Below are 72,089 nucleotides of genomic sequence, written 5' to 3'. Positions count from 1 at the left end.
GGTAGATGGCCCAATGTTCTGACTCTGTACCAGGCATCTCCCTAGTGGGAACCGTCTCTATAAATAATGCACTATTGTTTCAAGCACACATTTGGTTTGACATATAATGAGAAGAAAGTTAAATTCTTTTTGAGCTGCAAATCATTCCCTTCTATCTTGTCAAAAAATCCCCGACAGACTGATAAATGCCAGAGTGTAGCGATTTTGAGTGACAACGGGAGCCGGCTGAATAAGAAGAAGAAAATGTGGATAATTTTGTAGAAATAATGCCTCCCAACTTAATTGGACAAGTAATTCAAGATGAATAATTTGAGAAGCGCTTGTAAGAATCCCACATTTGCTTCTCATTTTAAAGAGAGAGTTTAAATGTGTGTGGCACCACACAGTAGGTGGATGACAGGTTATGAAAATGAAGGTTTATACAATACCTATCCTCAGGAGTGTATATGTAATACCAGTTGTACCCTATCATCAATGTCACATTGAGACCACAATGAATGCTAAGAATCGTATACAATAATAATGAACTCGTTCTCCTGAGAATGAATCCTTCTGTAGCCAAAAATGTTGCCAGCTATGCAGAAGGGCAAGGTAACAGCAGTGCAGAAGCACTAAAATATTTCTTTTTGGGGGGAGGGGTGGTCTCTAAGGAGCATGCTCAGTGGGCCTGTCTGTTGAGGAAGGTGGGTAAGCAGGAAGCTAGGGAATCAGGATAGAACCAGGTGTGAAAACTTTATGTCACATGTGATGGGACGTACCGTATTTTTCCCTCTATAAGAAGCACCAGACCACAAGACGCACCTAGTTTTTGGAGGAGGAAAACAAGGAAAAAAATATTCTGAATCTCAGAAGCCAGAACAGAAAGAGGGATCACTGTGCAGTGAAAGCAGCAATTCCTCTTGCTGTTCTGGCTTCTGGGATAGCTGCACAGCCTGCACTCGCTCCAAAAGATGCACAAACATTCCCCCTTACTTTTTAGGAGGGAAAAAGTGAGTCTTATAGAGTAAAAAATACGGTAGGTTGTTTTGGTTAATAATAATGATAATAATAATTTGTATACCACCCTTCATCCGAAGATCTCAGGGTGATTCATAACATAAAATACAAGAGAGAAAAAAACACAAAATCCACAATAAAAGCAGCAGCAGCAGCAGCAGCAGCAGCAACAACAACAACAACAACAACAACAACAACAACAACAACAACAACAACAATAACACAAACCAATAAAACAACCCGGGAAAGCAAGATGGGAGAGAATGGGGTAGGTGAGCAACTTTCAAATACTGGCTTGGCAAATAAGCCTACTTTCATTCTTTCTGTCTTTCTTATTTTCAGGGCGAAACTACTCAGCTCATTTCCAAGAGGGAGAAGAAATTTGCCCATCGCTAGTTATATTACTGGTTCTCCCATGGTGACGATTATAATTCAGAACCTTGAAAACTCAGCGAAAGAAAAAGAAATATTAACACAGGTGTTTATGACTCTAACTAGAATATAAAAGAAATTATATTTAATCTAGCTACCAAAGGTCATTTCTTGAATATATTTCTCTGGTCACTTTAGACTTCCAAGTAATTGGGAATAAATTAAGCTCTGGGACTCCACAGGAACCTTAAGAACCTCTCAGAGTTTAGGCATATAATGCCAAACAGCACTCCATGCCCTTGACGATTAAATAAATCACAGTTAGGAAAACAAGGGGAGAATGAAGACTGTACATTCTACTGTGTGTGTGTTGTTCCCAAGCTGGGCAACCTTCATTGTTAACCTTTACATAATATGAACTTCCATATCGGGGAGAATCTATCTAAAGTTATAGCAGCTGGCAGAGGGCATTCCGGTGCTCCAGCTGCTACATTTGTACCAGGGCAATTTCACCACCACCTCATCCCTCTCCTTCCTGGAAGATGTCCTGGCGATGCTAGTAATGGGAGGTGAGGCAAGCAGCACCAATGTTGCTGCTCCTAAGACCCCACAGATTTGGTGAATGGCCAGTCTTGGGTGAGCTGTGAGTTGTTTTGGCCCTGGGCGAGATCCAGGGTAAGTGGTTATTAGCAGATGTGAGGAAACCATTCAGATAAGCTCCAGATCACAGGAGGTATGTTTCCAGCTACCCCACCCCTTGCCCTTGTAAATCAGAATCTATTTAGGAGAGGGACTGCGAGCAACATCATGGGAGGGGTGTTTCTAGGACTACGGTGAAAGTGTGAAGCTCCCTTGCTATTTCCGCTATTGGTTTCCTGCATGTTGTATATATAATTTTGTTAGATTTATAGTACAGTCGTACCTCGGCTCCCGAATGCCTTGGGAGTCGAACGTTCTGGTTCCCAAACGAACAAAACCCGGGAGTGAGTGTTCCAGTTTCTGAACGGTCTTTTGGAAGCCAAACGTCTAATGGGGCTTCTGCGGCTTCCGATTGGCTGCAGGAACTTCCTGCAGCCAACCGGAAGCAGCGCTTTGGTTTCTGAATGTTTCAGAAGTCGAACGGACTTCTGGAACGGATTCCGTTCGACTTCCAAGGTATGACTGTATTGGAATGTGGGTTTTTTTGTATGTTATTATATTTGCCATGTTGTGAAATTGTTAATATGTCAACGGTATTGCTCTGCTGTGTTATTATGAACTTGTTTTCGTAGGGTTGGTTTGAAATGCATTCCTGCTTTCTTTATTGTCAGCTGCTTTGTTTTTTTTTTATAGAATTTTTATTGGTTTTACAAAATTTTTTAAATAACAAACAAACACTTAAAAAGACAAACATACACGTATAGTTTCATAACATATTTTCATAAACCTCTTTTCTTGGACTTCCCCATACCCCCCCTTTCTGCATCCCAATGTCCATAATTTTTAGGTAAAGGTAAAGGTAAAGGTACCCCTGCCCGAACGGGCCAGTCTTGACAGACTCTGGGGTTTGTGCGCCCATCTCACATCTATTGGCCGGGGGCCAGCGCTGTCCGAAGACACTTCCGGGTCACGTGGCCAGCGTGACAACGCTGCTCTGGCGAGCCAGAGCCGCACACAGAACGCCGTTTACCTTCCCGCTGGTAAGCGGTACCTATTTATCTACTTGCACCCGGAGGTGCTTTCGAACTGCTAGGTTGGCAGGCGCTGGGACCGAACGACGGGAGCGCACCCCACCGCGGGGATTCGAACCGCCGACCTTTCGATCGGCAAGCCCTAGGCGCTGAGGCTTTAGCCCACAGCGCCACCCGCGTCCCTAATTTCACCCGCGTTGCCATAATTTTTAGCAACTCCCAATTGTTACTTCCAACCTCTGTCATCTTAGTCCTCTCTATATTCTGACCTTATATCACTGTATCCCTTTATTTCTAAAAACCAGAACACTTTAACATTCATTAAGTTTATAATAGTCCTTAAGGTAGCTTTTAAATTTTCTCCATTCTTCTTCCACCGTCTCCTTTCGTTGGTCACGGATTCTGCCTGTCATCTCAGCCAATGTCATATAGTCCATCACTTTCATCTGCCATTCTTCCAGAGTGGGTAGATCTTGTGTCTTCCAATACTTCGCGATGAGTATTCTTGCTGCTGTTGTAGCATACATAAAAAAAGTTCTATCCCTTTTTAACACCAATTGGCCGACAATGCCAAAGAGAAAGGCCTCTGGCTTTTTAGGAAAAGTACATTTAAGTACCTTTTTCATTTCATTATAGATCATTTCCCAGAAAGCCTTAATCTTCGGGCACGTCCACCAGAGGTGGTAGAAGGTGCCTTCAGTCTCTCTACATTTCCAACATTTATTATCGGGCAAATGATAAATTTTTGCCAGCTTGACTGGAGTCATGTACCACCTGTAAACCATTTTCACAATATTTTCCTTTAAGGCATTACATGCCGTAAATTTAATACCAGTGTTCCATAACCATTCCCAGTCAGCTGACATGATGTTGTGCCCAACATCCTGTGCCCACTTAATCATAGCCGATTTGACTGTTTCGTCCTGTGTACTCCATTTCAGCAACAAGTTATACATTCTAGATAAATTCTTAGTATTGGGTTCTAATAACTCAGTTTCTAGTTTTGATTTTTCCACCTGGAAGCCAATTTTCCTGTCCTGTTTAAAAAACTCCATTATTTGGCGATATTGAAACCAGTTTTGTACTTTATGTTTCAATTTCTCATGACTTTGTAGTTTAAGCTTATCTCCATCCTGTTCCAAAATTTCCCAATACTTCGGCCATCCGACCTCCATATTGAGTTTCTTCACTGCTTTAGCCTCCACTGGTGACACCCACTGGTGTCAGCTGCTTTGGGCATGTCATTTGCGTGTGGAAAAGGGGCGAACGAATAAAATGAATGGATGAATGACAATGAGATTTTGAGAAAATTCCATCCCTAGCGGGGAGGAACATAAAACTGTCATATGTGTGTGTTTGCTGTCCAACAGGCATGGAACTCCATGCATGGGCCAAATGATTCATCTATAATTACCAGTCCAATTACTTTAGGAGAGTTGGAGTGCCATTTGAGTGCAGTAGACTAGGAGGAAAAAGATCATGGGTTGTGGGTTCTACTGGGTGATCAATACAAAAATATAGGAAATTTTGAAGGTAAGAAGGAATTTATGCTGGATATAGAAAGAGACCAGGAACTTTTAGAGGGTCTCATACACCTGAACAATAAAATAAAACCCTCCTGATTGTCTGGATGTCATCGATGTCTCTGTAAGCTTTATAGGAAGGAAAGTCTGTACCAAAAACAAGCTCTTCATAGCTGTTGACCTACAAAGCTGTTGACCTCTGGCTCTTTTTCAGCCTAACTGTTCAAGCTCTAGTAAAGATATCGAAGGACAACAACTACAACCCTACTCAGACAGAAACAGCAGATGGCCCCAGCTTTCCTTTCTGAAGCCTGCAGTTCCAGATAATAAGAGACTTTCCTTACCTACTATAATTCACATCACATCTAAGGGTAGCAGACGGTACTTTGTCCAAGTGAAACAGTCTGTGGCACTGTCAATAAACTAAAAATATATCGTTCTTAAAAAAAAAAGTTTTTCTCCACAAACACTCTTGCACATTTGCCAGGAATGATTTCTTTTTTTAAAAAATAAAAATCTCTCCCACACATCTATCCTTGAACAAACAGTCTCTTGTGTCACTTGTCTGAGATTCACATAAGATTGTTTCTCTGGGTGAAGGTACAAAGTTATTAAAGTCTTCGTAATGGAAAGAAAGTGGTTCAGTGCTGGTATCTTTCATCAGGTGGGCTCAAGCCATGGCCAAGACAAGCATTTAGCAATCATTTACACATCCTTAACTCATCAATGGTGAGATAATATCTAAAAAGGGATGCAAACAATGAACAACCCCCAAATCGTTTAGTAGTCCTTTGGTTTTGTCACTGCATTCAAAAGAAGCTGCCCAAATCAGCATTTCTGAGAGCTGAGCCATGCTTTATTTTTGAATTGGAGGCACATGTCATTATGACAACCTGAAGAAGATGAGCTGTTACATGGAATGCTTAGCACCAAGAATGACTCATTTCTCTGAATGAGTCACTGTTCTGGTTGTGACCCCTTTGAGGAGAGGTGATTCTGTTTGCAATGCTGCATCAGAACTGACATAGAGGAATTGTTGTTGTTCAGTCGTTTAGTCGTGTCCGACTCTTGGTGACCCCATGGACCAGAGCACGCCAGGCACTCCTGTCTTCCACTGCCTCCCACAGTTTGGTCAAACTCATGTTAGTAGCTTCGAGAACACTATCCAACCATCTCGTCCTCTGTCGTCCCCTTCTCCTTGTGCCCTCAATCTTTCCCAACATCAGGGTCTTTTCCAGGGAGTCTTCTCTTCTCATGAAGTGGCCAAAGTATTGGAGCCTCAGCTTCAGGATCTGTCCTTCCAGTGAGCACTCAGGGCTGATTTCCTTCAGAATGGACAGGTTTGGTCTTCTTGCAGTCCATGAGACTCTCAAGAGTCTCCTCCAGCACCATAATTCCAAAGCATTAATTCTTCAGCGATCAGCCTTCTTTATGGTCCAGCTCTCAGTTCCATACATCACTACTGGGAAAACCATAGCTTTAACTATACGGCCCTTTGTTGGCAAGGTGATGTCTCTGCTTTTTAAGATGCTCTCTAGGTTTGTCATTGCTTTTCTCCCAAGAAGCAGGGGTCATTTAATTTCATGACTGCTGTCACCATCTGCAGTGATCATGGAGCCCAAGAAAGTCAAATCTCTCACTGCCTCCATTTATTCCCCTTTTATTTGCTAGGAGGTGATTGGACCAGTGGCCATGATCTTAGTTTTTTTGATGTATAGAGGAATTACCTGCCCACAATGGATGGCGGCTGGTATAAAATAAGGAGTGACTGGGAGAGCAGGCAGCCTTCCATCTGGATGAAGATCTGGGGCTCAGTTTAGTTATGTCATTTCTTGGAGCACATAAGTTGGGCATTAAAGGCCTCGTTCATTCTCCTTCTATTTTTCAACATTCTGACTTTCTTCTTTCTCACCTTCATATTCGATTAGTTATAACTTTAGCCAGGGCTATTAAAACAACAACAACAAAGCGTGTTCTCCCTAGCAGAGAGCACGTGTTGCGGTTGGGAACAGGCCACCCTCCAGTGACTAGGCAAATTTAGTTGAATCCCGACCATTTAAATGGTTAAACTGGGTTGCTGGGGTGTTTTGATTGTTGCCAATTCAGAGGAGGGGTCAGAGTCTATATATACAGGGGCCAGACGTTGGCACGGCCTCTTGGAGCACTTGGACAATCTTCTCATTGTCTGGTTACATTTCTTTATTTCTTTATTTTCCCCTTCTTTTTAATCCTCTCTAGTCCCTTAAATAATTTAATTACCCCCCTTTCCTGTTCAATTTCCCACCCCACCCCTTACCCTGCCCTGTAGGAAGATTCTCCCTGTATCTGTGGCTTGCCTTTCCCAATAGTGAGAGAGCCCCCGTTAGGGGCTTTCTTTCGCAAAAAAGGTTTCCCCCATTTCTCTTGTTGAAATTGTGGGGCTAGTCAGGGCTGTTCCCAGCTTAGCTGGTATCACTTTCGTTTATAGTATCCCCAAAGGTTGGCTTTATGGCTCCCTGTGCCTCCAAGGACTATGAGCACTCTGTATATGCTCTTGAACTATGCTGTTTCTGAACAAGTTTATTTTCTTTAAGTTTGTTTTGCCCTGATAGTGGCGACTGCCATTTTAGAGATGCGCCATTGTGGCTTGGTGGCTAAAGTGTAGGACTAGGACCTGGGAGACAGGGTTCATATACCCCTCTTAGCCATTGTTATAACAAAACAAAACAAACTGCTCCTTATGGGCTATTCTGTTGCTGGGTAGTTCGGCCCATTTGTGATAAAAGAACTTTGGGTTTCTTGAAGGGGTGCTTCCCTCTAAAAGGGCAAGCAGGGGTACCTGGACAAGCTGTGGGCTACCTCAACTCTGCTATTTCGCTGGAAACATTTATGCCTGGCCTAGCAGGTGACCCTAGGGCTTTGCCCTAGAATTCGATGGCCTGGAAGTGTTTCCGGCCTCAATAGTGTCCCCATGTGGTCCATGAAGAATTGGTTTCACTGGGTCAGCGGATAGTGCCGGTAATGCCTAGGTTGCAGGATTGGTCCCTGTATGGGACAGCTGCATGCTTCCCTATTGCTCTACCTGGACACTTAAGTCCTTTTGGTGGTTACCTCACTGCGAGGGATGTAACGGGCGCCATGTTTGCAATATGCAACTGGGAGAAAGCACCTTTGCGTGCGTTGCAGAGCACGGCGCTGCACGGGCTGCAATTGCATTGCATTGCTAGGAGATTTGCAGTTGCATTGCACGGAGGGTGTGTGCATTGCACGGAGTGTGTAGTTGCATTGCACGGAGTTTGTTATCGCATTGAACAGAGGGTGTGCAGTGCACGGAGTGTGTAGTTGCATTGCATGGAGTGTAGTTGCATTGCATGGAGGGTGTGTGCATTGCAGGGAGTGTGTAGCTGCATTGCATGGAGGGTGTAGTTGTATTGCACAGAGTGTTGTTTTGTTTTGTTTTTGCATTGCACGGAGTGTGTGTGCATGGCACGGAATATGTAGTTGCATTGAACAGAGGGTGTGCAGTGCACGGAGTGTGTAGTTGCATTGCATGGAGTGTAGTCGCATTGCATGAAGGGTGTGTGCATTGCAGGGAGTGTGTTTTGCATTGCACGGGGTGTGTAGTTGCATTGCACGGAGGGTTTGTGTGTGCATTGCATGTAGTGTGTAGTTGCATTGCACAGAGCATGCTTTTTTTTTTGCATTGCACGGAGTGTGTAGTTGCATTGCATGGAGAGTGTGTGCACTGCACGGAGTGTGTTTTTGCATTGCACAGAGTGTGTGTCTGAAAAGGAAGCTGGCTTGGCGGCAGCTTGGTTGGGACTTCTTTAGGGGTTCAGGCCAGCATCGGCCCTGTAAATTTACATATCATGATGGCAGCACAAGATGCCCCCTGCCCAAGCGGGGGCTGGAAGCTGGCAAGCAATAGCTCAATACCTTTTGCCCATATTCCCATTTTATTTAGGGATCCAGTTGGATATCGTTGCTAAAACATACCACTTGGCTATGGAGAAGCTGTCTGCCTTGAAGGAAGTTAATTTGTAATACTTCCTCTGTAGCAAGTGATGCTTCACCAGATCCGATCTTGCTGGGTCACTTAACTAATCTTCCCACTAGGCCAGGCTGCCTAGATTTCACCCCTCCCATATCCAAGAATCTCCTGAGGAGTCTGCTGATTCTCCAGAAAGGAGGAGACGTGTTCTGGTCTCTACTTATTCTGCTCCAGCACCAAGTCAGTCAGTCAGTCAGTGTCGGAGAGGGAGAGAGACTGAGTGTTAGAGATCATGTGTAGAGATAAGGTTGCTGCTAAGGGCAGCTGCAGACACTCAGTGCAGTGCAGCATTTATTTATACTTAGACCTATTAAGCTCTGTATATAGTTTGTATAGTTGTAGATAGAATAAAGAAGATATTCTACAGAGCTGCTCTCTGAGTTGTTTATATACTCTGCTAGACTGCTGTACTCTGCGGTGCGACGACTGTCTTTTTGTTGGAGTGAATCCGGTGCTCACAACTCTTAAGCTGTGAGTCCACAGCACTTTGACCTGTCCCTGTGCAGAAGGTGGTCTCTGGAAGTGCTACCCAGCTCGCCTAGCCCAGTTGGGGCTGAAGTGGATGAGTCCAGTTGGTGGCACTGGCTCAAGGGCGATGCTGACAGAGGTCCCCTTACCTTTGTGTATGCCTACCAAGTGTGGTGAAGGCAGATATCAGGCGATGGTAGCAATTCCTGAATGTATGCAATAGTAGTTCGCCATGGCAGGATACCTTGAACCCGCTCAGGGATTTTCAGGTTCATGCTGGTGCTGCTGGATCTTTGCCCTTTGGTTTTTATTTCAAGGGCTGCTGGTGTGCAAAGCTATGGCCTCAAGCCTGGTGTGGTGAGGCAATCATGTGACATGAGTTTTCCCCATTGTAGTAGCAGTTCACATGTGGCCCGAGGAGTTCAGTGACCATCGGATCTGCTTTTGGTCTGATAACCAGGTGGTGGTGAGCGTCTTGGCAAAACAGTCCTCATGCTGTAACACAGTCTCTGCCCCTCCGCTCATGCTTTCGAGCTGCGCCACTTAAGGTTTAATATTGTGCTTTCTACTCTCCAAATTACGCTGACACTATCCGATTTTCAGATGAAGCGCTTCAGATCCTGGGCTCCAGACTCAGCTATTGCCAGACTTTTCCAGTCTTGTGGCATTTTGACAACAATTAGTAATTTCAGAGAGCGGCAGCTTCCATTTCCCCTTCTGCTTTTACCTCTTATGGGAAGGCCTGGATGGATTTCTTAGCCTTAAGCTGGCAGTTCTTGGCCATTCGGAAGAATTTGCCCCCATCCTCTGAGCAGATCCTGCAGTATTTGGTCCACCTGCTGCAGATTGGGCATGCGGTTATAACTATCCGAATTCAGTCCGCTGCAATGTCTGTTACATTGAAGCTTTATTTTTTCAGAGACCCTTGTATAAAGTTTGCAGCGTGCAGGGCCTTGGAAGGTTGGAATAGGCTCCAACCTCATAGGACAGTGGGCAGGGAGTCGGTCAATTTTACCTATGCAGTATCTGCAACAAGTTAAAACTTGTCTGCGGGTTAAAGATCAAGGTGAGACTCCTTTCAGTAGTCCATTGCATTTTCGCACTGAGGGTTGGGGAAATGGTTGTTGGAGCCAGCACGGGGCTGAGAGTCTGGAGGCTTATTGCTTCAGGACTTTTCCTTATCCTTTGGAGCTTGTCATTAGAGCTGGTAACTCTAAAACAGACTTAGTGGGCAGGAGTGCCACAATCAGGCTTCCCACCACAGGTGAGGAGGGCCCTTGCCCGGTTATGGATAACAGAATATTTGGCTTTTTATTCCCTGGGGGCTGGCCCGCTCCTAGTGCATGAAAATGGGTTCCCGTTAGCCCGGCATCAATGTGCTTACGTCGTGCACCAGTTATTACAGCCTGCGGCTTGCTTACCGCTGAACACTCCTCATTCCTTACGATTAGGTGCTGCTGCAAAGGCTGCACACTGGGGGCCTGTCAGTAGACAGGATTGTGAATACGGGTCATTGGAAGTCTGACGCTGACAAGGGTTATATCAGGAAGTGTCACAGTGATGTCTGTGCTGATGCTTGTCTGTTGTTTCCTTTTTTCATAGGAGCAGCTGTGCACATTTGGGCCACAGCATTGTACACTAGGCTGGCAAGCATGTTGACGGGTTTGGACTGGGGCGTCATCTCAGTCTTCCTGCCCATGTGAACATATACTGGATGTCCAGATGGGGAATGCTTTGGGAGGAGATCCTTCCTTTGGTGCGGTCGAGTGTGACCTGTGCAGGTCCTCCCGCAGTGCTGGTGGTACAGCTGGGCGAGAATGTTTGCTGTCTTCCTCCAGCATAAGTTTGCATTCCTGCATGCAAGAGGGCTTGGATTGAGTTGATGGCAGCTCTCCCTGGACTCAAAATAATTTAAGGCATTGGTTCAAGGTGGTCTGGAGGGGGGGTTGGAGCACCTGTCCCCTCCAATGCGCAAAGATGTTCCATTAAGGGAATCCAAGGATTTGCCATGCTTTTGTCGACCCCTTTTGAGGGGTAGGGCCATGCAAGAGTCCCTGGGAGCATTTGGGGTGAGCTTGAGTCTGATCCTGGTTCATTCCTCCCCCATGCTGTTTACTGGAACTGACGATATGGTGGGGCCCAGTCGTCAGTGCTGCCCTGCTGAGGTCAGGTGCAGCTAGTCGGGAACCAATGCCTAGACAAACTACCACCGAGCAGGCCAGAAAGCATGTTAATAAGGCAGTGGATAATAGAATAAAATAAATAAAGTAAATAAAATAACAAATAAAATAAAATAGGTCCTTGCTTTAGGTGGTTCTGTAATATTGCACCCTCCTAATTTTCTTCAAGGCTATTGCCCTCTTTAGGGCAGATGGGGTGCATCTTTCCCCTATGGGGAACGACACCTGGCGGGATGCGATTGCCTTGGGATTCATTGCTTCCCCACAATGTTTGCTGGTACTGACGATATGGTGGGGCCCAGTCGTCAGTGCTGCCCTGCTGAGGTCAGGTGCAGCTAGTCGGGAACCAATGCCTAGACAAACGTACCACCAAGAAGGCCGGAAAGCATGTTAATAAGGCAGTGGAAATAAAATACAGGTCGTTGGAAATCGAATGCATTCAAAGATTATGTTCGTTAACATTATTGGTGTCTTACAATTTTTGCTTGTTTCATCTTATTTATCAGGTTTAGCGGTGACCCGTGTTTGGATTGTGGGGCACAGTATCGTCCATTGGGCTGGCATCGCAGCACGGCAATCTGGATTGGGTCCAGATTTCGGCTTTCCTCCACATATTCGCTTGTCTTGGCTGTCCAGACGTGGGATGCGCTGGTCGGAGTTCCTGCCAAGTATCCGGAGGCAGTTGCTCTTGGAGGGGCCGCCAGCTGCTATTGTGGTGCAGCTTGGTGAGAACGACCTGGTGCCCATGGACTGTTTGTCACTACGTGCTGCAATTTTGGGTGACCTGGAGACACTGCGTGCAATGGTGCCGACAGCGAAAATTTTTTGGTCAAAGCTTTTGCAACGCTGCGTTTGGAAGGGCAGTCATTGCCCGGCTGCCACTGAAAGGGCCAGAAAACGCATCAATTCTGCTGTGGTCAAAAAAGTTGGAGCTGGTGGCGATGCAATTTCCCACCCCGAGATTCTTTTTGAGAGGCCATCCTTTTTCCAAGCTGATGGCATGCACCTTTCCGCTTCAGGGAATGAGGATTGGATAGGTGCGGTGGTGACCAAGCTGAGGTCTTGGTTGGGGCTGTGAGTGGTTTGGTGGTGAGCTGAGGGCTCCATGGCGGTTAGGCACTGGTTAAATTGGTGCTTGGAGGGGTAAGTGCCTACCCCTCCAAATGATGCGAATGGGAATTCCGTTAAAGGAAATCCAGGGGCTTGCCATTCTTTCGTCCTTGTCCCCGGAGTCGGACTTGGGCCGTGCAAGCCCCACAGGAACATGAGGGTGAGAAGTAATGGTCTGCTGCCCAGCTTTATTTCTCACCCAATACTTGTTTCCCACACTGGCTTCCGCTGGTATCCGGAAGGCCAGCTCTGTCCCTGAGGGCAAGGACAGATAGTCGGAACCAGTGCCTAAGCAACCACTCACATTTTTGTATTTGAATAAAGTTGTGGCCAAAATTATGCCAAAAACCTTAAACAAAAATTGATGTGTGAAGTGTGAATTATTGGGGGGCTACTGTGACTCAACACGCAAAGCGTGTTCTCCCTAGCAGAGAGCACGTGTTGCGGTTGGGAACAGGCCACCCTCCAGTGACTAGGCAAATTTAGTTGAATCCCGACCATTTAAATGGTTAAACTGGGTTGCTGGGGTGTTTTGATTGTTGCCAATTCAGAGGAGGGGTCAGAGTCTATATATACAGGGGCCAGACGTTGGCACGGCCTCTTGGCCGTTTTGCATCGGATCACCCGCCCTCCCTCCCTTGTTTAAGGGGGGTATTGAAGGATTGCTTGACCTTGCTATGCCTGTCATGGGGTCGTTCGCCTTGGTGCGAGGGCCTGGTACGAATTTTGCCATCTGGCTGATTGGCTGGTGCCATTTGGTTTTTGCCTACTGCGTAGCAAATCGTCACAACTTGTAAGGTTGGCGGTTAGGCACGGGTTAAATTGGTGCTTGGAGGGGTAAGTGCCTACCCCTCCAAATGATGCGAATGGGAATTCCGTTAAAGGAAATCCAGGGGCTTGCCATTCTTTCGTCCTTGTCCCCGGAGTCGGACTTGGGCCGTGCAAGCCCCACAGGAACATGAGGGTGAGAAGTAATGGTCTGGTGCCCAGCTTTATTTCTCACCCAATACTTGTTTCCCACACTGGCTTCCGCTGGTATCCGGAAGGCCAGCTCTGTCCCTGAGGGCAAGGACAGATAGTCGGAACCAGTGCCTAAGCAACCACTCACATTTTTGTATTTGAATAAAGTTGTGGCCAAAATTATGCCAAAAACCTTAAACAAAAATTGATGTGTGAAGTGTGAATTATTGGGGGGCTACTGTGACTCAACATGCAACAACAACCTGCTCATTATAAGACAAATAGAAAATAAGACATTACCCAACAACTCCCGCCCCCAATGATTTAGGTGTTTTAAGAAGGCGAGAGAACAATTTTTGGGTTTTTTTCTGCTTTGTTTTCTTTTTCATTCCCCAAGGTTCTCCAGAAACAGGTACTGCCACCAATGAAATGCACTCTGAGCAGAGGCATTATTTCTTTAAATACGTCAGCAATGGTTATTTAAATTTATGGCCTGCTTTATAAACTACTATTAATGGGGAAAAGAATCTATTTAGATGTCATGATATCACCAACAAAGGTTCTATGAAGAGGTTTCTTCAGAAGCAAAAAAGAGGGGGGAAAGTTGCGAGTTAGAAATCTCAGTTTGTTTGAGTACTTTCAAATAAGATCGTTGGTACAGGAACATCTTAGAAAACAATCACACACAGATTAGCAAACACATTAGCTTCTATTCAAATATGAAACAGGACCGGAAAAAATAAAAGAATATATGGTGAAATGGACACAAAATATTGGGGGAAATGTTGCTTGGAACATCTGGGAAAATCTATGGAAACTAGCTCACAATTTCCCCTCAAATATGGGTATTATAAAATTGTTTCAAAGTTATGAGCAGATGGTACACTGTACCGACAAAGTTAAATGAGATTAACAGAAAAATTTCCATCTTTGTGTTCGAAATGTCAAGAAGAGAGAGGTGATTTTTATTTAGCTTGCATATTTGCATTGCAAAATATGGAGAAGTGTGCAGTTTGAAGAATGATCTGGGTATTAGCCTGGAAAGTGGCAGTAATTTTGGTCTGCTTAAAAAAGTTTTCTTATGATTCAGGCAGTCTGTATGTTCAGCTGAACGTTCTCGAGTCATCAGTCCTTGAGTGATATATTTCTACATAAGAAGCAATGCTTAGCTTCTTTTCCCATTTATTAATTTCTCCCTGCTTTTATTATTCATTATTATTTATTTCATTTCCAGGCTACATAGTCTCAATTGTCAGGTTTGAGAAACAGAATCTAAATTACCCTTTTATCCCACAAAATCTAATAGAGATTGAGCCTGATCTCTTTTTAATTGAACAAGGGGTAGCATGATTGCTAGTTTGGAGTAAAATGATTCAACCCCCCCCCCCATATAATTGTTTTTCTTGTTAAATATAATTTAGTTCTGCAAATAATGCTAATATAATTGCTTTTCAAAAGAGATCAAATCCTCACAACAGACACAAATACTTCCCTGCAGCTCAGTATCCCACAAATAGAAATTAGGGAACCCACACAAAAAGTGTAAGGGGACAAAGAAATAGGGAGTTGTTGACAGACTTATGCGTTATATGCATCTTAATTGCACTAGCACTTTAATTCCTCCGTAATTGCTCTTTAATTGCTTAGATTTTCATACATTTAAAAAGCAGTTAAAACCACATTGTGCTCTGCGAGACAATCTGAAGCATTTACTGTAGACATTTTAAAGAGATCATGTAAAGAACAATTTCACAGCCTCTATTATAGTGAAGAGTTTAAAGATTACACATGACTAATTTTATTTCAGTTACGCATATAAATTATGGTAAGGGTTTTGGGTGCCCCCCCCTTCTTCAAGAGGCTGGGTCAGAAATGTTGGAATTTTGAAAATTCTTTTGTGCCCATAAAAATCATCTCAGTGGAGAGTGGAATGAGGAGGCACTGCCATTTTTGAAACAAAGCTATTTCACAGGTTTGAATACACTTGTAATGAAAGCTGGAGAGAAGGATGGATGGATAAATAACACTGTTTCTTCTCTGGTTCACTGATACGTTTGCTGCTCTATGCTCCTTTTAGAGGAAGGGTGGGGCAGACATTAAATAAATCATTATTTTTTAAAAAAATTGTGTTCAGTCATAAATACATCACACCTGTTTCTGCATTAATCTGATACTGTTGTACAAAAGAAATCTGCATAAAATGTGTATTTAAAAACTATTTCAAACTTATTCTGTCTCAAAATATAGATTCTTAAAAGTATTTCCCCTCAAAGTACAGCTTTTTGTGATGTGAGGAAATGAGGGTTTGTACCCAGTGCTTTTTTTCTTTAAAAATGGTTTGGGGTACTCTCATTTTGACTCAAGAAAATCACTGAGAAAGGAAATGAAGCCGCCATTGGAGGTGGTAACAATGAAACTGACCAATCACCATGCTTGATTCCAACTCCTACTTCCTGAGATTCTGGAAGCACTATGACAGGAAATGAGGCCGCCATTGGGGGTAGCAACGGAACTGGTGATTCACCGTGTTAGAGAAGAAACTAAAATCTTCTTCCGTTAGATTCACAGTTTTTTTAGAGGTATGCATACGCTCAGGAAAAAAGCACTGTTTGTACCCAATGCATAGTCGTCCTGTCAGCACAAGGATTTCTGTTTGCACAATGGGACTTTCTGTTCCAATCCTCCCTGCTGAATGTGCTGTATACCATCCACAAATTTGAATCAGTGGATAGTGGGAACAGATTTAGGGGGCATGTGAGGAGGAAGATGGGGTAAATCCCTGTTTACACAAGCGGAAAGGTTTGTACTCATGGGGGTTAGCAGCGAGAATGAGAAAGGCAAATTCCATGTTAGGGATCTTTAGGAAAGGAATGGAAAATAAAACTGCCAATATCATAGTGCAGTTATACAACTCTATGCTGGGACCATGGACTGCAAGAAGATCAAACCTATCCATTCTTAAGGAAATCAGCCCTGAGTGCTCACTGGAAGGACAGATCCTGAAGCTGAGGCTCCAGTACTTTGGCCACCTCATGAGAAGAGAAGACTCCCTGGAAATGACCCTGATGTTGGGAAAGATGGAGGGCACAAGGAGAAGGGGATGACAGAAGACGAGATGGTTGGATAGTGTTCTCGAAGCTACATGCATGAATTTGACCAAACTGCGGGAGGCAGTGGAAGACAGAAGTGCCTGGCGTGCTCGGGTCCATGGGGTCACGAAGAGTCGGACATGACTAAACAACAACAACAATGCTGGGACCACATTTGCTATACCCAGCACAGTTCTGGTGGCCTCACCTCAAAAAGGATATTGCAGAGTTGGAAAGGGTTCAGAAAAGGGCCACCAAAATGATCAAGGGGATGGTGTGACTACCCTATGAAGAAAGGTTGCAGCACTGGGGACTTCTTACCTGAAGGAGCATCTCCACCCCCATTGTTCAGCCCGGACACTGAGGTCCAGCTCCGAGGGCCTTCAGGTGAGATGTGAGGTTACAGGGAATCAGGCAGAGGGCCTTCTTGGTAGATGTCAAGGAAACAAACAACTACCTGAATTTTAGAAGACATCTGAAGGCAGCCCTGTTGAGGGAAGTTTGATGTTTTATTGTGTTTTTAATATTCCGTCGGGAGCCACCCAGAGTGGCTGGGGAAACCCAGCCAGATGGGTGGGGTATAAATAAATTGTTGTTGTTGTTGTTGTTGTTGTTAGAACAAGTGTGGTTCTCCATGGCATGGAGAAAGTGGACAGAGAAAAGTTTTTCTCCTTCTCTCACAACACTAGATCTCATGGACATCCAATGATATTGAATGTTGGGAGATTTAGGACAGATAAAAGAAAGTATCTTCACTGTGATGGCCTGGGACTTGGACTTGGAGCCAGAGGAGTCTCAGTCTGCACTGGATCCTTTGCCTCAGGCATCATCTGAACCAAGTCTGGGGCCTGATCCTGAAGAGTCCCAGTCTGCACAGGTTCCCCTGCAATGAACACCAGCTGGGCCAAGTCAGGGGCCTGAGCCTGCCCTGGCTCCAGATGCGGGGATTACCTCTTTGCCTTCAGTTGAGCCATTGCTTACAGCTGCTCCACTACTGGTTGGGTCAGGGGAGGCTGAGGCAGCCCCTGGGTCTAGTAACCCATGGACGTCTCCCGAGCTGCAGAGACTGAGGTCTGAGAGAAGGAGAGACCTGAGTACCTCACAGGAGGAGTGCTCGCCTTCAGGCGAAACAGGGAGGTGAGTCACCGGGGGATCAGGACCGGCCTTTACCCCATCAGAGATAAAAGGCTGCTGGACCCTGCCCCAGGTTGTGGGAGCAACATTGCTGTATGCTAGATCCTGCCTGAGATCTTGTACTTGCCCTTGCCTGGTTTCCTGCCTTGTGTAATGCCTTGGCCCTGCCAGACTGACTCCTAGCAAAACCTTCCGGTTCTGGACCAGACCTGGACCATGTTGCATGGGTTACCCCTGGGACCAGCACATTCATGCAGTGCATAGTCTAGCTATGGAACTTGCTCTCCCAGAAGGCAGTGATGGCCCCCAAAAGAGAACTGGACAAATTCATGAAGGAGAGTGCTATCAATGGCCTTTTGCTTGGTAGGGATGCAGAAGAGGGCTTTCCCAGTGGCTGCTCCTGGACTCTGGAACTCCCACCCAAAATAAGATAGACCGACTATCTCCTTGTGGTCCTTATGCCAGCAGGGGAAGACTTCCCAAAGAGACTTTTTGGAACTTATGGCTTTTACTGAGAGGGCTGATGCCTGACTGTTATTATTGCAATTATCTGTTTTTTTTTATTGAGCTTTCATATATGTGCTTTTTAAGTGACTGTTTCCTTTTCTCTGTTTTTAGCTGGTCTTATTTTATCAGTAAGCTGCCTTGAGTCCCTGTCAGGGAACAGAGTGGAGTATAAATAAAGAGGCCAGTGGTCCAAGATCAAGTCATAGCTGTCAACGTTTCCCTTTTTTTAAGGGAAATTCCCTTCTTCCGAATAGGATTCCTCGCAAGAAAAGAGAAAAGTTGACAGCTATGGATCACGTGGTTCCTACTGATGGAACCAAATAAGAAAGCAACTTATTTTTCCGCACTTCACCATTCCCCAAATATATTTGTTCTTCCCTCATTCCTCATGCCACCTTTCTGAAGCTTTTAAACAGACGTTGTTAGATTTGTGGTAAAAATGCCACGAAATGAAAGATTCCTATCAATTACAATTGTTACCAGTATCCCAGGCTGCTGCAACCTCTCCGCCTTGGTGTTCAGGTTTCTTTGTGTTTTTTTAACTTTCCTTTGAAAGCAGCTGTCCGATAAACAGAAGACAGGCATTAAAAAGAAAGCACTGTTTCTTCTCGCTCATTCCTCAGCAGACCTAGCAACATTCCTGCCTCTTATGGCACTGCTTCCAGTGCTGTTCAGTTCTGTTTTGAAATGCTGCAAGACAGACAGCGTACTGGCTGCCTCTGCTTCTTTGATCTCACAAGATTTAATTAGGGACACCAACCAGGTCTCGCACGTTTGAGGCCTGCAATTGAAAGGGCGGAATCTGTGCTTCATGTGAAGCCTGACAAATTGTGTGGGTTTGTTTGTTTGTTTATGTGGATGTGGGTCAGAAAGGCGCATTGTTTTCTCACCACTGTCAGATTCTGCCTAAAATATTGTCAGGAATGGGAGTTGCATGGAGAAAAAGGAGCCTTCAAAAAGCCCTGCTTTCTTCAGCTTTTTGGGAAGAAGTCAATACGGGTCTTTCGCATTGACGGTCTATTCCTAAGGACTCAAAGCTGAGATGTTACTACAGTCGATTAACTCCTACCAATCATTCTTGAAGTATTGAGCTTATGTGTGCAGTGTAACATGGAAGGAGGTACTGAAGCAAGGTCCCCGCCCTGCTTAATAGTAATAATAATATTTTTTATACGCCACCCATCTGACTGGGTTGCCCTAGACACTGTGGGCGGCTCCCAAAAAATATTTTAAAAGCAATAGGACATCAACAGTTAAAAACTTCGCTGAACAAATCCTACTTGCCCCTTCCCCATTCCTTCTGTGAGATCATCAGTACTATACATGTTTAAAGCAGTATCATACCACTTCAAACAGCCAAATATTCCTGAGTACAATAGTTTGTGCAGAGAGATATTAGGAGACCCTCTATTCCCCTCACAGCGTGATTTAACAAAGAATTCCTCTACTGATGAATTTTTCCTAACCATTCTCAGCACTCTGAACAAACTATTTCCAAGATTCGCTAGGGAAGCTATGACTGTTTATCATGATATGATAATGCTTTCGATGTGTGATGCAGAAGAGACCTGTGAAGAGGAAACAGAAGCAGTACGTTGAAGAGCCATGCCGATGGATAGTAGCCAACACACTTATGCAGTGCACTATAGTTCCAAGTGATAAACCTTCCTCTCACCCCAGTTACTGGACTGTTTGACAAGGATTTCACATACAATATACCTCAGTGTGTAAAGACTTAAGTTCAAGATTCGCACCCTTCCCCTCAGAACGGCAGGATCTTTGCTAGCATTCTTTATTAGTAACCTTGAAAGCCAAGCGTTGTTGCTGAAGCATGTTTTTCTTCCTCTTTGGAGTGTGCAGCAGTGAATAAGTAAATGCACAACTGGTTATCAGGCATTCATCACAACTGATTGATGGGTTACATTATCAACTCGCTTGTCGCTAATAAGCTGCTTTTGTATTTGCCTGCTTGGAATGATTACCGCCTCTATAGCAGGTTAATTTAGAAGGTCGCTTTATCAGACAATTTGCTATTGATAAAAATCTGTAGACAACCAATTAGGTTTCATTTACTTGGCTCACTAACTTGTCAGACTAGTCCACTCCTGTTGCATAATTGCAAGAGGAGAGGGTAGAGTCAGGTACTGTGTTACTTCAGCGATATATAAATTATTGAGGGGAACCTGCTCCCTGCATAGTTTTTTTGTAGTATTATTTGGTTTGATCTAATTTTATTTAGTAGACAGTAGGAACCATCCCCTCATACAATGAAACATTGACCATGCTGTGGACTCTGGACTCAACCAATTGGAAACCCTTCTTTTAGATTCAATAAGCCAGGAGGGACAGGGGTCAAGAGGGCACATAGTTGGACATAATGTACCTTGTCCACATAATCTAACTATATAAGCTGAAACTGATCCCACTACGCATCACTGATTCTGGCACTGGCTACTTCAACCATAGCTGTAACAACTGGAGCAGATAGTTGTTGATGGCAAATATGACATTGTGAGTTCTAGATCTTATTAAGGTGGTGACCTTTTGTCTGATTTGAAGGTCATGACTGCAGGTAAGCTCTAGGAAGACCACACCGGCAGGGAGATCTCACCCTTCACTTTTTATTTTTAAATGTATAAGGATGCTGCTGTAATTTGCCATGTTTGACTTCAGGTGCTTCCAGATGCATGCTAGCCGTGGGGCCGGCGATCCTATTGCATACAAGTTTTGGAAGGAACTCCACACGATGACATTGGAATCAAATGCACTGGGGATGCATGCAAAGGATTCTCAAACCTATGACACAATCCAGCCCTGCTCAGACTGCACAAACCTGCGATGCTACTTTGTGTATGTGGTGGTAGCAACACCACAAATAACTTGATTGCCAATATGCTGCATGTCAGTGAACTGCCTACTCTTAGTAGCCACCCAATTTTCCAACCTTCAGCAGCCTAGCAACCCACCCATGAAGCTCTGTTCTAATATGGTGAGGTCTGCAAATGATCTCAGAATAGACCCCCTACGGTAGAATGAGCCTGACTGTTGAAACACTTTATCAAACACGTACAGCACTAGCGCATGAAGGGGCTGTTCTAGGAACCACCTGCCTGCATGACTGCACAGCTACAATGATTGAATGATTTCCAAGATGGACAAAGGTTAGGTGGACAAAATCCTAACTTTCAGACATGTCTGTTTCGCCCCTTGTGCCAACGATTCAGAAGGCTGAGATGTGTTGTGCTGCTAAGAACAAAACAATTTGTTTGAAACTGCAGGGGAGGTGATTACATTTTGAGGATATTCCCATTTTCTGTACTCCTGCTTGTTGCAATGCCCACTTTCCTTTTGCTCAGGTCTGGCAGTTCCTTCCGTCACAACATAACTTTGACAGATCCAAGCAAGTTGTTTGATTTATATCAAAATGTTTAATTTGACTCATTTGGCTCTAAATAGAAACAATTGTGTTAATTTACTCGGCAATGCTAAGACGATTCCATAGTCACCAATCATTGCAGTTGCGAAAGGTCCATGGTCTCCTGTTGCTCTAACTGTATTGTTCCTAGGGATGGTCGAAAAATTTTGTTCAGTTTGTATTTTGATGTGGACCTACTTCATTTTTACTTCCTGATGGTGACAGGTAAACTGGAATAAAACTGTGTTGTTGTTTTGGTTTTGGTTTGAAAATCACGCTTTTCAAAATTTCTTGTCAGTTTGCCAACCTCAAAAGTGCTTATGGAATATTTCAGTTAGGGGGAAGCATGCATAAAAATGAATACATGTGAAGCAAATATGCAAAACCATGTGGAAATGAGGAGAAAAAAGACTGGGAAAATGAGAAACTCTGAAAAACTGAAAATGTCAGATTCACTCATCCCTTTTGATACGAGAATTCTCGGTCTTAGATTGCCGCATGCTACACACTTAAAATGCAGATTTCATTTCACCCCGACCAATCCCATATTGGATGCTAACACAACGCAGTGGAAAGTTTTGTCTTAAGAAGTTCTGCTTTTCTGAGTTCTCTCCACCTCACAGTATAGTTTGTAATTAGGAGTGAAGATTATACAATTTTGACTGCTGTCAGTGACTGTTGCCAAGATTATATTTTCTGCAGCCCAAACAATTTGAGAAGCTGCAAGAGAGAGAAAAAGAGAGTCCGGGAGTGTGTTAGGGTACTTTATCACGAACTTTGGCAAAAAGAGAAACCCAAAACTGGGTCTGGGACAGATCAGTAATTGGACAGAGACAGATAAGAACGGAGGATGGGTGGGGGAATTAAAGATCATCAGATAAAAGCCCTTCCTGCTTTTCCATTCCTGCTTTTATGTGAGAAGTAAGTTTTATTAAAGATAAGAAGTGGTGTTGAAGGATCATAGGAATGTTTGCTTTGAACATTTATAATACAAAAGTCTACAGGGGTCCCCTCCCCTCCCCATGTAAGTTTTATTGCCCTTTTCTTTTTTGTTTAAAAGTGGTTGACACTTATATGAACTTGTTCCACTGTGTTTACAGGCACAGTGTAGCCCAGGGATTGGGAAACAGTGGCCATAGAGTTGTTTGGATTATGTAGGGTTGCCATCCATCTGAGAAATCCTAGACATGTCCTCTTTTGGGTGGCCAACAGGCCCATCTGGGAGGATTGTCACATTTTAAAGGAAATACCTGGGATTTGGGGAATTAATTTATTTGCGGTAGGGGCATCTCTGCATGCTGGAGCTGCTGCCAGCCTGAGCTCATTTCCCAGCTTGGGCTGGCAGCTGCTCAGGCTGTCCTCTTTTTTTGCTTTTCAAGATATGGCAACCCTAGGATTATGTCTCTCATTTCCCTTGACCATTGGCCATACTAGTGAGGGCTGACAGGAGATGAAGGCCAACACATCTGAAAGGCCAACAGCTTCTCCATCCCAGGTGCTGGTTGCTGGAATTATAATTGGAGCTCAAGGTAGCAAATCAGTGATAGTACATGACACTAGACAATCAGTAATGACAATGACAATTGATGTCACTGACATCAATAATGGTTCACAAAGGAGCCCATGAACAAAGCGCCAGGTGGTGTGATGCCACTAGTTTGGCTGTGCAAATTACACACACACACACACACACACACACACACACACACACACAGTGAGTCTTTTAAAAGAGGCCCCATAGAACATGTGTACTCTGTATCCATGGGGCCTCTTTTAAAGGACTCATCCTGCATATACCGTATTTTTCGCCCTATAGGACGCACTTTTTCCCCTCCAAAAATGAAGGGGAAATGGGTGTGCGTCCTATGGGGCAAATGCAGGCTTTCGCTGAAGCCTGGAGAGTGAGAGGGGTCGCTGCGTACCGACCCCTCTCGCTCTCCAGGCTTCAGGAAGCTCTGGGCAACCCTCTGGAGACCGGCTTCGAGGGTTGCGCAGAGCAGCCTGCAGTCCCGGGATCAGCGCAGCTCTGCGCAACCATCGGGAGCGGGGCGCGAAGTCCCGCCCCGCTCCAGATGGCGGCACAGAGCTGCCTGCCGTCCCGGGATCAGCACAGCTCTGTGTGGCCACCGGGAGCCGGGGGTGAAGCCCCGACCCGCTCCCAATGGCTGCGCAGAGCTGCCTTCAGTCCTGGGATCAGCGCAGCTCTGCGCGACCATCGGGAGCGGGGCACTAAGTCCCGCCCCGCTCCGGATGGCGGCGCAGAGCTGCCTGCAGTCCCGGGATCAGCGCACTTCTCCCCATCGCCAGCCCCACAAGCTCGGGGGACAGCGGGGAGGCAGAGCGTGCCTTCCCACTGTTCCCTGACCTGGTTCTTCCAGCCCCGCACCTGGGGGGGAAATAATTTTTTTTCCTTTGTTTCCCCCCCAAAAAACTAGGTGCGTCCTATGGGCCGGAGCGTCCTATGGGTCGCAAAATACGGTATATCCTGCCCTTTTACCAATAAAAGAATTTGTATTCACAAATTATCAAAGGGGAGAGACAACTCCAGTGTAATTTGTACGGATGTTTGTGCTAGATTGTGATATACTTAACTTGGTAATTTTGATGTGGCCAAGGAGTATTTGAGAGTGTAATTTCTGTTCAAGATCATATATATGTCAATGGTGACATATTTACAGAGCACGAGCTTTGACTTCGAGCCAACATGTTCTCTGCATTAAAGTGAGAGAAGCTACACTTGTTGCATATCTCCCAGTTATCCAAGGCACATGCCACCAGGTACTGGCCTTCTCTATTCTGCATTCATCTCAATGCTCTCAGATTTAGAGTTCCTGGAAGAGTCATTTGCTTCTTCCACAAATAACCCACAATAGAACTGTATCATATTGCTGGCCATCATAAAACATTTCATATACTTTTTTTAAAAAAAATGAAGGACTACATTGCTTCATAATGCATGTATGCAACAGGATGCAATTTCTCTGGATAAGGCAATGAATCAGAGGAAACTGTATATGAATCCACATGCTAATGTTTTGGCAAATACTAGAATAATATGACAACCAAGTTGAGGTTATATTATTTCCACCAAAATCCCATGATTCTGTAACACACACAGAGAGAGAAAATGGACATTGTGGACAGTGGCAATTCTATGGTACTGCCTTTGATTCTTGGGAATGACACGTAGGCACCCCAAGTATTGTGGTGTTTAGTTGCAATGAAAGACACACCACAGTACAGGAGTGTCAAAGTGCATCACTCTTTCATAGCCAAGAGAAGAAACTTCTTTTTTCTTATGCTTCTGCTGAGCTTGATTCCGTCTTAATGCCAGATTGATTATGAGGGCATCTCTTTGTCCATTAGCCTTCGGGTAATGCTTTCCCCCCATAACCTCATCACATAACACATCTGTTTTATTCCTTGATGGCTCCCCACATATTTCTATGGCTCTCTCATTTTCATAAATAGAGGCCCTTGTGATACATCTGGCACAGATATGATTTCACTCATCAGAGTCAAAAAATAGTTGATCCTTCTCACCCCAAATACCTTTGATGTGTCGCCTGAGTTTTGCATCCAGTCCTAGAGACCTTGTCTTCGCTTAGGTTGTCTAAAGCCTTTCATTTCCCTTAGACTTCCTTGATTGGGTGGGTGGGTGGGTCATTTACAACTCTGCTCTGTCATTTCCATAAGTAGCAGTTGATCAAGTTCTCTTCCTGAACTATTATTTATCTCTTTTGAAGTAGCAGCTCTGACTGATTACTGGGGGAAATCAAGGTAAGCCCCGAGATGCAATTGCATCATGTTACAGAATAGATACGTGCTTTCTTTAAATATTATATAAACTGAAAACAGCTGGTGGAATTCTAAAACAGAAAAAAATAAAATCGTACTTGCAAAGGTGTACAACAGGAGTTACATACAACCTCCTGTTGTACAACAAGAGTAGGGAAAGTTTGTGGCTTGCGTAATTTGATTAAATAATATAGGGAGAATTCCCTGAATGCTAAGATCCAGATTTTAGGCAGAAAAAGGACCATCCAAAAGCTGAGATGGGGGGGGGGGTAGAGTAACAAATTGTGTTTGAGTAGGGTTGCCATATTTCATACAGTGAAAATCCAGACACAAAAGTTGTTTAGCTTCTGACACGGGTTGTCATACATCTGGATTTTCCCAGACATTGAAGCGATTTCTGCCTGGACATTGTTTCCGATGGCTGAATCCTGGCAATGGATTCTGGGTGTATGGCAACCCTGTGTTTGAGAAACCTGTGATCATGGTGTTCTGCTCCATTAGTACTGGTCTATTGTAACTTGTCTTCCATTTCGACATCTACATGATCTACTATGACATCATTTAGACATTTGGCTTGAAGATGGTACCCAGCTCATCCCCAAACACTGGAAAAGTGTTCTCTTCCATTATCTATCCAGGTTTCAGTAATACACTCCAGGTCGGTAGGCTTCTGCAATATCATCCTGGGCGGCAGACCTTTCTCATACAGGGACCTGGCAGTCAGGAGCTCCTTAAGGCCCAATGGGTTGCTAGCATGGGGATATGATCAAAGGCCAGCAGACACCTTTATCTATGTGGATGGACTTAAAAGCCCCCTAGATCAGTTACAGACGTCAGCTTGATCCTGAGCATTTGGTGGACACATTCAGCTGTTATTTACTTAATTAATTCCATATAGGTAGATGTGCTGCAGCAGACACAAACCGCATCATGAGATTCTCAAGGCACCTTAAAGGCTAACAGATGAAATGTTATCCTCAGTCTATCTATGATCACCCATACATAAACACAGCTACAGAGCATATACGAGATAACAATTCATGCATGTGGCAAGTGAACTCTAGTCCATGAAAGTTTATGACACAATAAATCTGTTAGTCTTGGGTGGGGGACATGAGATTCCATTTCATCTCTGCTTTAATTGAATGCCATTAATCTAGCGAAAGGATGGCAACAGAACTAAAAAGCAATGTCAATGAGCAGGCAACTCCTTTTTTGTTTTGTGACTTCAGCAAAGCTCCAGAAGTGTCAATTATGAAAATATGAATACAGCATGCACTAGAATAGTTGCAATTAATACCTATGTTGATATCAGGGACATTTGTGGTTGCACTGTAGGGCTGTTAGCTTTCTGACACTATTCCTGAAAGCGGGAACAAAAAGAAAAGTGGTTTGCAGTTATTTATGTTTTCATGAGAACAAAGGATCTAAATACAGCTCAGGCAGAAGCACCCACATCTATTTTTTTTAAAAAAAGGAATATACTTTATAAGGCTTTGCAGAGAAAATGTTGTAGGTTTGCAGACGGTTGATCTACTGCTTAAGAATTGCTGAGCAATGAAATCAAACATTGGATTCATTTAGCAACAGATATGATCTGTTGGAATGTCCAGGTGTTCTTGCTTTATCCTGGAACAATCTGCAGAATTCCTTTTATCTGAGGGAGTGTTTGCGAATGCCAAAACACTGGGGTTGTTTATGCAAAGGAAGAGTAACTGCATATTTTATCCCTTAGCCTTTGATTGCATTAGCTTCAGTGATGGCAAATTCTCTTTGAAGAAAGATCTATGTATGAACATGAATCTGAGAGAGAGAGAGAGAGAGAGAGAGAGAGAGAGAGAGAGAGAGAGATTGAGAGAGATTGAGAAAACCTTTCTGCCTGCAGTATGTACAATAGTTCAAATCGCAGCTAGTTGGCTGATATTTTCAGTTTAAAACTGGTTCATTCTAGCAGAAAATATATGGTTTCACAGCTTTAACAACAGATGCAAATGACGTACAATCTGAACTTAATGATCTTATGTCTCCTTCTTTAGATGGAAATGTGTATTACTCCACATACTTCAAAATGTGTATTGGCAATCCTGCTGCATTTTGTCGCCCGTATTGTCGCTGAAAGAAGCCTGGGACTTCTGCCCCAAATGCCTGCTCTCTTGACACCACTGATGCTACTCTTCTCTCTCATTGGAACTCCCTGAACTCCTTCTCTGAGTAAGTCTACCTTGACAGGTGCCCGGTCCTGATATCTTTGCTGTAGCTCTTGGTCTTCCTTCTCTGTTTTTAATTCCCATTAGTCAAATGGAAATTCCCCAGACTCTGGGCCAGTTCATGTGGGCATCAAACTTGTATCAGCATATGGATGCATCAGGGACTGGGAATGAAAATTGCATAGCTGTGTGACAAGCTATGCAATATTGTTAAGAGCCAGCTCTTGGACAATCTTAATAGCCACAATTGGAATACAGATAACATCTACAGAGGACAGTGTATTCATGTATACTGAATGCTCTCATTACTTTTGATAGATGGTGGAAGCAGGTAGGGAAAGTGAATCTTTAGAAATCATAGTGTTTATGTTGCAAAATTCGCCTTTCCCGTCTTTTGCAAGTCTCTTTCTCCCTCTCCCGCTGCAGTGTAATTTCCCACCTTTCTTCACTGATGCTTTGCGATAGAAAGAAAAGGCTAAAGCAGAAGGGTGACTGCAGGTTTATAATGTCGACGACAGCAGAACAGAAATAGGGAAGGAAAAAGAAGGGGCACCATACTGCAAGTGGTCACTCGAGGCCAATAAATTATGACCACAACTATAGCCAGTGTCATTTAAGTACTCTTTAGTTTCTGATGATAAAGCACTAGCTTATCACCATGCTGACAACTGCAAACCTCTGTGGCCTCAGCTTACAGCCTGTCCATTTGTTACCCGGCCAGCCAAGCTGCACTGAATTTAGCACAACTCAAGTGGGTCATAAGCATGAATAGGTAAAAATATTCCCTGGGCTTCCAAATGGCAGGTCAGAGGCTGGGGAAGGCTGCACAGTGATATATGAGCACATAGCCCTGTTCTTCTGTTTGTCAGCTGCTGATAGGGCTTGCCAAGTGACCAAAAAAACAAAACAAAAACAACTTGACCTGGATGTGGGGGTTGCTGGACAGTTTTTGCTTGCAGAGAAGCAGGAGCTTTGTTTTTTTGTTTTAAAAGCTGCACACCTTGGATTGAGGAGGTAGGGAGCCTTTTCCAGACAAGGGTCACATTACCTTCTGGGGACCACATAACACTGGTGGGTTGGGTGAGAAGCAGTAGTGGGTGGAATGAAAAATACAAATTTTAGCTTTCTATAGTAGGCGAGTTTCTACGTACTCACAGATCTCTACTTCTCATCTAGAAGAAGAGGAGAAGAGTTTGGATTTGATATCCTGCTTTATCGCTTCCTGAACGAGTCTCAAAGCAGCTAACGTTCTCCTTTCCCTTCCTCCCCCACAACAAACACTCTGTGAGGTGAGTGGGGCTGAGAGACTTCAGAGAAGTGTGACTAGCCCAAGGGCACCCAGCAGCTGCATGTGGAGGAGCGGAGACGCGAACCTGGTTCACCAGATTACGAGTCTACCGCTCTTAACCACTACACCACACTGGCTCATCTAGGCAAGCAAAGAGGTCAAGGGCACATTCCCAGCAAGCAAAAACAGACAAGGAGTGTGGAAACCAGGACTTGCAAGGGGCATGGACTGAATACAGGGTCATAGGTCTGCTTGACAGGTCTGCTTGGTGGTCCTACCATGAGGCATATTGAGGCAGCTGCTTCAGGCGGTAGTTGCTGAGAAGTGGGCAGTGAGCCTTCTGCTCACCCACTTCTTCTCACCCGACCCATCAGAGCCCTCCGCTGCTTAAGCTATCTTGCTCCCCTCAAGTGTGTGGAGAGATAGTTTCCTGCCATTAAGGTTCAAGGGCTTACCCACCCTTCCTCTTGTTTCCACAGCTTTCTCCTGGGAAAAAACACTCTTTTATGCTCAGTCAGAAGAAGTGGCAATCGAGTTTAGAGCAGATTGCTGTTCGTTCCATTTTAGAGCTAAAGAACAGGTTTTCCGTGGAAAGGAGTGGAGCGAGTTTTGGGTTAACTGCGTACAGTGGTGCCCCGCAAGACGAATGATTCGCAAGACGGAAAACTCGCTAGACGAAGGAGTTTTCCGTTTTGGCGGTGCTTCGCAAAACGAATTTCCTATGGGCTTGCATCGCAAGACGACAATGTCTTGCGAGTTCCTGCTGGGGTTTTTTCCTTCCCCCCCCTTTTTGTAAGCCGCTAAGCCGGTTATCAGCTGATCCAATCAGCAGATAAGCTGCTAAAAGCTGCTAAAAGCTGCTAAAAGCTGCTAATAGTGCTAATCCGCTAATCCGTCAATGGGCTTGCTTCGCAAGACGAAAAAACCGCTAGACGAAGAGAATCACAGAACGGATTCTTTTCGTCTTGCGAGGCACCACTGTACATATTTTTTTCCAAAGACCACCATGTTTCTCCTATGATCTAAAATGTATTGAAATCTGGAGGAACTCCCTCCTAATGGAATTGCCCATGGCCTCAACAATGCAAATCTTTAAGCAGTTTTAAAATCCTACAGTACATATTTCAGGTTGCTTACCCCTAAATTAGGCAAGTTTTTGTGTATGTGTTTTTTGGAATTGATGGGTTTTTCACCTGCTGGACTCTATACTGCTGTTTCAAACATATTGCTATGGTATCCGATGTAAAAGTAGTGTTCAACAGCTGCCTTTTAAACTGTAGTTATATTTTGAAAAGCATTGTATGTTTATGGTAGGCAAGCTATATTGGTGTGGCCTTTGCCCACCACCAAAGTAACCTGTAATTAAATACACATGGACTTGTATATCTATATATGGGGCATGCATTTTCCCTCCAAGAAATCAGCATTATTGCTCTGGTCTGAAACAATCCAACAGCTGCTTGCTGCTGAATAATTGAAGCAAAAGCTTTCCTATCCGTATACCTCAAATTCTGGACTTCCTTATTCATGCAGTCTTGCATTATACTTTCTATTAATGTTCTTTTGTAAAACAACAACATCCCACAATCGAACCCAGAATTCTTCTGTTTATGCTTTCCTCTATTATAGATATCTCTTGATTGCAGGCACATTTCTTTTATGTTAGAGGAGTTAGGGAGACTGTTGCACTTGCTACAGGCTGTTCATTTTAGGCAATTCATTGTGCACAGCATTCCTCACCAGTTCTGGTATTTGGTTCAGAGCTAATATTCCTCAGAATCTCAGCTTTGATTTAAATACATTCCATTTCTTGGCAAGATCCATTGAAGTCACACTGCAGGGTTTGGAGTGCTAGAATGTGCTCTAAATGGGGATGGCTTTGAAGGGTACCTTGAGATTTCGGCTGAATGGGGCACGGCAACAAGTGACTCATTTCCGAGGGCATAACTAAATGTACTTGAAAACTCATGAACCCTGATGGCTGTTTGGAAAAAGAAAAGAAAAAAGCCACTCTAGGAGGAAGCAATTTAGACGGAAGAAGTGGCCTGGGAGGTGATTTAACCTTTTCCCTATTCTCAACGTCTCCACTCCAAATCATACCCCAAGCTGCTGCTGAATTCTCAATGCTTGCTTGTGAGGCACATTTGGAAACCTGCTAACCAGAAAGTGGCTTGGGGGGGTAGGTTTTTTTTTTTTTTTTTGCTATTTGGCATGAAGAAGTGGGTGAGGAACATGTAAAACTCATCACCTGACACTTCTCTGTTCCGTATTGCCCTCTCCTAAAATAGCTTTTCTCCCCTTCCTTTGAAGAAATCCTGTTGGGATTCATTACTCATATTTGTGAGTAACATATAGTTAGGCCCTCAAAATTTACTGTACCTAAACTCAAATAGTTGCTCTCTGGCCTGTTGCTGGGCTCGCTCAATTTAAAGAACTCTTATTAACTTTTACAATCCTGCGCAATATGAATCCAGAATTATGCTTTGTTCTTTCATCTATGCTACACTCAGATTCAAGATATTTGGAGGTTGTTTTCCTCAGGGTGTTGGTGAAGCACAGCACATTGGGATAAGGAGCAGGGCCTTTTTATTAACGACACCCTAATCGGGTGGCGCTGTGGGTTAAACCACAGAGCCTAGGGCTTGCCGTTCAGAAGGTCAGTGGTTTGAAACCCAGCGACTCGGTGAGCTCCCATTGCTTGGTCCCTGCTCCTGCCAACCTAGCAGTTCGAAAGCATATCAAAGTGCAAGTAGATAAATAGGTACCATTCCAGCAGGAAGGTAAACGGCATTTCTGTGCACTGCTCTGGTTCGCCAGAAGCGGCTTAGTCATTCTGGCCACATGACCTGGAAGCTGTACGCCGGCTCCCTCAGCCAATAAAGCGAGATGAGCGCCACAACCCCAGAGTCGGCCACGACTGGACCTAATGGTCAGGGGTCCCATTACCTTTACCTTTTAATTGTGTAGAACTCCCTGCTTATGAAGAATCATTTGGCAAATTCACTATATTCCCCCCTGTAATTTTCTTATAAAAGCATACAACACATCAAAATATCACAAATGCATTCTCCTCATCCAGCTTGAGGAGGAAGCGCTGGTAGCATGGCAGCTCTTGGTACTGGTGTGCCTATCAGTACCTGCTGTGGTACTCATGAAAGGTGTTGGTAATGTGGGTGACATTTGGAAGTCAGTTGGTAGTTTACCACACCTCAACCAGTGTGGTGTATCAGTAGGTAAATGTAGGATGAATATGAACAATGATTTAGCAGCTAAATCATCATTTGTATTCACCCTCTATAAATTCTTGTCCCTTGTGTTATACAAAAGTATATATTTTTTAATTTTTTTAAAAATCATCTATTACAATTACCAATAATAGATCCATCTGAAAGCAAGGAAGTCCCTTCATACCTGAGATGCAGCTGGAGATCATCTAGAGGACTAAGATAGGATTATAGCTCCATTTTAATGTTTATGCTTCCAGATAAAAGCTGTATCACCTATACAACTGGAGAGATAAGATGGCTGACAGCACTAAGCTCCCTTCACTAAGCAATGCTGAAGGCTGCCTTTTCGACAGCCTGGGGCATTCTTCATGATTAAAGAGAAGTGGAGAGGAGTGAAGGTAACCCAGCGACTATTGCTGTTGTGCTTTGATTTTATTTTTTTTCAAAAATAAAATAAAATACTGGAATAATGTTAACACTTACCATTTCTGTGTATATCTTAATAGTATTAAGCATCTCTCCTTGTAAGCAATTCAGACAGGAGTTAACTTGCCAAGCTGAATATGCATCATTCCAAAAGGGGGAAATAAGAAAAGTTTATGTGTAACCTGCAAACAGTGGAATATAGGAAAATAAGAAGCTCCCTTATACTTCTTTCCAATGCTGGCAAAAGAGACAGAGCAAGCAGTCTTCAACCACTGGGATGTGAGGGGATAGAGACTAGAGCTGACTGGGTGGCAGTTCAATCGCTACCACACGCAGGTCCTCTGGAGAAACACAAGGGATAGGCACAAGGAAGAAAGTGCCTAGCGACCATTCTCCATGTTGTAGCAACCCACCAACCCACCTTGTTACTGTGGCTGTAGCCATTACCAACCTGGTGCCCTCTAGATATTTTGGAACATGCAAGCTAGGGTTGATGGAAGTTGTAGCGCAAAACATCAGGCTGGAGGGAGGGAGGCTGGAAGCTGCAGTTAGATCAAAATTCAGTCGCTCGGCTACTAATAGCAACCAGGCACTGGGAACAAATGAGGAGTGGTCAGAGGGAGCAGACTGGCGGGGGTGGTGTTGTAAACAAAATCTGCCCTTTTCCCCTTATGGGGTATCCAAGAGCCCATATAGAGTCCTTACGTAGGTTCCTTATTGGAGAAAATAACAGAGGCCGACCAGAGAATATTGAGAAGCAAAGCAGCTAGTAAGCCTGATCTTTATTGATCTGCTGCAACAGGGTCCTCACTCACCACACACAGGGAGGAGGAACCCAGAACAATGGTGCGCAAGCCCTTATATAGACTTTTGAAATTGCCACCCTGTAGATCAAGACCACCCCTAGAAACATCATACATACATCACAGAAGGGGTGTAACCTAAGACCACCCCCCAGATACATCATACCTACATCACAGAAAAGGTGGTCTAAAACATAAATTTGAATGTTGTTTTTCCTGTTTGCCAGGTTATCTCATTGCCTTTCCTGATTGTCTTTCCTGATAGTCTGTCACCCATTAAAATGCTGATTACTCAATTCCTGAGACAATGGGAAGGCTCCCTGACCCCCCCCTCCTTGCAGGGAAAACATTTGGTCAGTTTGGGAATCAAAATGGTTTCAGGTCGGTCTTCTTGTGCTGATCTATGTACATGCTTGGTTGGTACACTTACGAACATTACCATATATCTAAGACCTCAAAATTCCTATCACAGTGGTGGTGTTGGAAATGGAAGATGCAACGGGGTTTAGTGAGCAGGAAGAAGCTGGGGCCGAGAGAAGTCCTGATTCAGTGGCTGGAGAGGAGTGGGGACAGGAGAAGGAGAAGAAGCAGGCTGCTGAAGAAACCAAGGAGTCTTCCCTCCTGCTGCGACCAGCTCCCCTCCCTGCTGCTCTCCCAGAACATGCAGAGAGATGAAAAGAGCAGAGAGACTGGTTGTGTGCAGACACAGTCTCCGATTGCTTGGAGAGGAGGAGACTTCTTGCAACTGCCTCATTGGAGCAAGACCTACAGGGAAGAGTTACTGTTATCAGTAGGCCTGAACTGTTTTTGTTTCTTTGAATAAAGAGCTAACTTCACTCACACCAGTGTTTTGTTGTTTTTTTTATGGCTGACCATCAACTGACTATGGCTTCTGACATTGGTTGGCTTAAGGCAACAACAACAAAAATCTCTTGCTCAATGTATATTTTAAAAGAGATTTGTCGCTTCATAAAAAAGATCTATTGGGGTGAAAGTGTATTGTGGAAAATGACTTATTCTAGATCAGCCTTTCTCAGATGGGTAGATCCTTTGGACTACAAAATCCATCATTCCCTTTCACAGTCTGTGCTGATGGGCATTGTAGTCCAAATCATTCAGGGGGCACCAAGTTCAGGAAGGCTGGTCTAGACCTTCAGAGTCTTTTAAAAATTATTTTTTAAGTAAAATGCTGAGAGTATCTAAAGCAAATACAACAGGGAGACAAATTAAACAGAGAAAGGGTGAGCTATTTTTAAGCAATCTCAGAGTTTCCTTTGTATCAGAGTTTCTCTCTTATATAAAATGATTAAAAGGGATCAAATCGTTCAAATAGCTCCCCAAATTCTAGACCTGCTTGAATGAGAGTAGGAGGGGGGGGGAGAACCCTTTCACTGGAAAGATAATTGGCATATTAAGCTAATTTTTTTTATTAATGTAACACAATTTTAAAATACATCTTGTCTCACCCAAAGCCAGCATGGAAGTTTTTATGTCATTATGATGTGACTTCCCTTTTTAATAATTCTCTGCAGGATCTACCTTTTCATGGCAGAATGGAGGTTTTTATTCACTTATATTTATCCTGGATATCACACAGATTTTACATTGAGAAAATTGGATCCTTGACTTTTGAGAAAGGACTAAATCAATCTATTACCCTGGGTGGCTGGTGCTGTTAAAGCGGCTAGGCATGTGCACATAATCCCGAAATATGCACAGCAGGCTGCTCATTATCTGTTGAGCAGCTGGGCACATGCAGGTAATTGGGCAGCCTGCTGAGCAGATCTCTGGACTCAGGCCCAGAGGCACTTCATCTTTGGCATTCAACAATCCACTAGGGAGACGCTGTGGTAGAGCATCTGGTTTGCATGCAGAAGGTCCCAGGTTCATAGGGCCGGGAATGGCCCTGCCTGCTACCCTGGAGAGCCAATCAATGTAGACAATACTGAACTAGATGGTTAGACTGGTGTGACTCACTGTAAGGCATCCTCCTTTTCCTTCACAAGCCAATGGATCATTTATTGTTGTTATTATTGTGCCTATGTGATTGCAGAAGATTGTGGCAGAGTACAACAGATACCTGTATCCTTCGGTCTCCACTGTGTGTGCACACACTTGAGAGCAGGACTAGGGTGGGAGTGGAAAATGTGTTGTTGTGCTCGTGGTGCTGGTGTGTGTGTGTGTGTGTGTGTGTGTGTGTATTGATGATACGCAATGTCCAGACCAGGCATAGGCAAACTCCGGCCCTCCAGATGTTTGGGACTACAATTCCCATCATTCCTAGCTAACAGGAGATTGGTCAGGGATGATGGGAACTGTAGTCCCAAACATCTGGAGGGCCGGAGTTTGCCTATGCCTGGTCCAGACTCTTTACAGTGGTGTCTTGGTTCTCAAGTGCCTTGGCACTCAAACAACTTGGAACCCAAATGCTGCAAACCCAGAAGTAAGTGTTCCAGTTTGTGAATGTTTTTCGGAAGCCGAACGTGCTCCGTTTTGGGTGTTATGCTTCCGTTTTGAGTGCCACACTTCCGTTTTGAGTATTATGCTGAGGTCTGTCTGTTTTTGCTATTTATTTTGCATTTTTGTTTTTGCGGCTCTTTTTTTGTTTGTTTTTGTGACTGTGTGGAACCCAGTTCAGCTATTGACTGATTGACTGTGTGACTGCAGTGCATTGTTTATTGCTTTCATTTTATGAATCAGTGGTCTCATTAGACAGTAAAACTCATGTTAAACTGATGTTTTAGGGGTTGTTTTTAAAAGCCTGGAATGGATTAATCCATCTTGCATTACTTTCTTTGGGAAAGCACGCCTTGGTTTTGGAACACTTTTGTTTTGGAACGGACTTCCGGAACGGATTAAGTTTGAGAACCAAGGTACCACTGTATATTCAAAAGAACTTTACTTTCATAAACATATAACTGAGAAGAACACATCTACAATCTCATGCTTATTCACTTTGTTCCTTTCTCCTTATTAATTAACGTTTGAGGATCTTCCTCTGTCTGCTTCATCCCAGACAGGCTACACCCACACACTGTCCTCAGCAACATCCAGAGAAACCTCTCTCAGCAGCCATTCTCCACACACACACACACACACACACACACGAACAGAAAAAAAGTTAAAAATGACAGTTACTTGACTAACAGTCACAACGGAATAGAATGTCTCTCTCATGTGACTCATAGTCAGCCAATCACATGAGAGAGCTACTGCCAAAGGAAAAAAACCCATGCTAAAAAAACATGCTAAACATTACCCAAGAATCCCTTCAGGATTCAGCCTCAATTTATCGACTCACACCACCTACTCCATCACCTGCTCCAAGCACCAAACATCTCAAATGCCTCTCCTGATTCAGATGGAACAGAGAAACAGAACTGTATGCTGATGATGCTTCTCTCCAGATCTCCTGATGACAGCTCCCGGAGGCTTCAGGTAGATGTTAAATCTTCTTCCCCCTTCATGGATCACTGCCTTGCCGTGGCGAAGGGGCTTGAAGAACTCAGAGAAGCTATGAACTATGCCGAGCAGGGCACCCAAGATGAACAGGTCATAGTGGAGAGTTTTGACCAAACGTGATCCACCTGGAGTAGGAACCGGCAAGCCACTCCAGTATCCCTGCCAAGAAAACTCCATGGACAAAGACAACAGGCATATAAAAGTTATGACGCTGGAAGATGAGCCCCTCAGGTCGGAAGGTGTCCAACATGCTACTGGGGAAGAGCGGAGGACAAGTACAAGTAGATCCAGAGCTGATGAAGCGGCTGGGCCAAAGCCGAAAGGACGCTCAGTTGCGGATATGCCTGGAAGCGAAAGGAAAGTCCAATGCTGTAAAGAAAAATATTGCATAGGAACCTGGAATGTAAGAACCATGAACCTGGGTAAGTTGGATGTGGTCAAAAATGAGATGGCGAGAATAAATATTGACATCCTGGGCATCAGTGAGCTAAAATGGACGGGAATGGGCGAATTCAGTTCGGATGACTATCATATCTACTACTGTGGGCAAGAAACTCGTAAAAGAAATGGAGTGGCCCTCATAGTCAACAAAAGAATGGCGAAAGCTGTACTGGGATGCAGTCTCAAAAATGATAGAATGATCTCGATACGAATCCAAGGCAGATCTTTTAACATCACAGTAATCCAAGTTTATGCACCAACTACTGGTGCTGAAGAAACTGAAATTGACCAATTCTATGAAGACTTACAAGACCTTATAGAAGTGACACCAAAGAAGGATGTTCTGCTCATTATAGGGGATTGGAATGCTAAAGTAGGGAATCAAGAGATAAAAGGAACAACTGGCAAGTTTGGCCTTGGAGATCAAAACGAAGCAGGGCAAAGGCTAATAGAGTTCTGCCAAGAGAACAAGCTGGTCATCACAAACACGCTTTTCCAACAACACAAGAGACGACTCTACACATGGACATCCCCAGATGGGCAACATCGAAATCAGATTGATTATATTCTCTGCAGCCAAAGATGGAGAAGCTCTATACAGTCAGCAAAAACAAGACCTGGAGCTGACTGTGGCTCAGATCATCAGCTTCTTATAGCAAAATTCAAGCTTAAACTGAAGAAAGTAGGAAAAACCACTGGACAGGTAAGATACAATCTAAACCAAATCCCTTATGAATACACAGTGGAAGTGAGGAACAGGTTTAAGGATTTAGATTTGCTGGACAGAGTGCCTGAAGAACTATGGGTGGAGGCTCGCAACATTATACAGGAGGCAGCAACTAAAACCATCCCAATGAAAAAGAAATGCAAGAAAGCAAAGTGGCTGTCCAACGAGGCCTTACAAATAGCGGAGGAGAGAAGGCAAGCAAAATGCGAGGGAGATAATGAAAGATACAAGAAATTGAATGCAGATTTCCAAAGAATAGCAAGGAGAGACAAGAAGGCCTTCTTAAACGAGCAATGCAAAGAAATAGAGGAAAGCAACAGAATGGGAAGAACCAGAGATCTGTTCAAGAAAATCGGAAATATGAAAGGAACATTTCGTACAAAGATTACCATAATAAAGGACAAAAGTGGTAAAGACCTAACTGAAGCAGAAGACATCAAGAAGAGGTGGCAAGAATACACAGAGGAATTATACCAGAAAGATATGGATGTCTCGTACACCCCAGGTAGTGTGGTTGCTGACCTTGAGCCAGACATCCTGGAGAGTGAAGTCAAATGGGCCTTAGAAAGCACTGCAAATAACAAGGCCAGTGGAAGTGATGGTATTCCAGCTGAACTGTTTAAAATTTTAAAAGATGATGCTGTTAAGGTGCTACACTCAATATGCCAGCAAGTTTGGAAAACTCAGCAGTGGCCAGAGGATTGGAGAAGATCAGTCTACATCCCAATCCCAAAGAAAGGCAGTGCCAAAGAATGCTCCAACTACCGCACAATTGCACTCATTTCACACGCTAGCAAGGTTATGCTTAAAATTCTACAAGGAAGGCTCAAGCAGTATGTGGACCGAGAACTCCCAGAAGTGCAAGCTGGATTTAGAAGAGGCAGAGGAACCAGAGACCAAATTGCAAACATGCGCTGGATAATGGAGAAAGCTAGAGAGTTCCAGAAAGACATCTACTTCTGCTTCATTGACTATGCAAAAGCCTTTGACTGTGTTGACCACAGCAAACTATGGCAAGTTCTTAAAGAAATGGGAGTGCCTGATCACCTCATCTGTCTCCTGAGAAATCTCTATGTGGGACAAGAAGCTACAGTTAGAACTGGATATGGAACAACTGATTGGTTCCAAATTGGGAAAGGAGTACGGCAAGGCTGTATATTGTCTCCCTGCTTATTTAACTTATATGCAGAATTCATCATGCGAAAGGCTGGGCTGGATGAATCCCAAGCCGGAATTAAGATTGCCGGAAGAAATATCAACAACCTCAGATATGCAGATGACACAACCTTGATGGCAGAAAGTGAAGAGGAATTAAAGAACCTTTTAATGAGGGTGAAAGAGGAGAGCGCAAAATATGGTCTGAAGCTCAACATCAAAAAAACGAAGATCATGGCCACTGGGCCCATCACCTCCTGGCAAATAGAAGGGGAAGAAATGGAGGCAGTGAGAGATTTTACTTTCTTGGGCTCCATGATCAATGCAGATGGTGACAGCAGTCACGAAATTAAAAGACGCCTGCTCCTTGGGAGAAAGGCGATGGCAAACCTAGACAACATCTTAAAAAGCAGAGACATCACCTTGCCAACAAAGGTCCGTATAGTAAAAGCCATGGTTTTCCCAGTAGTGATGTATGGAAGTGAGAGCTGGACCATAAAGAAGGCTGATCGCCGAAGAATTGATGCTTTTGAATTATGGTGCTGGAGGAGACTCTTGAGAGTCCCATGGACTGCAAGAAGATCAAACCTCTCCATTCTGAAGGAAATCAGCCCTGAGCGCTCACTGGAAGGACAGATCGTGAAGCTGAGGCTCCAATACTTTGGCCACCTCATGAGAAGAGAAGACTCCCTGGAAAAGACCCTCATGTTGGGAAAGATGGAGGGCACAAGGAGAAGGGGACGACAGAGAATGAGATGGTTGGATGGTGTTCTTGAAGCTACCAGCATGAGCTTGATCAAACTGCGGGAGGCAGTGGAGGACAGAAGTGCCTGGCGTGCTCTGGTCCATGGGGTCACGAAGAGTCGGACACGACTAAACGACTAAACAACAACAAATCTTCTTCTTTGGTGATCACTCGTAGCCGAGTAAAATTGTCTTCCATAGACATGGTTTTAACAATGAGTCCGTAAGTGACTGTGGAGGCCAATTCTGGACCCACACGTCCTTCCACAGTGGGGACATTGGTTTCCAGGCGGGAGTTGATCACAGTGTGGATTTGCCAAGCGTGCCTTCTTCTTAGCATGTTTCTTCCTTGCGTCCTGAGTTCGAGCATCTTCAAAGCCCATGACACCTTTGTTTCCCAGTTGTCAGTGTTTATACAATTTTTTTAGATTTGCCTTGAGACAGTCTTTAAACCTCTTTTGTTGACCATCAGTATTACATGTTCCATTTTTACGTTCGGAATAGAGCAGTTGCTTTGGAAGACAATAATCAGGCATCCATACAACATGACCAATCCAACCAAGTTGATGTTGAAGAATCATTGCTTCATCTGCGGACAAGTGTGGTAAACTTCTGGCTTGGCAATTGAAGAAAAGACAAAAATTAAATACGGTTACAAGCCTAGAAGTGGAAGGAAAGAACATTTATAAGCCAAATGAGATTAGAAATTGTTTCCAGAGCTATTTCAAAAAAAAATATTCACAAGGGCCGCAGAATGAAAAGGACATAGATGAGTTTCTTAAGAAATTTGGTTTGCAAAAAATCTCTCACCAAAGTAAAATAGACCTGAATCAGAAAATAACTGAACAAGAGATAGAAGGTGCCATTCAAAACATGCAATTGGGCAAATCTCCAGGACCAGATGGGTTGACTTCCAGATACTACAAAGCTTTGAAGGAGTGGCTGTTACAACCTTTGAAGGAAGTCTGTAATGAAATTTTAGAGGGGAAAAGGGCACCAGAATCGTGGAAAGAAGCGTATATTACACTCATACCGAAAACAGAGACTGAAAAGACTCAGCTTAAGAACTACCGCCCTATATCATTACTTAATGTGGATTACAAAATTTTTGCAGACATTTTGGCAAAAAGATTGAAAAAAGTATTGGTGGAAGAGATTCATAAGGACCAAGCAGGCTTTCTTCCAAGAAGACACTTGTCAGATAATGTGAGGAATATTATAGATATTTTGGAATTATTAGAGGTGAACATAAACACTAAAGCAGTTCTGATATTTGTGGATGCGGAGAAAGCCTTTGACAATATCTCTTGGAGTTTTATGAAGAAGAATCTGCATGGGATGGGGTAGGGCAAGGCTTTGAGAATGGTATGGGTGCAATATATTCAGAACAAAAGGCTAAATTAATTGTAAATAATGTGATAACGGAAGAATTTAAAATAGAAAAAGGGACACGACAGGGGTGCCCAATTTCCCCACTGCTTTTTATATCAGTACTGGAGGTTTTGCTAAACATGATTAGAAGTGACCAGCTGGTTAAAGGGGTCCAGGTCGGAGCCAAACAGTATAAGTTAAGGGCTTTTGCAGATGATTCGGTACTTACTTTACAAGAGCCAGACACTAGCACGAAAAGAGTTTTAGAACTAATTCAAGAATTTGGTCAAGTTGCAGGATTCAAGATGAATAAACAGAAAACTAAAGTTTTGGAGAAAAAATTAACAGCTATGGAAAGGGAGAGATTCCAGAATGAAACAGGGTTGACAGTGGTTAAGAAGGTGAAATACTTGGGGGTTAATATGACATCTAAGAATGTGAATTTGTTTAAAGATAACTATGAGAAATGTTGGACAGAAGTTAAAAAGGATTTAGAAATATGGTCAAATTTGAAGCTTTCCTTGTTAGGCCGAATTGCAGTTATTAAGATGAATGTACTGCCTAGAATGTTGTTTTTGTTTCAAACATTGCAAATTCTTGACAAGATGGACTGTTTCAAGAGGTGGCAGAAAGACATTTCTAAATTTGTCTGGCAGGGCAAAAAACCCAGAATAAAGTTTAAAATTTTAACGGATGCAAAGGAAAGAGGGGGATCTGCCCTGCCGGACTTAAAACTGTATTATGAATCAGCAGCTTTCTGCTGGATGAAAGAGTGGCTGCTCCTCGAGAATACAGATATCTTGGACTTGGAAGGTTTCAATAATGTATTTGGATGGCATGCATATCTATGGTATGATAAGGTTAAAGCGCATAAAGCTTTCAAAAATCATATTGTTAGGAAAGCACTATATAATGTCTGGATCAGATATAAAGATTTGATGGAAAACAAAACCCCAAGGTGGTTGTCGCCAATGGAGGCTAAAGCCGTGAAAAAACTCAATATGGAGGCCAAATGGCTAAAATATTGGGAAATTCTGGAACAAGAGGGTGATAAATTGAAACTACAGAGCTATGAGAAATTGAAGTCTAAAGTACGTGACTGGCTCCATTATTATCAAATAATGGAGGTTTATAAACATGACAGGAAAATTGGCTTCCAGGTGGAGAAATCAAAACTAGAAACAGAACTGTTAGAACCCAATGCTAAGAATTTGTCAAGAATGTATAACTTGTTGCTGAAATGGAATACACAAGATGAAACAGTTAAATCAGCTATGATTAAGTGGGCACAGGACATTGGTCATAATATCATGTTTGCTGACTGGGAACGGTTGTGGACCACCGGTATAAAATTTACGGCATGTAATGCCTTAAAGGAAAATATTATGAAAATGATCTATAGGTGGTACATGACCCCAGTCAAGCTAGCAAAAAATTATCATTTGCCTGACAATAACTGTTGGAAATGTAAAGAAACTGAAGGTACTTTTTATCACCTTTGGTGGACGTGCCTGAAGATTAAGGCTTTCTGGGAAATGATATATAATGAAATGAAAAAGGTACTTAAATGTACTTTCCCTAAGAAATCAGAGGCCTTTCTCTTGGGCATTGTCGGCCAATTGGTGTCAAAGAAAGATAGAACTTTTTTTATGTATGCTACAACAGCAGCAAGAATACTTATCGCAAAGTATTGGAAGACACAAGATCTACCCACTCTGGAAGAATGGCAGATGAAGGTGATAGACTACATGGGACTGGCCGAAATAACTGGCAGAATCCGTGACCAGGGGAAAGAGACAGTGGGTGAAGATTGGAAGGAATTTAAAATCTATCTTAAGAAACACTGTAAAATTAATGAATGCTAAAATGTTAAGGTTTTAGAAAAAGGGGGATTACAGCCGTAAAAGACTAAGTAAAAGAAAAGAATAAGTGAAAATCGGATAAAATCAAGGGGCAGGATTTGCTGAAACAAATTTGGAAATTGGGATGCAGAAAGGGGAGGTATGGGGAAGTCGGTGAAGTAAGGTTTAAGAAAAAAGGATTTGAAATTATATATGTTTGTGTATGTGTTTGTTTGTTTGTATTGTGTAATGTTTGTGGTTATAAAAATTGTGAAAAACCAATAAAAATTTATAAAAAAAGAATCATTGCTTCAACACTGGTTATCTTTGCTTCTTCCAGTACACTGATATTAGTTCACTTGTCCTCCCAAGTGATGTGTATTTTTTTGTAAAAAAGAAAAGAAAAAGAAAAGATGTTAAATAGCATAGGGCACAAGACAGAACCCTGTGGGACACCACAGGTGACAAACAGTAGCCTGTCTTAACTACTTTCTTGAAGGTCCCTGAAGATTGTAGCACAACTACTAAGCACAGTGCCTCCAACCCCACACTTCCCTGAGATGGTCCAGACAGATACCATGGTCAACTGTACTGAAAGATGGTGAGAGGCCAAGAAGAATAAGCAGGGTAGCACTCCTCCCATCTCTTTCCTGAGAAACCATGGTAACCAAGGAGGTTTCAGTGCCATGACCAGGCAATGGATCCAAGTAATCAGTTTCCTCTAAGCATGCCTGAAGGTGGACTGCTGCCACCTTCTTGAGCACTAAATTGCCCTTGCTATATTCTCTCAAAGAACTGTCATCATACCAAAAGTCCATTTTGTCCAGTCCTTTATCTTCAGTGGCAGCCAGCAAGTTTCTCCCAGATAGCTCACAGCCGAACGACTGATTCTCCATTTCTCCCTTGCATATACTAATGAGAGATCCTTAGTTTGGTGTGATTGCTTCATAAACGAAAACATGATTTTCTCTCTCCCCCCCCCCATCCCCGGCTTGAAAATATGAAGGCACCAAAGGAAGAACATGTCTCATTATAAGATTCATTTTGTGCGATTGTCGCTTAATGTGCACGCAAGATAGCATGAAGGAAAACTTTAGAAATTACCCTCTGTTGCTTAAATGAATATGTGTGTGTACTTCAACTTCTTCCAATTTAGAGGCAGATAGTGTAAAACTAGCTCCAAGAATGTGACAGTTTTGGCAGTGATGCTTCATAGCACACCTGCATATTTCAAAAAGTAACATCCCTGACACCTGCAAATCCAGATTGGAAACAAAGCCAGAAACCTCTCCCCAAAATAGTTCATTTTAAGTTTTATGAGCTGTTTCTGCTGCTTTTTCCATTGTGTTGCCATACACCCAGGTTTCCCCTGACATTTTGCTGGATTGGCAAAAATCCCCCAGATGCCATTTTTACACCCGAAAACCAGGACATAGCAGGAATTTTCCTGACATTTGGTGAGCCTATACCTGTGAAATATACTCAGAGTCGAGAGTGGATTTCATGCTCTTTATTCAGCTCTTAGTGGCGAGGAGGAATGGAAGTCCCCTCAAAGTATCTGCTTTATATACATTATTTACACAATGGGCTGCATGCGATTGGCTAATTCCGGAATTCTCCTGTAGGCCAATCAGGTTGTGGATTCACTTCCATCTGGAGCCAGATTGGGTGGCTGCTGCAGACCATTCATACTGCTGCTTTGTTCTAGGACCAATCAGACTACTGCATTCTGAATCCTATTGTTCTAGGACCAATCAGACTGCTGCATTTTGGATCCTATTCAACTCATTACATGACACCTGCTTCGAGAGAGAGAGAGAAAAAATAGATGTCCAAGCTGCTAGTTCCCAACACGAGTGCATCAGATAAGTGTCTTGGATTCCAAGGGTGGAAAACTTTGAATGCTGCCTACAGACATGGAAATCCATATGGGATTTTCTCAAAGGAATACAAGGAACAGGGAATCTATGCAAACATGGTTGTCCACTATGCACTTTTGCTGCAGTGTCAATAAACAGAACTTAAAAGAGAGTGCCTTGCTAGCTATGGTATAGGAAGGTATCAAGCCTACACACATGCTCTGGAGAGAATTCTCTTTCTCTCACTTTCCCTGTCCCTCTCATCTTACTGTTCTAATGAATAAAGATAATCTATGTTGTATAAGAAAGTTCGCACCATCCCAATACTTGCACTTTATAAAACTTCAGATGTTGTGTGGATAGTGCCATTACATTGTGTAGTCACTAGGTGGCGCTAGATTTAGTTATACTAGGGACTCAGCTAGATTGGTAAAGAAAAAGCGCCTTAGAATCATAGAATAGAATCATAGAGTTGGAAGAGACCACAAGGGCCATCGAGTCCAACCCCCTGCCAAGCAGGAAACACCATCAGAGCACTCCTGACATATGGTTGTCAAGCCTCTGCTTAAAGACCTCCAAAGTAGGAGACTCCACCACACTCCTTGGCAGCAAATTCCACTGTCAAACAGCTCTTACTGTCAGGAAGTTCTTATATGTGTTATAGCCTTATATGTGTTGTATATGCTATATAACACACCGACACCAGATGGCGCTGTGGAGCCCTGTCTTTCCCTACTGGATTTCCCTGTATCGGTTTACAACACGTTTCACTGAATTGCTTCTTTGACTTGTCTAGATCTAGCTCAGGTTGGAGTCAGGATTGGTATGTTGCTGTTCTGTTTTGATTAAGAGACACAATAAACTTCTTGTTTAGGATGCCCTAAACTTCCCATGACAGCTATTTATAATGCTGCCCATCAGATCTATTGAGAGAAAATTACCCTTTACATATCACACTTCAGACACATGGCATCGATTGTTAGTTTCTGGGTTTAAAAATAAAAAATAAACTTTTCTCTGTTTCTTTGCTTGATGTTGGCTCCTGTGTTATCAAAAATGTACTGTGCTGTTTTGTCTGCAGTGTGCTGCATTTAAATGGTTTTTTGATCAGATTTGGCCTGAAATCCACCGCTGTTTCCACTTCTTTGTATTCTTTTCAAGTTGAAGCACCTAAATTTGTACCTGCATATTGTATTACGTACATTCCCCCCCTTCTGGGTTCTTTCCCCCTTTCTGTGCTGGCAAGCTGCTAGGAACAGACTTTTTATGGAGTATTTGATTATACGTTGAGGGAGAAACAGCTTAGCACCATGTTGTGTAATTAGAACTTCTCAATAAAATCAACTTTGTTTTGTAATATCATGTGTCCTGAATGTACAATTTGCCCTTTCCAAACAGAGAAGAGATAAGAACAAGGTTATTAGATGTTTGCCTTACTGCAATAATAGGAGTGACCATATATATATATATAACATTTGTAGCCTTCACTTCTTCCAAGATACAAGCCCGTGAGTTAGTGGCTCTGGACCAGAAAACACCTTGTGGATTTCATGGCTTAAATTTAATAACAATAAGAATAACAATATTTCTTTGTTTATATCCCACCCACCTGGCTGGGTCCCCCAGACACTCTGAGCGGCTCCCACCAGAATATTAAAAGCACAATAAAACATCAAGCATTAAAAACTTCCCTAAACAGGCATGTGGCCCTGGACTTCTAGGATCTAAATCCAATACTCTCTCACTGCATCACACTGATTTTAATGTGTACTCAAACTGGCAAGTTTACTCCATACAGCACACTCACACAACAGCTAAATTCTGGAAAAGCAGATCAAAGTTGTTGCTGGGTTATCCCAGGAATGGGGATTCTGTGTCCCTCCGGATGTTGTTGGATACTAACTCCCATCAGCCTCAGCCAATATGGCCAGTGGTAAGGGAGGATGGAAGTCCTAGCAACATCTGGTGAGCCATAGATTTCATCTCCCAGGGTAATCTAACATCAAATGTAGCGTCATCCTCTGAGTAGCACACCAGCTTATTCTTGACCACCCTTAATGCCAGCCTGAATGGAAAGTTAGAGATCAGTTATCTTGCAGAATACCACAGCCCTTTCAACAACAGCTTTCTGTTTCATATATTATTGGAACACTCCCACTTGATGGTACTAAGCCATTTCCTCAGGCACTGGACGCCTTTTTCTAGATTTGTCCCTTTGAGATCCATGCAGCTCTTTGGGGCTTTATGCACCCCCATCTTCCTTGCGGTTTTACAAGAAGCAGCTGTTGCCTCTTCTTTAATAATCTTGCAGGTCGCTGAGGAGCCTGAGGGACCCCACCATCTGACATCCGCGCCTGCTTCTAAATATACACCTGCGCATCATGTTTTCTTGGGGCAATAGTAGAGCAATGGGAATCTCATTTCCTTTGGCACAGCTGCACTTTTATCTTTTGCCTTCAAAACTTTCTGTAATTCCCACAGTTTTCAGAAACTTGTTTATTACTGTTTATCATGTTTTCCAACACAAAAGGTCGGCTTCTATCCCTCCATAATGCCTCCGGTTTAGTTAAATGGGGCAGATCTAGGTGGATGTGCTTCCTGGAGGCAAGGCTACATTCTGAAAATCACAAGATCGTGAGAAATCATAATTATATTTGCTGAAGTGCAAAAAGAGGAACACCAAGGCACCATATTTGAAGCATTTGGGAACTATCTGCAGTTTGAGAGCTGCTATGTGGCCGTCAGGGCTCATTTATTTTTCCGTTTGCATTCCAGACATTAATGAGGGGGAAGCGGGTAGCGCTGTGGGTAAAACCTCAGCGCCTAGGACTTGCCAATCGTATGGTCGGCGGTTTGAATCCCCGCGGCGGGGTGAGCTCCTGTCGTTCGGTCCCAGCTCCTGCCCACCTAGCAGTTCGAAAGCACTCTTAAGTACAAGTAGATAAATAGGTACCGCTTTATAGTGGGAAGGTAAACGGCTTTTTTGTGTGCTGTGCTGCGCTGGTGCTGGCTCGCCAGAGCAGCTTCGTCACGCTGGCCACGTGACCCGGAAGTGTCTCTGGACAGCGCTGGCCCCCGGCCTCTTAAGTGAGATGGGTGCACAACCCTAGAGTCGGTCACGACTGGCCCGTATGGGCAGGGGTACCTTTACCTGTACCTTAGAGGGGATGTTGTGACACACTTTGAGGAGGTGTCAAGAATGAAACTTTGGGCTCATGTGTACTCTCCCTAACTCATCCCTTAAACCCCTCATTAAATATATGGTAAATGCCCAATTCATGGGATCCTATGATCTCCAAGGGCAAATAGCAATAGATTGCACTTATTTTTGTTGAATGGTTTCTTTAAATGTAAAGGTTCATCATTGTTCCACTCCATGTGTATGTCTTTAAGGGGCCGGAGCAAGGGCCAGAGCAAGATAACGAGACCCAGCTTTACAGCTGTGAAACATAGCAGGTGCTGCTGAGTTGTATTTGATTAAGGCGTGTCAGCATCTGGGTGTAGTATATAAGGGGCAGCACCTAGCTCTCCCATTACCCTGGGGGATGGGTTGGTGGTTGGGTCATGTTTGTTTGTTAATATATTTAGTGTAAATGGAGTTTTTGTTTTTCTTATTAAAACCTTCTTTAAGTTATTTTTGAGTCCTTTCTTTTTAATGCATGGTCTCCCCAGCAAGCTCTCTGCAGCGCTACCATACTGCAAAAAGTCAACATCTTTGGTTATGGGCCCAGCTGCTGAGTGGATGGCTGCATATTTTTGGACTCTGAGAAAGGTTTGAAAACTCCTTCTCCTGTTAGCGTAGTTTTTGTGGGTCTGGAAGAGTTCCAGAATGGTTGACCGGGTTCCTGAAGCTGAGAAGGCTCTGGTCTTCCCACAGCTGACAGATGAGAACTATAGTTTATGGTCTTTTCGGGTGGAGGCGCTTTTGACCTCTAGAGAACTATGGACCTATGTAACTGATGACCCTCCTAACCCTGTAACTAATGCTTGGTCGAAAGGAGATGCAAAAGCCAGGGCGATAATTAATTTGGCAGTCAGCGACCAGCAAGTAGTCTATATAAGAAATAAGAAAACTGCCAAAGAAATGTGGGACAGTCTTGCAGCAGTGCATGTTAGAAAAGAGTCAGCGTCTACATTGACGTTTTTCAAGCAGTTGTACCAGACGAAGTTGTAGCCTGGTGGTGATTTGGCAGCACACTTGAGACGTCTGGAGGCAATACGCGGCAAATTAATTCGAAGGGACATGGAGGTACCTGATATTCAGTATGTTTTTATCATCCTTTGTTCCCTTAATGAGGACTTTGATGGTATAGCTAGCCAGATATCTGCTGTTCCACCAGCACAATTAACTGTGGAAGGGGTAACGGCAAGATTAATGGGCGAGTTGGATAGAAGGGAGGCTTGTGCCATAAGCATTCCTGTTTCCAGAAAGAATGAGGAACACCATATGCAAACCTGTGGTGATACAACTGCATTTAAAGCTGCAAAGCGTTGTTGGTTCTGCAATAAGCAAGGACATTTTGCAAAGGACTGCAGATCCAAAAGAAAGCAAAGTACTCCCAAGCCTGTTTCTGTTTGTCAATCACGGTCGTCAGCCCACCAGCCGACATCGTACCGTAGAGACAGAAACGAGCCGCGAGCTTTTCACGCTCGGACTAAAGATCGTAAAAGAATTAAAGATGCCAAGTGGAAGTCTTTTGTTATCGACTCAGGTGCATCTCAGCATATCTGCAACGATCGAAGCTTGTTTATTTCTTTCGAAGAGGAAATTGGTAATGTACATTTAGCCAATTCACAAGTCCTGCAGTCGCTTGGCAGGGGTACTGTTAAACTTGACTCTTTAAACATTACAATAGCGAACTGCATTTACTGCCCATCAGTGGACAATTTATTATCAGTAAGGTGTTTTGCTCGTCAAGGCATAACTGTGCGTTTCTTATAGTCAATGTGTGAGTTTTTCGAGGGGAACAAACGTCTATTGTATGCCCGGGAATCTGATGGTTTATATAGATTGTATTTTCGCACCTACTCACAATCGCCTATAAATTGCAGAGCAACACAATCAAGCCAGGGGTTGAGGAATGTAAGGCCACATTCTGGGTGTGTCCACGAGGCGCACAGAATTCTGGGACACCTGAATTTTGCTGATGTAATTAAGACACAGAATATTGTCAATGGCCTCAACTTAAAACCATGTAAATTCTTTATGCAGTGTCTATCCTGTTGCAAGAATAAGATTAAGGTTGCACGCAAGGGTAGATGCTCAGATAGGAAAGTAACTGAGCCATTTGAGCGTGTACATTGCGATTTAGTTGGGCCACTCCCACCATCATTAGGAGGTTCAAAGTACTGGCTTACCCTGATAGACCAGTATAGTAGATATTGTTGGACTTATGCAATAGCGGAGAAGTCCCAAGCATTTGAGAAGTACAAGGTTTTTTGCAACTGGGTAAAAACGCACTTTAACAAACCAATTAAGAACCTGTTTTCTGACCGGGGCAGGGAATTTATTTCTGAGGATTTTGAGAAATTCCTGGAAGCGCAGGGGACTACTCATGAGTTATCTTGCCCCCGAAGTCCCTGGCAAAATGGGCTTGTTGAAGTTGTGCAGCGTGACCTGCAGGCAGGGGTTAAAACTTATCTGCACGATGCTAATCTGCCCAAAGACTTTTGGGCTGAAGCACTCAATGCCTTTTGTTATGTTAGAAATCGCAGTTATCATTCTGGTTTAGATGTCACCCCCTATGAGAAATTGTTTAAAAAACGCCCTAATCTGAAATACCTACGCATTTGGGGTTCAGATGTAATTATGCATTATCCTGCTAAGCAGAAATTGGGTGAGCGTAGTGTCCAGGGAAAATTAATGGGCTACCAGCAGGGGGCGTACAGAATTTACATACCAGCAACTGGCAAATTTCATATTACCAGAAGCATGATACAAACTGTAAATTGGAATGGGGTTGCTGTTTTCCAAGATACTGATGGTATAAATGATACTGAGGAAGAAGAGGTAGAAGCAGCAGCAGCAGGAAGTGGTGCTTCTGAATTAATGGGGAAAGACAAAAAGCCTGTTGGATCTGATAATTTGTTTGAGGATTTAAAGTCACCTGAGGGGAGGTTAGATTCTCTTGAGTTTTCTGACCGTGAGCTTAGCCTACAGGCACCTCTTCAGTCTGACAGTGATGATTTACAACCTGAAACTAGTAGTTCACTTAGTCCCATTAAGTCTGAGGGGTCTGACTCTCCTTCCGGACTGAGACGTTCAGATAGAAAGAGGCAGAAGCCACAACGTTTTGCAGATGAACATTTTAATACTGTGCATGCCAATAAGGCGGTTTTTGAGCCAAAAAGCTACAATGATGTTCAGAATTTACCTAAGCACCAAGCTGTAAATTGGTACAAAGCTATGAACTCTGAGACAACTTCTTTAAAAGAGCATAACACTTGGTCTCTTGTACCACAAACCCCAGATATGAGACTTATTGATTCAAAATGGGTTTATAGAGTTAAAATGAAAGACATGTACAAAGTATCCTTTATGTTTTTTGTTCCACAATGATGAACCGCAGGGGAAATGTTGAATGGTTTCTTTAAATGTAAAGGTTCATCATTGTTCCACTCCATGTGTATGTCTTTAAGGGGCCGGAGCAAGGGCCAGAGCAAGATAACGAGACCCAGCTTTACAGCTGTGAAACATAGCAGGTGCTGCTGAGTTGTATTTGATTAAGGCGTGTCAGCATCTGGGTGTAGTATATAAGGGGCAGCACCTAGCTCTCCCATTACCCTGGGGGATGGGTTGGTGGTTGGGTCATGTTTTTTTGTTAATATATTTAGTGTAAATGGAGTTTTTGTTTTTCTTATTAAAACCTTCTTTAAGTTATTTTTGAGTCCTTTCTTTTTAATGCATGGTCTCCCCAGCAAGCTCTCTGCAGCGCTACCATACTGCAAAAAGTCAACAATTTTATCCCATTTATATCACATCTTTTTTCTTACTTGAAACTCAAGATGGCATCCATGGAGTTCCCACGGAATCTTCCATCTAGGCACTGAGCAGACCCAGATTTGCTTAGCTTCTGCAACATGGCTGCATCTTGTGCACTTAGGCCATGTCCCGGCTCATTTCTTTAGCTTTTCCAGATTTTTTCTTTCTTTTTCTTTTCTGCTCTAATCCCCACTCAGGTGCTAACTTTTACTGGCCAGCTTTACTTATAAATTATTTCCACAACTTTACTTTTACATTATTTCTGTTCCCGGCCTGGCACATTGGTGGAGTGCATGTAAGCATGCCCTGCCCCATTATGGCCCATTACTTCCCACTCTGCCCTTGTTCTGTCCCACCCTGTTCCCATTCTGCCTTTCTCCAGGTCCAAAAGGACCCATGCATTGACGATCACGCATCAATTGGACGTGCCTAAAATAATCGCCACCTGTAAATCCTTTCCCAGTCTCTTGGCCAATCAGATAGTGTTGTGTTTAAGTTTCAAGTTGTGATAGTTTGTTAGATTTCCTTCCCCTTAAATATGTTAAGGTCCCCACCTTTAAGTTTCCATTTCCTAGACTGAAGTGCTGTGTGTGCAAGTGTGTGTGTATTTGTGTGTGTGCAAGCATCCTTGAACTTTCTGAACTTTCTGCTCAGAACAGCCTGTTTTGTTCAGAAAAGAATTTAGCAACCAACACACAAAATGGTTGAAAGGCTTTACAACAAGCTTTCCAACCTAATACTCTCCAGATGTTGATGGACTCCAACTCCCATCAGCCCTAGCCAGCACGGCCAAAGAGATGCTGAGAGCTACAATCCAAAAACATCTGGGAAATGTTGGATTGGGGAAAGCCAGTGGCGTAGCGTGGGTTGTCAGCACCCGGGGCAAGGCAAGTAATTTGCGCCCCCTAACCCGTGGATTTTAGCACTTGAGTGCGAGTGCCCCCCCCAAGATGTTGCGCCCGGCCCCCCCTGCACCCCCACGCTACGCCGCTGCTTCAGGCCCCCCAAGAAAACATTTGAGGGGGCCAGTCCCCCAGTTGATGGGCATTGCCAATGTGATCAACTATGCAGGGCGGGGTTTACTTGCCTCCCCCCCCAATATCATACTGTATTCACGTTGGCACCCCTGATGAACTCAGCGGGGCTTACTTCTGCCCCGTAAGCCTTTGCACCTCCGCGTCTCCTTTCCTCTCTATATGTAAGAGGGTGAAGGTCAGGCTGGCAGCGCAAATAAGGGCCCCGCTGCTGAAGGCCTCGCCCGCCACGACCTCCTGGTCCATGGGCAGGGCAAGAAAGTGCCTTTTCCTTGGGGGGGGGGAGTCTTAAATTTCAAAGCATTATTATTATTATTATTATTATTATTATTATTATTATTATTATTAATATCTAATGTGCGTGGTTTCTCTACCTCCACCGACGACTCGCCACGTGCGGGCTCCCTTCACCTCCCCGTCCCCTCAAGGGAATGGAAAAACGACGTGAGGAAAAGCGACGCGGCGGGACAGCCAGCGAGGTTCTCCTCAGAGCCTTTTCCCGCCCCCCCTCGCAAGACAGCCCTGAAGCCGAGCGCGGAGTGAGGGGCGGGGCCCGGCGGAGTCTCGCTGCCCCCAACGCCTCTCGAGGCGGCATGAGGGGCGCCGCGTCAAGGGCGCCTGCGGGCGCAGCGGCGGCTCCTGTCAGGGCACGAGGCGGGCCCGGCACCTCTCCCCCACCCACCCCGTCCGCCCACCCATATCCCGCTCAGGAGGGGCCGGTGGGCTGGCAAGCACCTCACGCCAGCAGCACCAGAGAGGGAGAGAAGTCCGTCTCCCGCCACCGCCGCCTCTTCATCCCCAGCAGCAACTTCCCTGCCCGGCTCCCCGCCGCCGCCGCCTCCTTCTCTCCCTGCTTTGCAGTAGCAGCCGCCGCCGCCACCGCTCCTCCTCTCCTCCCGGGGACGATGCTCTGGCTCCTCAGCGGCAGCTCCCGAGCCGTGTCCCCGCGGCGCCTCCGCTCCCCCGGGTTCCCCTTGGCTCCCCTTGGCCGCCTAGCTCCTGCTGCACCACCTGGGGGCAGCGCCCATGGCCGGGACTTCCTCCTTCTCGAGACATGGGGCTCTGCTATAGCCTGCGCCCGAGGCTCTTCGGCGACTCCGGAGGCGGCGAGCGCCCCCCCCCAGATGTTGTGCCCGGTGCGGCCGGCACCCCTGGCACCCCCACACTACGCCACTGGGGAAAGCTACTTTACAACCAGTTTATTGGCATTATATCAGACACATCACCCAACAATGGAAGATTATGGAATATATAGCAGCCATCACAAAAGCCAGAAGGGTGTTGTGTGCAGAGAAAACCATTCCATCCAAGCGAAGGAGGCAAGACAGCAAACTCACATCTTATTTAGTGGTAAGTAAGTCACAGGATTGAAGATGAAAGTATTACAGATGTCTCCTTCAGTGCATATATATTGCATGCATTCAAGAAGAAATAATGCCTATATTTGGACCCTCACGTTTTAGACCTGGCTGATTCCAAAAGAGGATATGTCTTGACTCCTCTTCCACCACCAAAGAATGCTTGTTTGAAGTTCAACATTTCCATAGTCCCCTGAAAAGCCACAGCAATGTGATGCCTTGAGCGACATGTTTATTAGTTGCAAAATATAGTGAATAAAAGTGAAGGAGAGACCTTAAATAGCTAGGCTGCTTGCCGTGACTGCAGATTGTATTTCCATTCTGTTTGATTGCCAAATAATGGTTGGTAGGTTATTTTGCAGTCTTCAGACACTTTCATGCAGCTTTCTGTGAGGGAAAATTACTCATCTCAGTCTCACTGGCATACCAAGGGAAACAGATATATTACTTCATGACCTCTGAGCAGCAACTCTTTCTATATGTTTTAACAGGAAATCTATTGGACTGGTTTTGAGGATGGATTCAGGAGACTAGTTTTCCCATTATGCACATATATGTATATAAACATCACTGTTAGTTAAGGACCAGGTATAATTTCTGAAGGGCCCAATATGGTGGCCTCCTATAATTTTGAGAGCATGGTGACTTAACTATATGTTGGAGCTGTTTCAATAAACATATTCTTCATAGATACTTGTCTAGTACAGTATGAGCTTTAAAAAATGGTGGAGAAATGAACTAACTGAAACTACACCAAGTTCTGAGTTCCTGAAGAGATCAGTTCTAATTGCCGCATTCTGTGTGACATTTGGTAAGTAGAAGCAATCACGCCATGAACTCTCCCCATAAATTCCACAAGCGACATCACTGAATTCATATAACATTGCTGTATCCTGCTATGTCTAGCTGTTTCCATAGAATCTCCTGGTGCCTTGAGGCAAAGTGTGAGCCAAGAAGGTATTCTTAACCAAGTAACAGCATATTGATCTGCATTTTGAATCAGAGGTGAGGTACCTTCTTGGTTCCATGAGCCAGATCCTTATCAGGATTGGCCTTGGAGGCCAAATGTGACAGGTGGGTGGGACCCCCAATGGCCACCACATGATTGGCAGGTCCATTGTCCCTAGCAGCATGAGGAGTCTTGCTAGTCCTATATTCTGTGCTTTGGGAAGCACTGAACATACAATCTGCAAAGCACTCTTGTCTCCTCTCCCCCAGGAGTGGGGACAAAAAGGCCTGCATTTCACAGATTTTCTTTCACTACACACACGTGTTTCTTACTGGGAACTGAGAACAACCAAACCTAATAGACTTTAGCCCTCACTCACCTGTCAAACCTTTGGGACGTGCTGAACAAACAGCTTCAAAAGTGCTTCTTTCCCCCTTCCCCTTTGAGGAAGAAGCTGGCCTTTTACAGGCTATTGGCTATGTGTGCCTGTTTTCTGCTTGGAACTGAGCAAAATTTAGCCTCCACTCATCAGCTGTTGAGCAAGTGTTCTATTCTGCTGAATTGATGACAGGTTCCTTTTTCCTGATGGGAACATATCAGAGGCTCAACTCTTTCCAGCGCTCTTTTCCCAAAGTGGCCAACCAGATGGCTAGGAGAAGCCCTTAAGCAAGATATGAGGCCATAGTTCTTTCTCACTCATGAGGGGAAAAATGCCTGGTGCCTCTGAGCCTAAAGGTAATACATAGCCCATCAGGACCAGTAGACACTGAAAGCCATGGATTTGTATCAATCTCCTTTCAAAGCCACCCAAGTAAGGCCTTAACTATACAGTGGTACTTCGGGTTACATACACTTCAGGTTACATACGCTTCAGGTTACACACTCCGCTAACCCAGAAATAGTGCTTCAGGTTAAAAACTTTGATTCAGGATAAGAACAGGAATTGGGCTCCGGCGGCACGGCAGTAGCAGGAGACCACATTAGCTAAAGTGGTGCTTCAGGTTAAGAACAGTTTCAGGTTAAGTGCGGGCCTCCGGAACGAATTAAGTACTTAACCCGAGGTACCACTGTATACCCTCTGTTAAATGTTCAGAAAAAGTCAGAAGCCCAAGACAGTATAAGTTCCTCAACTACATTTATTCAACATTGTCAGTGACAATGGCTCTCTCATAGGAAAACAAAACCCAAACTCACAGGACTACTCAATAAAAGCCCCCACATGAACTGACTGTTGACAGTTGACAGTTGAAAGTGCATGCGCTTACTAGCCATTAGAACGTTCGTCTATCAACGCTTATATGATTGATTAGAACAAGCTTTGTAACATAAAAAGTGTTAAACCCAATACATAGCACCCTCCAACATTTCTCCAATGAAAATGGGGACTTTCTAAGGAAAAGCAAGACACTCCAGGATCAAATCAGAAACTGGGACGGCTTCTGAAAATCTGGGACTGTCCCTGGAAAGCAGGAAAACTTGGAGGATCTGTGTCTATAACAGGCTGAAACTAAAAGTGTACATTAGATTTTCTCAAAGGTGTTTCCATTTAATTTTTGGACTCTTGTCCTCATGGTGCTCATCACTGGCTTGATAGATGGAGAGGCATAATTAAACATGTTTCTGCATACAGTGGTGCCTCACAAGACGAAATTAATTCGTTCCGCAAGTTTTTTCTTCTTGCGAGTTTTTCGTCTTGCGAAGCACGGTTTCCCATAGGAATGCATTGAAAATCAATCAATGTGTTCCTATGGAGACCGTCCGGGGACAGAGGGGAAGCGCGGTGCGCCTTCCCCTCTGTCCCTGGACCTGTTTAAAGCAAGGGGCGGTGGGAAGAAGCCCCGTTGCCTGCCCCGCAATCTCCGGGGACAGAGGGGAAGGCGCGCCCCTTGGTTCAAAAGGGGTCCGGGGAGAGAGGGGAAGGTACGCGCGCCTTCCCCTCTGTCCCCGGAGATTGAGGGGCTGGCAACGGGGAGAAGGGATCTTCTCCCCGCCGCCCCTTGCTTCAAAAGAGGTCCAGGGACAGCGGGGAAGACGCACTGCGCTTCCCCCTATCCCCGGAGCTTGCGGGGCAAGCTTCGTTTTGCGAAACAAGCCCATAGGGAAATGCGTCTTGCGAAGCAGCTAAGAAAACGAAAGACTCCTTCGTCTATTGAGTTTTTCGTCTTCCGAGGCGTTCGTCTTGCGGGGCACCACTGTAGTGGGGAGCAGCATGCAAGAGGCCCCAGACAGATGAGTGAAGCCATTGCTAAGACATTGATAGGAGTCGGGGACTGGGAGAATGCAATGTGGAGATTTCCCTAGAGAGTATGAATTATGAGAAACAAAACAGAAGTATCCTTTATTAGGTTGACTGATTTTGTAAATTGAGCTGGCACTGTGGGAAGGAGATATCTTTCATTGGAACAGCTGTTGACATGTGTGCTGCCACCAGGAGAAGTTGATTCAATGAAACGTATCACTTTACAGTCTCTGTCTCATTCACTTTGTGCGGCCAAACTGTCTGTGCTAAAACCTGTAAATGAGCTTGATGACTGTGGGTGGAATCCTGCTTTCAGTGATGTGTGGGAAAGCCCTGTTGATCCAGTAAGGTGTTTGAACGAATCATGAGTACTGCAATCCTAGATACATGTTCCTGAGAATAAACCACAATGAGCTCATTGAGGCTTTATCTGAGTATTGCGTTGTTCTGTAAGGGCACAAGGCTTAATTCACGAGGGGTAATCCAATAGGGGTTTTTTTGTATATTAATGAGAAACTACTTGCTTTGCACTTCTTGAACCAATATGTGTACCGGACAAAATGATATTTTGAAATTTGCACTTCTCCAAATTTTGCAATGTGGTTCTCCAACAAAATTAAGTATACAGCACTGTAAATAGTATTATTATTATTATTATTATTATTATTATTATTATTATTATTATTAGGATTAGGATTTATATACTTCCCTATACCCAGAGGTCTCAGGGTGGTTCACAGAAAGTATCAACATAAAAACCACAATACATAAAAGGGCATAGGATGTCAATCAGATCAAGCAAAGGCTTGGTTAAAAAGGAACATTTTTGCCTGACACTTAAAGGTGTATAATGAAGGTGCCATGTGATTAGTAGGGAAAATAAACATAAATATGCATTTGTTAGTTCAAATCAGTGCTTTGTTTAAAAAAAAATGCTTCGGGGTACTCTCATTTTGACTCAAGAAAAACCACCATTTTATAGTTCAAATCAGGGAAATTAAATACAGTAAATAGACAAAAGTTGAAAGATTCACAAAATGTTTAGGGATTTGTGTTTCCCTGGATCTCCCCAGAAAAAAAGCACTGGTTATAATAACATGCAAAATGCATTGTTAGGGATTACTGGTTGCAAAAGTGTGTATATTACTCAAAATCAAATATAAAAATGTGCATATTGAAAGGAATTCACACTAAAATGCCGACAAATTTCATGAAGATTTTTTCTTTACTTGCAAACTGCTGCCTAAATGTGGAAAACTGAATTTGCATTTGGAAAAAAAGAGAGACTGAGATAAACCAAAACTGACAGATTCATCAATCTCTAATCACAACATAGGCACAAGATGGTCAGCTCTCAAGAAAATTCAAGGGAAGCAATTCAGCCAGTGAAATGGAATTTACAGGTACACAGATATATAGATGAAGTGCATCAAAATAAACTATAAATTGCAAGAATAAAAATGTGCTGGTTTTATCTTTGGAGTAATGAAGCATATTCTAGTGATATATTTGTTTTGCTTCTCTTAATACTGAGAAGGTTGTTTTTAATAATAGGATCTTTCACCCTGCATGCTTCTTTAATATCTGAGCATGCCACAAACAGTAACAGGTATATCTTCAGAAGAATTACCTCCTGGAGACATGTTATTTCCATCCTAACTGCACTGACAGAAAGTTTCAGTTACAAAGAAGCCAAGGTTTTCATTTTTTAAAAAAACACCCAAACCCATATTTGAGGTGAAACCTTGCTTTTTAACGTTTTTCAGGCTTGCAAGACCAGTCTGTCACATAAATACTGAAGGAAAATATTACATTAGGGCAACTCCTTCATCTCCAAAAGGGTTGTGTGAATCCTTCCAAGATAGGAATCGGTGTCTTTTTCGTCTCACCTTGTGACGGCTGACACAGAGCCCAGGACTTGCCAATCAGAAGGTCGGCGGTTCGAATCCCTGCGACGGGGTGAGCTTCCGTTGCTCAGTCCCTGCTCCTGCCAACCTAGCAGCTTGAAAGCACGTCAAAGTGCAAGTAGATAAATAGGTACCGCTCCGGCAGGAAGGTAAGCGGAGTTTCCGTGCGCTGCTCTGGTTCGCCAGAAGCAGCTTAGTCATGCTGGCCACATGACCCGGAAGCTGTATGCCGGCTTCCTCGGCCAATAAAGCGAGATGAGCGCCGCAACCCCAGAGTCGGCCACGACTGGACCTAATGGTCAGGGGTCCCTTTACCCTTGAGGCTAGTTTGGAAGCTTCAGCTCAGTTGTTATCAAGCATTGGCTACCAACAACACATAACACCTGTGTTGAGGGACCTGTGCTGGCTCCCATTATGCTAGTAAGTTATCCTTAAGGTCTTCCTCTTGGTATACATGAGGCCAGTCTACTTCAGACATTACCATATAGTGGGGTAACAGAGCTGAAAATTAAGCCAGTATATTTCACATCTGGCAACCAATGGGCACCTTGGGTTTCAGATAGTACATGGGTAGACAGCTCTTAAAACTGTGGGGCACATATTTTCATGGCCCTCTAGCAGCTATGGCGGCCCATTTACCTTAAGTAATGTATTTAACTCTGGAACTGCATACTCAATTCTGACCAAACCAAGCCTCCTGATATATATTGTGCTCTAGGAGGCTTAGTTTGGTCAGAATCAAGTACAGTTGTACCTCGGGTTAAGAACGTAATTCGTTCTGGAGGTCCGTTCTTAACCTGAAACTATTCTTAACCTGAGGTACCACTTTAGCTAATGGGGCCTCCCGCTGCCGCCATGCCCCCGCCACACAATTTCTGTTCTCATCCTGAAGCAAAGTTCTTAACCCGAGGTACTATTTCTAAGTTAGCGGAGTCTAACCTGAAGCGCCTGCAACCTGAAGCATCTGTAACTTGAGGTAACACTGTACACACTTCCACAGTTAACATTATTTCTGGTAAATGAGCCACCTTAGCTGTTAGAGAGCCAGGAAAATTTGTGTCCCATGCTTTTTACATCCATCTACCCATGTACTTGGGGAGGCGGGTGGCGCTGTGGGTTAAACCACTGAGCCTAGGACTTGCCAATTAGAAGGTTGGCGGTTCGAATCCCCGCGACGAGGTGAGCTCCCATTGTTCAGTCCCAGCTCCTGCCAACCTAGCAATTCGAAAGCACGTCAAAGTGCAAGTAGATAAATAGGTACCGCTCCGGCGGGAAGGTAAACGCCGTTTCCATGCGCTGCTCTGGTTCGCCAGAAGTGGCTTAATCATGATGGCCACATGACCCAGAAGCTGTACGCCAGCTCCCTTGGCCAATAAAGTGAGATGAGCGCCGCAACCCCAGAGTCGGTCATGACTGGACCTAATGGTCAGGGTTCCCTTTACCTTTACCCATGTACTACCATCTGAAACCCAAGGGGCCCATTGGTTGCCAGATGTGATTCCCCCCACAGCTCTCCTACCCCATGACTATTTCTTATACCCCAGCCGGATCTTTGTTTACTGTCACTAAGGCACACCTGATGCTTGACTGTCTGACTGTCCTCAACAAGAAATGGTGCATTTAGCATGGTGGCACCAGAGTTATGGAACCCTACCTAATGAAATCAAGCTGGCACCATCTGTAATGAGTTGTAGGCGCCAACTTAAGGCTCTGTTACTTCAGCAAGCTTTCCTATGAAAGTGATTTACGGTTTTTATAACCTTCTTGTCAGATGACCTGTTTTCTACTTCTCTTACTTTAACGTGTTTTGCTTTGATGTTCTTTTGTTTTTAATTGAGATTCTTCACACTGCCTAGATATATTTTTTATGACTTAGCAGTATAGTCAGAAGAAAAATAAATAAAAATAAATAAAAAAGCGCTTGAGGACAATTCATTGAAATTAAGTTGCAATGAATTCAACAGGGCTTCAATTTAAAGACTGGGAAGACAGGTGATGCTGGTTTTGGAAGCACTCATTGCATTGCAGGAAGTGACAATCCACATGCCACATGTAGCAGTTCAGTTGCTCAATATGCTTTAATATGACTTATCAAAGAATATAGTTTATCTCCATTACTAGGCTGCTGTGTTTAATATTCTAGTTAACTTTTAAGTTAACCCCGAATGATCTACTCACATTCTTTGTCAGTGTCTCTTTACAACGCTGATAGGCAGTCTTCCATCTGCTTATTTGATTTCCCAAGAACATTAATCCTCTTAAGACAAAAATCATGTCATTTACAACATGTTTGCAAGAAATGGAAAGAAGTGCTCTTACATGCTGAAAGACGGAAGCAATTTTAAAGAAACTGCCAGATATTCAATCCATTTGATGCTCTGTCTACAATACTGTATGCAGAAGATAAAGAGGAAATACAGTGATCTTGTTGTAGGAAGATTGTTATGATAGAGTGAGAATCATTTTAGCAATGATTACAAAGAGGACCATTAAGGAGAACATGAGTGGCAGTCCAGTCCACCCTGAATTTCAGGCCTCAGGTGATTATATCCTGGCTATATTTATCTCTCTGTGGTCAAGTGCTTTTATGTTCTGGGTATACACGAGAGCTGAAATTAGATTGCAGAAAATTTCACCATTTTGCAAAAAAATCACATTTGAATTTTGATCACTAAATTAAACGCTCAAATTTTCCAATCAAAATTTAGCATCTAACACCTAAGCTCACCTCTTTTGACTCGTTCGTATCAAGGTTACATAATTCTTTGGTGAGTCATCAATCATATACCACCAAGCATTGATCACAGCCACAGGTCAGCTGTCAGTTGTTGTCAAGTGTTGACTGTTGTACGTCAGATGTTGTTGAATATTGATTGCTACTGAATGAAAGCTGTCAGGTATTGTCAAATGTTGCCTGCTACTCTGAAATCTCCAGCTGCCAAACACACATATTTAATATCAAACACTTGGTGAATATCCAGAGAATACTTATCAATTTGTTTAGAACATTTCTTCTGCACCCACATTCTTCAGCCACAAAGACTCCAAGAGGGTCTTATGCACAATTAATTTAAACAAGGCAGTCCTTGCATGTAGGCTGCAAATCTAAAAGACACAACAGAAAAGGGAAAAGAGAGGGAAGGGGTGGGGAGCAAACTTGTGTACCTATTCATAAAGTTAACTAGTAGTTTTTTAAATGATCAGCTGGAATGAACACAATTCAATACTGAGAGGCACCTCATAGACCTGGTCTTCTAGCAGACTGGATTGAATGACTGTTGGCTCCCAGTTACTATCAGTTGTTTTGGAAAGTGGAGGCACTCTTGTCAATAGAAATGAGCTAAAGCAGAAATAACAGTTCCGCTTCTAATACTAATACATCTCTGAGCACCTTATTCCAGGTAACAATAAGAAACTCTCTAAACCCACAAAGTAACAGACAAAGTTGTGGTTAAGCCAGTTTTCAAAAGTGGAAGCTTGAAAGTAAAGTATGCACAGAAAAAATAATAATTGAAAGGCCATGTTAATCACAAGTAGAAGAACAAAGGAAGTCAAAAGGGATTAGAGGAGACCTAGAGGGGCAGTGGTTATTGCTATGTATTCTTACAATTCAGGGTTTATTCAGTGAAATTATTGTTTCACTTATGTGAGTGTACATGGTTTTCTTAATGAATAGTTACTTGCCTGTTCATATTAGCTAAATATTCAATTATTTCCATCAAGGCTTGACTAAATCATCTTCTTTCTTCAGCTGTTTTCCATACTGATATCAAGGATGCAGGAAATTGACAAGGGTTCTCCCATGAGCCATATTTGGGTGCTGGGTGCATGAGATCACCTGACTGTTCTTTCTGTCTGTGGAATCTCCAGAGAGACATTTGTGAAGGATACGGAGCTGCCACAAGCTGTCTTTGAAGGACAAAAATCCCTTAGGAAAGCACACTGGTATTGAAGAGGGATGGGTCATAATTACAAATTCCCAGGAAAACACAAATTAATATGAATGTGCATGCATGCACACATGCACCCTTGCTCTCTCTCACAAAATAATGTTTTGCCCCAAGGTACTTCATACCTTTAATGTTCCCCAAGTATGCCTGTCCATACTTGATATATTAGAAGCAATGTCACAGAAGCCATGGGGAGGAACCAGCAGAAATTAAATTTGTGTGAAATTGTTTCCCACATTGCACATTCTCTCTGTCTCTTTTCCCACCTGAGAAACATGCTTTTCTCCATCAGAGGTGTGTGTGAGAGTATGTGTGTGAGTAAAAGAGAGAGAGAGAGGATAGTAGGCAAGTACCCAGAGGATGCACACATTTGTGCTTCGTGCATTTCCCCACAAATTCATCAAGAAACTTTTGGCTGAGCCAAAGATTTTGGGTATAATATACAGCTGAGTGATTGGGTGAAATTATGGAAGGAAGGTTAAAAATTTACTGCATGCAATGCCCTAAAAGAAAATGTGATGAAAATGATGTATAGATGGTATATTACACCTGTCAAGTTAGCGAAAATGTATAAAGTCAGTAATAAATGTTGGAAATGTAAAGAAAAAGAGGGAACATTTTATCACATGTGGTGGGAATGTAAAAAGGTGAAATGCTTCTGGGAGATGATATATAATGAGTTGAAAAAAAATGTTGAAATATACATTTATAAAGAAACCAGAAGCATTTTTATTGGCCATTGTGGGGAGTGACATAAATAGAAAGGAATGTAAGCTCTTTTTATATGCAATAACAGCAGCAAGAATATTATTGGCCCAAAAATGGAAGCAAGAAGAGTTACTGACAATTAAAGAATGGAGGATGAAGTTAAAGGACTATGCAGAATTAGATAAACTAACAGGAAGGATTCAAAACCGGCGAGACCAGAAATTCATGGAAGACTGGAGTAAATTTATGGGCTATTTGAAAAGTAATTGTGAAGAACAGACGACGTTTGTAGGGTTGCAAGAAGTTTTGTGAGGAGTATTAATAGAAGTATTGTAAAAATGGACGAGGGAGGATGATTTGTTAAGAGATGTAAATGCAATATAAAGTTAAGAAATGTATAAGAAGTGGTTAAAATGGTGGATCATCAGAAGGGCTGATGGAAGTCTAAAGGATTGTATAAGTGATAAGATTTGTGGTACATTTTATAATTTATATGTTAAAATTAATTTTAAAAATTATAAAAAATAAACATTTGGCTGAAGTGAAGGATAAAGAATGCAACACATTCAGACCTTCAGCTTGGCCACAAGTTTATATACATTGTAAAGAACAATTGTAAGCTTCCGGACTGAGCACACCTCCCATGCATGTTCCTGGTAAACTAGGTGATCACATCTACAAATGTGTGCATGTTTTGGATCCACTAACCTTTAGTTAGTTTTGCTAGCTATATCTTTAAATTGCTTCACACAAGGGGCAGCTGGAAATGGTCAACCTGGGATGGTCAGTGGCTAGGAATGATGGGAGCTGTGGTCTGAAACATCTAGAGGGCACTGAGTAGGGAAAGGTAGGATTAAAGAGTGCAGATATGCCAAAGAGCTTGATATACCTATTCAGAACTAGCTGAAGTGAAACCAGGTGCCCACCACTTCATAAATAGCTCTGTTTCCTCAAGAATTCAAGTAGGACAAATCTAATGGCACACACACAACACCACCCCTCTCATCTCACCCAATAAGTTAATGACCGTACACTCTTTTTAAATTGTCTGTATCTGCAGGGACCCAGGAGGAGCAGCTGCAGCAGCGAATCTGGAAACTCAAAACCTCCATACACAACAGCATAACACTTCACACACACACACACACACACACCCTTACTTAGGGTGTGTGTGTCTATAGCTATCTATCATCTGTCTGTCTGTCTGTCTATCACATGATCCTGCCTAGGAGTGTGGAACCTGTGAAGGTCACTAGATTCCCATCCAGACCCACAAAGTCAAGGGTCTCTTCCTTAATTAAATCATGGCTGGTGTTAACTTTATTAGCTAATGGTTCTGCTTTTAACAGCATGGACTAAAGTGCAAGATCTCCATCTGCCACTACCTGTTCTTCTGAGATAAAACAGATGGCAAAGTTAATGAAACTGAAATTAAACATCTCAAGCTAGACTTAACATCTACTAAATGATCTCTCCCTCCCCCCTCCCCCACCCCGCTTCCACTTCATTGATAGAGGAGTGACAGAATACCATGTGGAACCAATCAATTACAGTTTGGAAATCCTTATTTAAGATAACAGAAGAGGTAAATGTCTGGTAGCGCACAGTATTCTAGTTTTCACCGTCAACCATGTCTAAAGTCTCTAGAAGCAATTTTCCAAGTTAAATTTTCCAGCAACTGGAGGACTGCAGTGAAAGCTTTATCTGCCTGAAAATACACACACACACACACACACACACAGAGAGAGAGAGAGAGAGAGAGAGAGAGAAATGTAGAACCCTTCATCCTTGCCCTCAGAAATCTCATCAAATATAAGGAAGCTGGAACAGCTGCACCAAATGTTCTAGAAATATGGAGGTACATGTCACAAAAAATATGTATGCTTGTATGTATCTATGGTACCTGTACTTTGAGTGTACCATAGATACATACAGGCATACATAATTTTATTTGTATGCCACCTTTCCATAGTTCATACCATGCTCAAGACAGCTTACAACAGGGGTAGGCAAACTGAGGCCCGGGGGCTGGATCCAGCCTAATCGCCTTCTAAATCCAGCCCACAGACGGTCCGGGAATCAGCGTGTTTTTACATGAGTAGAATGTGTCCTTTTATTTAAAATGCATCTCTGGGTTATTTGTGGGGCATAGGAATTCATTCATCCCCCCCAATATATATATATATATATAGTCTGGCCCCCCACAAGGTCTGAGGGACAGTGGACTGGCCCCCTGCTGAAAAAGTTTGCTGACTCCAGCTTACAACATGAAAATAATATTATGTAAGTGGTACCTCGGGTTAAGTACTTAGTTCTGTTCTTAACCTGAAGCACCACTTTAGCTAATGGGGCCTCCTGCTGCCGCCGTGCTGCCAGAGCACGATTTCTGTTCTCATCCTGAAGCAAAGTTCTTAACCTGAAGCACTATTTCTGGGTTAGCAGTGTCTGTAACCTGAAGCGTATGTAACCTGAGGTACCACTGTAATTACAAACATAACAAAAGTAGCCATAAGTAATAAATAAATAACACATCAGACGTACACAACCAAATTAAACAATTTCTACATCTAAAAAACCCCAAAGCTAAAATTAATATCATTAACAGCAGCAAACGTAAATAAATAAAAAATCCTAAACAATATTCCAAGCTTTATTTCCAATACCTTATTTCCACCAAGGACCCCTTCCATCCTGACAAACCTTTTCACACACTGGGCAGCATGAGAATGTAACTGCTAGACAATTTCCCAGAGCCAAGTTGCGCACCATGAGAAACATCATGGATAATGCCAGCAATGTTCACCTCTCCTATACTGGTGCCCTCTAGATTCTCATGACAAATTGTACATAATAGTGAAACGTATGTATTAGACATGCAGCGGCAGCCGTCCCATCAGGCAGTCATGGAGTTGGGAAGCAGCACTGCTCTGACCCAGCTCCGTTTCACAGCTTTCCTCCCAGATCTTTTTCCCTAAGGAGAAAGGTCCTTATAAGGACTTGGTTACTTTAAGAACTGGTGCCTGAACTTGTTTTCTTCTTCCTTCATTGCATCTGTTTTCCCTTTGTACTGTCCTTTGGAATTTAGATGGTAAATGCAAGGGCGGGGAGGGTCTTGGGTTTGTTTTTTTACTGATCTGTAAGCCACTCTGGGAGCTGAAGGGTGAGGCAAAATGGATTTACAGTGGTACCTCGGGTTAAGAACTTAATTCGTTCCGGAGGTCCGTTCTTAACCCAAAACTATTCTTAACCTGAAGCATCACTTTAGCTAATGGGGCCTCCCGCTGCCACCGCACCGCCGGAGCACGATCTCTGTTCTCATCCTGAAGCAAAGTTCTTAACCGGAGGTACTATTTCTGGGTTAGTGGAGTCTGTAACCTGAAGCGTATGTAACCTGAAGCTTATGTAACCTGAGGTACCACTGTATATAACACACACATATACACTAATACTGTGAAGGGCAAGAAAGGAGGGGCCCCTGACCAGGCAGGGGTTTAAATTTCCAGTTGTCCAATCAGTGTTGGTAGGGGGCGGGGCCACCCTTGGACATAGCCCTGCCCAGTGCAGGTGACACGGCTGGGACAGCACAAGAGGGACATCAGTCTCTGCCCCCTGCCAGATCACTGCAGGAGCCCAGATGCATACAAAGTGGGAGGCAGAGGGGGCGTTCTGACCCGGGTGCCACTCTGGGGGTGTGTGTGACAAGATAGCCCCTGCCTCCCCCCAGCTATAGAGTGGCCGAGGGCATGCACAGCAAGTATGGGCGCTGCTTGCATGGCATCCGTAGGGGCTGCCACTCGCACGGCAGCGTACGGGCTGCCGCTCTTGCACACCATCCATACGGGCATCCATATGGACTGCCTCTTGTACGGCGACCATATGGGCTGCCACGCATGCGCACTCCGAACGGGATGTTGCACATGCGCAGTCCATATGGGACGTCACGTGTGCACCACCGGGTGGTTCGCCCTGCCCCTCAGCGTCCCACCCTGGGTGCCAGAGGGGGTTACTCCACCGCTGGCCACAATGCTGCCCACCAGAAAAGGTGAGCAGACTTACTGCTGTTGACTGCCCTAAGTGCCCAGTAAAGAGAAAGAGGGGGCATAAGTGAGTAAATAAACCCATTTCAGGACTGGGGAACCTTTGGCTTTCCAAATAACATCAGACTGCATCTCCCATTATCCCTGATCATTAACCATGATGGAGTCCAACAAAATATGGAGGTCCACAGTTTCTCCACCCCAATCTATTTCATGCCTAGAAAACCTTAGAGCCTGTACATCATATATGGATGGCTGGTTGATCAGCTCAGAGAATAAAATAATTGTGCTGTTGGAGACGGCAGCTGTGGAAAAGTAAAGCCTATGGGCGCATGTTGCCCACTGCTCAGAAGATGCCGTAACAATGACCTATTGGTTAATCACTGAGAGATCGTCACACATCCAACATCTAGCTAGACATCGCACTCCAGCCAAACATTTAATACTTCATTCCTATATCCAAGTGACAGTATCACCTCTGTTTCAGAGCCTGCATGGTCGACAGATTCTTGGTTGACAGAGGCCACAACGTACATTGATTTCTTCTTACACTGTAGTTTGATACTGGGCATCACAGGTTCACATGGTTTTGCTGTTGCTGGCTTCTCAAACTCTGCTTACTGGGGGTGTACATTATAGACTAGGAAATAAGGATGAGTTTTTATGGAGGATTGCAATCTGCATCCGGGGGGCTTTCTCAGTATTTTGATAGTGGGCACAAGAGAGGCCCTTAAAACACTCGTGTTTTACCCTAAGATTTTAATTAAGATTTAGGGGCTTTAAAAGCAAGTAACGGATTTGTTAACTGAAATCTGAAGAACATTTCATTCCCCCTTCTTCCTGCCTTCTTATCTCCCTAATTTTGCAATTAATTTAATGGATCTCTGGAACATGAACTGTGCATACACCAGCAACAGCAATAGAATCCAATGGCTGGGGGGGGGGGGTAAAAACAAAGCCCACATTGTGTTTGTGTGGATTGGAATTGTGGATATTTTAATTGGGATTTTTCAAATGTGCCAGAAAGCAAATGTATGGTCAAATGCTCTTTGTATTCAGTAGGAGAAAGATATCCAATTCTTACAACCCAATACTTGTGGAATTTATAGAGGGAGAAACCATTACTGGACCCGCAGAGGTCTTACTGGTTTCATTGCTTTAGGAACTGTGGTTTAAGTATCTCTAAAAGTCTCAGTCATCTTCCTGATACATATGATAGCATTCACACGAGGCTTTGTTGGCCATAATAAGCTGACCATTAGCTTCTATGGAGAGGCTAGCTCAGCGTTCATAGTGACCACCACCATTGAATATAAAGGAGCTGTCTTCACATAATAGACTTCCATGTAAATTTCCGCGTTCTGGATGGGGGTGCTTGGATCAACAAGTGCTTTGTTTGTGTGTCAAGGTTCTTCGTTCTGACATACAAAAACAAGGAATAAAGGATTCTAGTGTCTTTTGTTGCAGATTGTTCAGACTCGGTGTGCTATTATAGCTATGACAAGAACACACTTCAAATTTGTGTTTGAAAACAGCTGTGGTTAACTTTTATCTGCCTTAACATTCTGAAAGCTCATGTCATTTTTTTTAAAGCATAGAACGTGTTCCAATAACCTTTGACCTTTAACTGAAACTCAATCGCTCTACACTGTTAAAAATATATTTTGGCATCCTTAGGTCTTTTCTTTCTTAAACTGCCAGGAAAATGATACTTCATCTCCTCTTTCTTCTGATAATGTTTATCTTGGTTTTCAATCCAGGTAGCGTCTGTGTCAGAAGCCGACAAACTGCCTGTGCTGTAGCTCCTTTGGATAGATCATCTTATCTTGATGCCTTTGCAAAGTTTATCCATAAAATGTTACAAGTCGTGTGAGTGATCGCTTTTCTCTCCAGAATCTCCGTCTTCACTTCAATCTTCCTGAGCATCAGGTAAACAATAAATCCTCTCGAGGCATATGCTTCTTCAAGGGCCAGGACAATTAAAATGTTTCAGAGGAAGGTATAGCATTGTTATGAGGCAATCTAATCAAGCGTTAACACTCCAGTTTTTCTGCCAAGGTGATGTCATTGATGTGAGACACAGGCAGGCCAAAGGGATGCCATATTACAATGATAATGGCAGTGGGGAGAACACAGGGCTGACTTGGAATTGGAAGTGCTTGGAAGATCAGAGTCAAAGTCATTGATTATGTGTTGCTTAATTGATTCTGTGCTGCTTAATGCCACAGATGGAATGAAGTGGCCACAGTCACAATGTGGTCATGCTGTGAGCCAGTGATGTGAGCCAGAAAAGAAAAGAAGAAAACAAAGACTTTGGATAACAGTGTGCTTCTGTTTGGAGATTCAAACAGTTCACTTTGGTTTGGATCCAAAGCAGAGTTTGCTATGGTTCACTTCTCAAAGTTTCAGATACCTTTCTAACCAGCTATAAAGGGGAAAGGCAAGGTAAGGTAAGGGATGCAGCTGGCGCTGTGGTCTAAATCACTGAGCCTATTGGGCTTGCTGATCGGCAGGTTGGTGGTTCGAATCCGCGCGACAGGGTGAGCTCCCATTGCTCTGTCCCAGCTTCTGCCAACCTAGCAGTTCGAAAGCACACCAGCACAAGTAGATAAATAGGTACTGCTGCGGCGGGAAGGTAAACAGCATTTCCGTGCACTCTGGTTTCCGTCGCGGTGTTCTGTTGTGCCAGAGGCAGTTTAGCCACATTGGACACATGACCTGGAAAACTGTCTGTGGACAAACACTAGCTCCCTTGGCCTGAAAAGTGAGATGAGCGCTGCAACCCCATAGTCGTCTTTGACTGGACTTAACCATCCAGGGGTAACATACCTTGACCTTGACCTTAATGGGAAATCAATAAACAGCTATACTTTTTATTTCTTTGACACATCTGTATGAAATCTGTCCCTTTTGATTAGATTATGCCAAATTTCAGATGGATAGATCCAGTGACGTGGGTTGTATGCAAGGTGTGCTTTATTGTTAGGGTTGTTGTTGAAATAAATTCTCCTTCTCTGCTTTCCCTTGTATGGAGAGCTTAGGAACACAGGAAGCTGCCTAATGTCAAGTCAGACCTTTTGTCTACCTAGCTCAGGACTGTCTGTACTGAAGATCTCTAGGATTGCACTTAGTGGGATATTCCCTGCATGGTAAGCATGTCCTATGTGCTCTACCACTGAACCATATCCTGTCCCCTTCATTTTTATGAGTGGGGACCACCTGCAAAGAAGGAATTCCCCACAGGCATATTTTTTAAAATATATTTTTTATTACTTTTCAATTACAATCCAATAATAGTTTCATTATAACAATATCAGTTTATAATACCATTACTAATACCATTTGTTCAAATACCGAATTATATAATTTAGATAAAGTGCCCCCCATTTGCTAGAATTGATGTGTTGATTATTTTCTTTATTTCTGCATTCCATAATCTTATTAATTTCAATTACATTCCGGTCATAATAATAATCCCTTATACAACTGCAATATCAATAACTTCTATTTGTGTTGACACAGTAAATGATTTATAATACTACCAATGAGGCACTCAGACTATATCCTTGTTCTTTCTATGTGTGGCAGTTATTCTGTCTGTAGCGTTTCTCCCTATCCTTATAAAATGCTGTGCCTAGCTTTTCCCGGTTGCTGCTGTTATCCATCATGCCTTGGGCGGAGCTGATATCCCATTGTTCCAGAAATTTCTCCAGGCATATTTGAGGAGATTTATATGATCATGTTCCATGAATTTAAATTTCCTCATGAAATTTGTGTTAGGAAAAAACATGTTTTAATTCATATGTAAATAGGAAAGTGAGCTTCCCAGTCCATGTATCAGTCTTGCCCCCAATATTTTGCACAAGCAAAATCTGGGGTTGAATTTGGGACTCCTCCTATCTCTGAGAAGCCTCAAGCACAGGCTCCAACTATGCGGGCCCCTGGGTGCCTGGGATTCCACAAATTTTAAATGAAGGGGCCAGGACCCCCAGATTCTATTCTGTGACATGCACATGCCCTACAACAGGGTTGTCCAACTGTTTGACTGCAATTGACAGGTCGATCCCCGGACGATCATGGTCGATCGCTGGATCGTTGTTGTTCGCGTTGTTTAGAATCATG

The 72,089-nt window shown here is 43.6% G+C and overlaps 1 long non-coding RNA gene across 1 annotated transcript; it reads right to left on the bottom strand.

The window, feature by feature from the left end:
- Positions 1–54,392: 54,392 nt before the first annotated feature.
- LOC309538934 lies at positions 54,393–55,993 on the bottom strand. Its single transcript, XR_014222523.1, has 2 exons — positions 55,506–55,993; positions 54,393–54,564 (listed from the first exon to the last, which is right to left on the bottom strand). It is a non-coding gene; the product is annotated as an uncharacterized lncRNA (long non-coding RNA).
- Between the last annotated feature and the right edge of the window lie 16,096 nt (positions 55,994–72,089).

The sequence above is a fragment of the Podarcis vaucheri genome (genome assembly GCF_965113315.1).
Source record: "Podarcis vaucheri genome assembly, chromosome: 8".
Taxonomy (NCBI): Eukaryota; Metazoa; Chordata; class Lepidosauria; order Squamata; family Lacertidae; genus Podarcis; species Podarcis vaucheri.
The sequence above is the reverse complement of the archived record's forward strand: the minus strand, read 5'-3'. Positions and strand labels throughout refer to the sequence as shown.